Source organism: Nicotiana tabacum, chromosome 19, assembly GCF_000715075.1.
Source record: "Nicotiana tabacum cultivar K326 chromosome 19, ASM71507v2, whole genome shotgun sequence".
Taxonomy (NCBI): domain Eukaryota; kingdom Viridiplantae; phylum Streptophyta; class Magnoliopsida; order Solanales; family Solanaceae; genus Nicotiana; species Nicotiana tabacum.
The window spans coordinates 56,544,514-56,616,602 of NC_134098.1; positions in this window are offsets into that span (position 1 = coordinate 56,544,514).

The following is a 72,089-nucleotide window of genomic DNA, read 5'->3' on the forward strand; positions in this document are numbered from 1 at the left end:
CTCGTGTATCATATTGCGCACTCGATATCAACTAGGCGCCAATTGTTCGTGAAGTCGTGGATGAGCTACGAGGGAGCCAGGGATGCTCAAACATTGTCTCAACGTTTCATCCAAACTAAGAATATAGAGGTATTGAGAGACTCTTCAGTTGTTCACATGGGGGTGCAGCGGGTTCTGGCATATGGTTGATATGTACGAGCTTGGGAAGGTTTAATTGGTTGACTAGTGGTCGTGATCGTGGTAGGGTCACGAGGTGGATGTTTATTGAGGATAGTTGGTGGTGTTAGAGACTATGTAGGTCGTATGGGATTTCTACCCAGTGGAAGGTACAATTTATCATTCAAGGCACTGAAGGAATCGAGTTTGACTGTCACGAGAATGGACGTGTGCTTAGTAGATGACTTGGAGTACCTTGTGATTGGTGTTGTATGAGCTGTGAAGGTTAGTTTTGCGGATCATCAGATGTTGTTTTCTATGGCTTCGCGCCAAATGGGGGAGTCCAGTAGCGGCATTCAGATTACAGAGTCAGATGTTACATCAGTTTTGGCCGGAGCGGCATTCAGATTATAGAGTCTGGTGTTACATCAGTGTTGGCCTGAGATGTGTATATATATGATATTGGAAGGTTCCCCTAAATTTGCATATGATTAAGGTCTGAGATCCTGTATGGGATGATGTTGGGGGCTTGTGGTGTTTCTGCGTCATTAATGGATCTACATTTCAGTATCAAAGGTAGTCGGAGAAACAACTTCAGATTCACAGGAGGTCTATTCAGCGTGGGCATCTCGGTTGCGGCATTATGGGGTACTTCAGAGGAAATACGGTGGTTTATGAGCTTCTGGGCTGCGTAGTTCGTGCTAGGGTTTTCTACATTAGGTTTTTGTTGGGATCATTGTGTATCGACAGGGAGAAGTGTTACCCAGAGGAAAGACGGGGAGTATTTGAACAAATAGGTCAGCTCTGTGGTGTTGGGTCAGCATAGCAATGTAAGTAATTGGTCCTTTTTGAATGGTAATTCTCTACCGGCATTTATAGAAGTACTCTTGGATTATACGGTTTGTGTGACTCGGTTGAGTTGGGAAGATGCGGTCCTGATGGCTTATTTGCGTGCGAGCGGGTCTCAGAGAGTTCTCGATGATTTCGGCCACGACTTGAGTCGGTTGTCTGCTATGGGCATAAGGAATATGTTGTACATTATGGTTTTCTACTGGATGGATATCAGAAGTTAATAGAATGTTGGCATTATTGGATATCATATGTGAAGAACGTGCATTTTAGGAAGGAACTTTGAGTTTTGGTTTGCGGGTGCGTTGCTAGTGGAATAATGATTACTGGGTTTTGAGGCTTTTGAGGTTCATTCCTTTGATTAAATTGTCATAACATATGGTATCTCGTTGTTAGGCTACTCTTACATGCTCTATATGATGTTGTTAGCACTTATTTACCTCTTGCTCGTTGTTTGACCCTTATATGCCTTGGTTGAAGCTATTGCCTTCCTTATTGTCTTGTTACCTCTTAATTGTTGAGTTCCTCTATGAATCTGTGCATATCTGCTACATGTCCAAATTGTTATAATTGCATGCTTAATTATCACGTGCCTTACATGTCTTGTCATTTTTGTAGAGGTTGTTGTATTCCTTTGAGTTTTACGTGGTTCCTTTGCTGCCGTGTACTCATACCCTCGGTTGTAGAAAACCCTTGTAAATTGAGTTATTGAATTGTTGTTGTTGATTTGAATTATTGTACGGGGGATCGGGTTGCACGCCGCAATAGGTAAAATAAGTGAAGTGGTAAAATAAGGGAGGATATTTATATTGTGACATTGTGATTGTACGGCTGGATCGGGTTGCACGCTGCAACAGGTGAAATAAGGGTGAATTGTTATGGTGAAATAAGTGTGAATTATGATATTGATATTATATGGTGGGATCGGTAACATATTATGTTTATTGTTAAGATATTGATATTGTACGGTGGGATCGGGTTGCACGTCACAACAGGTGAAATAAGGGTGAATTGATATGGTGGAATACGGGTGAATTATGATATTGATATTATATGGTGGGATCGGGTTGCACGCCGCAACATATTTGTGTATTTTGTATACCCTGTTTTATTGTATTGGCTTCAGTTCTTTCGTACGAGATTCTAAGGATTTGTATTTCCGGTTTTCACTGTCGTCTGAGAATTTAGTTATTGTCATTGACTTACTACCTTGCCGTCATTTCCTGAACTCTCTTTTCTAGTACTATTATTTTGGTAAATTAATTTTCAAGGTGAATTTACTGCGTTGAGTCATTACCGCCTGCCCTGCTGAGTTGTTAGTAATATGGTGATTTAAAATAAAAGAATTAATATCATGCTACCTTGTGTGACTTCTAAGTTAAAACTTGCCGTATATTTCGGTATTTACTATTTCTAATAGTTGTTATATTTTATTTCAATTGATTTCTCAACTTAATCTCCTTAACCCGTCTGAGGTTTTTATCTTACTTCAAAAGGAGTTATTATTATGATTTAATTTAATAAATTCTATATTAAATTCAATAGCTTTTTCAATGTTGTATTTTACTTGAAAAATATTATTTTTCTTCACTCAAATGATTTCTAAAATAAAATCATCTTTCTCACGGATTTCCTACCTGGTCTAGAAACTGAAATTTTACCTTGTGATGTATAAATAAAATCTCTGGAATATCTTAATTAGCATTTGACACAGATTTTATGTACCAAGTAGCACGTGGGTTTTGCCGTGCAAAGTGAGATGGAAAGATGTGGGGACAAGGTGCCATGTGTGTTAAAGGTTTGGAAGTTGTGATTTATGATATGAGATTACGAGCATTGGAATTGCGTATTAGAAATGATTTGATTGGTTGAGTTGACATCATTTTCCCTACATGAGCACATTTATACTTCATCTGTACCCCAACTATGTTGTTGTTTAATTACTTGGTTATTTCTCGTTGCCATTCGTGTTCTCCTTATCGTTATTATTGATTGTAATTCAATTTCTTTCTGCTATTGGTATTACTCTAATATTCCTTTCTTGTTAGCCTTATGTCATATACTGCACAGGTTTATATTTTCGGCAGGTGTCTTGACCTGGACTCCTCAATACTCTACTGAGGTTAGGCTTAATACTTACTGGGTACCACCGTGGTGTACTCATGCTACGATTCTGCACATTTCATTTTGTGCAGTACCAGGTACCTCAGATCGAGTTGGTGTTGAGACTTATGCTTAGTGTGGCTGGAGACTTATCAAACAGATAGAGTTGGTGATACCCAAACCTCATAACAATATTGAAGAACACCCTCGCTCCCTGAAGCTGGTCAAACAGATCATCAATATGCTGCAAATGATACTTGTTCTTGATTGTAACTATGTTCAACTGACTAAAATTAATGCACTACCTCATAGTACCATCCTTCTTCTTCACAAACAAAACTGGTGCACCCAAGGCAACACACTAGGCCTAATAAACCACTTATGATGGAGTTCCTGAAGCTGCTCCTCAAATTCCTTCAACTCAGCTGGTGTCGTGCGATACAGTGGAAAAGAAGTGGGCTGAGTGCCCGGCACCAAGTCAATACCGAAGTCAATATCCCTGTCGGGTGGCATGCCCGACAAGTCTGCAGGAAACACATCCGAAAACTCTCTTACCACCGGAACAGAATCAATAGTAGGGGTATCAGCACCAACATCCCTCACAAAGGCCAAATAAGATAAACAACCCTTCTCAATCATCTGTTAGGCCTTCAAATATGAAATCACTCTGCTGGGAACATAGTTTAGAGAACCTGTCCACTCAATCCTTAGAAACCCCAGCATCGCCAATGTCATGGTCTTAGCGTGACAATACAGAACAACATGACACGGAGACAACCAATCCATACCCAAGATCACGTCGAAATCAACCATACTAAGTAATATAAGATCAACTCTAGTCTCCAATCCCCCAATAGTCACCACACACGACCGATATACACGGTCCACAATAATAGTATCGCCCACGGGCGTAGAGACATGAACAAATGAAACTAAGGACTCACGGAGTATATCCAAATGATGAGCAAAATACGATGATACATATGAATAAGTGGAACCAGGGTCAAATAATATAGAGGCATCCCTGTGGCATACTGAGACAATACCTATGATCACTACATCTGAAGCAATGACATCTGGCCTGGCAGGAATAGCACGGCATCTGGCCTGGCCTCCACCTGATCGGCCTCCCCCTCTAGGGCGACCTTTAGCTGCCTGAGCCCCATCCCGAGCTAGCTGGGCGGGTGGTGAAGTAACTGGTGATGAAGTAGTAGTATGACTCCTCTGCTAAACTGGACCTCCCATAACACGGGGACAATGCCTCTTGATGTGGCTCATATCTCCACACTCAAAACAACCCCTCTATGCGAATGGCGGTGGGGACTGGAGGGAGACCCGAGCACCAGAATACCCGGTAGATGAACCCACTACCGATGAGCCTGAACTGAAGGAACATAGGATGAACTCTGAGCTAGAAGGGCACTGAGAGATAACTTACCCTTATGAGTATTGTATGAACCATGGCCAGATGATGCACCAATGTGTACTGGACGAGCCGTTTGAGCATGCCTATAAGGATGGCCCCTGCCGTGGTGGAACTGAACCCTAGAAGGAACACCACTGAAACTACCTGGTGCACGAGACCTCTTGGCCTCTTTCTCACCATGTTCCTGGCTATGTACCATCTCTATCTGCCTAGAAATGTCAACAACCTCATTGAAAGTAGCACCAGATACCCTATCCCTAGTCATAAGCAATAGCAAATGATATGTGAGGCGATCAATGACCTCTTAATCCTCTCCCTACCAGTGGGAACCAACCAAACTGCGTGACGATCCAACTCAGAAAACCACATCTCGTAGTGCATCACAGACATGCCATCCTCACGTAACTTCTCAAACTGCCTGTGCAGCTCCTCTCTACGATACTGGGACACGAACTTCTCTAAGAAGAGAATGAAGAACTCCTGCCATGTATGTGGTGATGCACCGACTGGCCTGCGCCTCTCATAATCCTCCCACCAACTTAAAGGTAGCCCAGTGAACTGAAAAGTAGTTAACGAGACCCCGATGGTATCCAGAATATTGGCCATACGAAGAAGCTGCTGACACTTGTCCAAGAAGCTCTGGGCATCCTCCGACTCTGACCCACTGAAAGATGAAGGCCAGAGTCTCCCAAACCTCTCTAGTCTCTTTTGCTCATCATCAGACTTAGCAGGAACCTCATGGGCCAGAGCAGCGGCAACCGGCTGGGCTGGTAGTTCCTCTGGTGTCTGGAGTCCCTGCATCACCAGCTCTAGTGTACGGGCTGCTGGAATCTGAGTACCTCCCCCAGCCTGAGAAGTGGCTGCTACAGCCAGAACAGAGACTGCCTGAGCAAGACCGGTGCACACGGTCAGAATCTGAGCCAAGGCCTCCTAAAGGCCTGTAATCATAATGGGCACAACTGGTGCCTGAGCTGGGCCCACTGGCTCATCCACAACTGGAACCTGCTCCTGAACTAGGGCAACTGGTGGATCTGCAGGTGCTACCCTAGCTGCACCTCTGCCCCTACCGCGGCCTCTACCGTGACCTCGGCCTCTCGTGGCCCTAGCTGGTGGTACCAGTAGCTGTCTATCCTTCCCAGTAGTACGTTTCCTCACATATGTGAGAGAATAGAATAACAAAAGCTTAGTTATCAGTATCAACAGATTCGCATGACAAGAATTCAAAAATGTGAAATTTTCTAAGGGTTCGTCAGCCTCTCGAAGATAAGGACAGACGTCTCCGAACTAATCCCTCAAGACTCTACTAAACCTGCTAATTACTCGTGAAACCTATGTAGCCTAGGATCTGATACCAACTTGTCATGACCCAAAACCAACCGTCGTGATGGAGCCTATCGTGGAACTAGGCAAGCCAGCTACTCAACCATTTTAACATAACCAAAAGCTTTGAAAATTACGGAAGCAATTAATATTTAAGGAAAATCCTTTGAAATAGAAACAAATACGCAACTCAATACAATCTCTCCCAAAAACCAGGGTGTCACCGAGTACATGAGCATCTACAATGGAAGATCGTCTAATAAAATGTCTAAGGAGTAAAAACTAAAATACAAGTAAAGATAATGGAGGAGATTCAAGGTATGTGAACGCCATGCAGCTACCTCAATAGTCTCCCGAGATCCTGACTCCACACTTAGTAGACGCCATGAGCGGAAGCACCTGGATCTGCACACGAGGTGCAAGGTGTAGCATGAGTACTACCAACTTAATAAGTAACAAATCCAAACTTTGGACTGAACGTAGTGACAAACGCAACGAGTACAGTTCATTATAGAAATAACAATGCAGAAACGTAGTCATGCTTTCAAGTTCAACAGTTAAACTCAATACAGTAAGATAGATCAAATCTGAATGATATGAAGAATATAACTCCTCTACTTCTACATGCCAATGCACATGTTGTATGTGATGCACCATGCTGACAGCCTCATGTGCTCACACTCTCAAATGCTCAATCACTCAGTACTATATATGGCCAATCCAGCTCAGGGAAGATCCATCCCGAAATATATACATCAACTGACCATCGGTCGAGAAGTACTAAATAAGGCCAATCCATCTCGTGGGGAAGATGCATCCCTAGGTATAAATGCTTCGGACAAGATCCATGTCCAGGAAAGATCCATCCCTCAATATATTCAACCGCGCTTACTGGGGTGTGTGCAGACTCCAGAGGGGCTCCTTCAGCCCAAGCGCTATCATAAATTAGTAAAACCCGCTGCGGCATGCAACCCGATCAAATAAATGTCACACATAATTAGGCCCTCTGCCTCACTCAGTCATCCATCTCTCCAGTCTCTCTCACGGGCTCACAATGTCATGAAACTAGCCCGAATATGATAATATGACGTATCAATAAATAATAACAGAGATTGAGATATGATATAAAATGAATGAACATGACTGATTACAAAATATCAATGAAATCAGTAAGTCAACAGTAAGAAACGACCACTATGGGTCCCAACAGTACCGGCATATAGCCTAAACATGATCTCTAGCATGATTAATAGCTTAATTATTTTATCACATGGTGAAAATAGCGACATCAACGATATAAGTCCACTATACAGTTCCATGGAATTGACCAGGTCACAATTCTCATGGTGCACGCCCACACGCCCGTCACTTGATATGTGTGTCACCTCATCACCAATCATATAACACATTATTCGGGGTTTCGAACCCTCATAACCAAGTTTAGAATTATTACTTACCTCAATCCGAGCAAATCCCAACTCCAATATGCCTTTGCCTCGCAAATCGGCCTCGCAACGCTTCAAATCTAGCCACAAACAATTCGGTACAATCAATACGGGCTAGAGAAATCAATTCCATAAGAAAAATATGAAGTTTTAATCAAAAATCCAAAATCGGCTTAAAGCCGGCCCCTGGGACCACATCTAAGAATCCAACAAAATCATAAAACTCGAAATCCCATTCAACCACGAGTCTAACCATACCAAATTTACTCAAATCCGATATCAAAATCCCATTCAAAACCTCAAAAATCTAGCGTAAGAACGTTTCTTCATTTTCCCCAATATTTCACACCAAATCACAAATTAATTGATGGAATCAAGGGCATAATCATGGAAATTAACCAAAATTAGATAGGAATCACTTACCTTAAACACCCACATGAAAATCTATCCAAAATCGCCTTCTACCGAGCTCCCAAATAAATTTTATGTTATGAACTCAAAACCCTCATTTTTTAAACTTATATTATGCCTAGTTATGCCTTCATCGCAATCGCGGAACATTCCACGCGATCGCGAACAAAATTATGCTGCTCCTAAAACTAACTCTATGCGAATGCGTAACCACAATCTCGATCGTGAACAACTGACTCCTCATAGCTACGCGATCGTGTCCTTCCCCATGCGACCGCATAGAACAAATGTCTGGCCCCAGCTCCTGCCTCCAATACTCTATGCGAACGTGATCTTAGCCACGCGTTCGTAAACCACAACATTCCACAACTACGCGCTCGTATCTCCCCTGCTCGCGAACGTGTAGAACAAAAATTTTCGCTGCTCAGCTTAACCTTCGCGATCGCGGACCTTCCCACGCAATCGCATAAGAGGAAACCACATCAGAGACACCAGAAAACTTCAGCTAACATGCCAAGTCCAGAATCGATCCGTTAACCATCTGAAACTCACCCGAGGCCCCTGGGACCTCAACCAAACATATCATTAAGTCCCAAAATATCATACGAACTTAGTCAAATGCTAAAATCACCTCATACAACATCAAAAACACGAATCACACATAGATTCAAGCCTAGTGAACTTGAAACTTCCAATTTCTACAAACGACGCCGAAGCCTATCAAATCACGTCCGATTAACCAAAACATTTGCACACAAGTCACAAATGACACCATTGACCTACTCCAACTCACAGAATCAGAATCCAACCGCGATATCAAAAAGTCCACTCCCGGTCAAGCTTCCTAAAAATTTAATTTTTGCCATTTCAAGCCTAATTCAACTACAGACCTCCAAATCATAATCCGGACACGATTCTATGTCCAAAATCACCCAACAGAGCTAACAGAACCATCAAAACTCCATTCTGGAGCCGTTTACACATAAGTCAATATCTTGTCAACTTTTCCAACTTAAGCTTTCAATTATGAGACTTAGTGTCTCAATTCATTCTGAAATTCTTCCGAACCCGAACCAACTAACTCAGTAAGTCATATAACAACTATAAAGCACAAAAGGAGCAGAAAATGGGCGAATGGGGCTACAACTCTCGAAACGACCGGCCAGGTCATTACAAGAACTAAATACATTATTGTTAAGTTTCCTGATACCTTAAAAATGAATTGTATATATGTATGTATATGTATAACATGAAATGTATATATACTACAAGTGGTTAAATACATTGTTATAATTAAATTTAAAATACATTTAAATACTGTATTCAACTATGTACATGACTAAATACATTACTGTTATGTTTTCTGATACCTTAAAAAAATGATGTGTGTGTATATGTATATATATCATCTACTTTTAAAAAATTCATCGAGAAACAATCAAATACATTGTATACTGTAAGTGGTTAAATACATTATTATAATTCAATTGAAAATACATTAGAATACAGAATACAACTATGTACCTGACTAAATACATTACTGTTAAGTTTCCTGATACCTTAAAAAATGATGTATATATATGTATGTATATGTATAACAGGACATGTATATATACTGTAAGTGGTTAGATACATTGTTATAATTCAATTCAAAATACATTTAAATATAGAATAGAACTATGTACATAATTACAGAAATACAACATAATACATACAGGACACGTGTATATACTCTAAGTGGTTCCTGTACATTCAGTGTATTTAAACAAATATTTTACTAGACTTCAAAAATAGATAAATATAACTAAATATGAATACATTGATTACATAAATATCTAATAAAATCATGTTTTCAGAATAACTAAAATACTGTTAATACAACTACATTTGATTACATTATTTTTAGCACTTTCAAAAAAATAGTAAATTTAAAATGGATTCTTGAATCATGAGAATTTGAATACAAAAATATATCAAAAAAATGAATGTATTCGTAACAACAGTTGTTGTAGCCCAAAAAACACATTCATGTCTTAAAAACAAAGGTTGCGTCAAACTATTCTATAACTATTTTCACAGAAGTATATGATTCTGTGATTTGCCTAACAATATTTGACAGTACTTCATTGTCGCTTATCGCATCGGCATATAACTTCCGCATAGCATAGTCTCAAAGGAGTGCACCATATCTTAACCGGAGTAAATTAGGATCAAAGACTATTTGTGGAACCATTCGACAAGTGCTCAAATAGTCTGCATATGCTGCGACACACACACACACACATATATATATATATATATATATATATATATATATATATATATATATATATATATATATATATATATATATATATATATATATATATATATATATATATATATATATATATATATATATATATATATATATAACTGTAAAAAATATGAATGATATTATTATAAATGCTACAAAAGTGAAAAAAGGATTGAATGCATACATGCTCCCAGATCGTTGTTGAGGCACATTTGGAATAAACACAACATCAAAAGTATCAGTTTGTGCCTTGTCATTGTATGCTGGTTCCCGGGACCAATCTATTCCTTCCTTGTCTCTGTAAAAACTATTGATCGATAGGTACAGAGGTATAAGATTAGCAAGCTTATCTATCTCAGAACTGACATAAGCATCATGACCTTCTGATTGGTATGAGTCATATACATTGATACATCTGTCCTTAAATGATACAACTACCAAAATCCAATAAAGTTTCTCTTTCATGTTGGCCGGTATCAAACTATTGTCGACTGTTGTAACGACCCGACTTGTTATTTTTGAGAATTAGTATCCCGTTCAGTGACTTTAGGTCTCGAGCAACTTCGTAATGTGTATTATGACTTGGGGTGTGTGATCGAGTTTGGTTTTCAAATGATTCGGGATCAATTTGAAAGAAAAATTCTTGTTTTAGAAGCTTAAGTTAAAAGAGTTGACTGAAGTTCAACTTTTATGTAAATGACTCCGGAATGGAGTTTTGATGATTTCAATAGTTTTGTATGGTGAATTTGGACTTAGGCGTATGTCCGGATTTGGATTTGGAAGTCTATAGGATAATTTGAAACATTTGACGAAAATTGAAAAGTTGAAGTTTAGAAATATTCATAAGTTTGACATGGAGTTGACTTGCTTGATATCATGCTCGGATTTCGTTTCCGGAATTTGAATAGCTTCTTTATGACTTATGCGAAAAATTTGAAGTCATTCCGGATTATTTTAATATGTTTCGGCACAGGATATAGAATTTGAAAAGTTCATAAGTTTATTAAGTTCGATTTGAGGTGAGATTCAAAGTTTTGATGTTCTCTAATGTGATTTGAGGCCTCGAGGCCTCGCGAAGGGTAAATACCTGGGCAGAAGCTATATTTCGGGGATTTCGGCCATTTTAACATATTTGGAGCTATGGAGCTCGGATTGAAGCGATATTTGAGGCGATGTTTACCATATGGATTGGGGTAGGTGATTCTAACTCGGTTTTGGTTAAATTACATGAATATATTTTTATTTTTATCATTATATTAGTGTTTTGGGTTGAAAATAGTAGAAAATTTCTAGACCTTAAATTGAGATTAGGAGCTCGTGGTTGAATGAGTGTTCGCATTTTGTGAAATTTTATCGGGTTCCGAGATGCGAGCCCCGGAATTATTTCTTATGAATTTTATTAACCGAAATTATTTCTTATAAATTTTAATTATGTTATGAAATTATTTTGGCTAAATTTGAGCCGTGCGGAGGTTGTTTCACACGAGAAGGCCATTTTAGAGTATCGGCCTAACTTCGCTAAGGTAAGTATCTTGTCTAACCTTGTGTGGGAGAATTACCCCTTAGGCATTGAGTCGTATGTGCAATTTGTGTAGTGTGAAAGTCGTGTACGCGAGGTGACGAGTACGTACTCGGACTTATATGTGGAAAATTCTATAAGTTTAAAATATAAGGCATCTTTTATGTATTTAATTGGAAATTTATCGCCACATTGTTATACCTTTATTTTCCATGTCCACTATTACATGCCTTATTTGAAGTTGTAGTTACATGTACATTCTTTACTTGCCGAGTTGCTCTTATATGCTTATTTGGAATTATTACCACTTTGACCATTTCATGAATACTTTTATTGTCAAGTTGCCCTTTTTGTGGAAACACTTTTATAATTGATTTTTTTTACTGAAATTTATTTGAATGATAATTTAAGTTATAAATAGACATTAATTTGTTCACTTGAGGTTGTGATTAAAGGAGATGTTGTTTCTTGCTAAGTTACCTTTCAGTTCATGTTGTTGTTGTTGTTGAGACTTTGTGTACATTATGGTTGAGTTGTGGGCTCCTTAATGTGAAATTCTGTTATTGTTTGGTTTCTCTGGCAAATTGTGATATTGGGCACTTGAGGTGCGACATGTGATATGTTGTGATATTGATACGCATACAGTGGTATAAGGTATGGGTGTTGAAATGCATGCGATGAGATAAGGGGGCTTGATACGCGTGGCTAGTAGAGGAACTACTAGAATCCATGCGGTGTGATAAGATGGGCTAAAACGTGGGATGCTATTTAGGGAAAAATTATTTTTAAAAACTAAATGTCAAGGTTCCCGCGGTGATATAAGGAAAGATTGTGAATTTATTTATGATTTGGGACTACAAGGCGGTACCTCGGGAGTTCCCTTGTTAATATGTTTCTATTGTGAATTTACTTATGATTTGGGACTACGAGGCGGTACCTCGAGAGTGGCCTTGTTGATATTTCTCTATTGGTGCACTTGTGTTTGGTTGTTTTGTTTCGTCTTATAATATCCCTTGTTTTCTTCTGTGATGCATTTATTTGCCTTAGTTCGGTGTATTTCTTTAATCGTCTCATTCCTATTGTTGTCATTTTTGTTGTTAGTGATCTCGGTGTTGTTGAGACGAAGGCTTGGTGTGGTTGTGATATTGAAATTATTTTTAAGAAATATGTGCTCACTATGTTTGTTACACATTTTGAGTAACTTAACTTGTTGTTTCCACAAGATCTTTGATGAACTTGACATTTCTTGTTGATTTGGGCTGCGGTAGTACACTTGCACATACATACACTGTAACATACTACTTATACTAGCTCATGAGTACAAAACTTGATATTTATTGATTATGTCCATGTACTCTGGTACTATCCGTTTCATGTTGAGATTGTGAGCCTGTGAATATGCCGGGCAGATTATGTTATTGGCACGTGAGTTATCCGTGCAATACGTAAGTTATCTGTGCAACACGTGAGTATCCGTGTGGATCCATATATTGATATTATTAGCATGTGAGTTGTCCGTGTAGCACATGAGTTGTCCGTGTAGATCCACATATTGATATTATTGGCACGTGAGTTGTCCGTGAGATTTTGATTTGAGATGTGGGCATGAGGTGCCATGAGATATTGATAGTGGGTTGAGACCCGTGTTTTATGACTATGAGATGAGATATCACGGAGTAAATTTGTTGTGAAAAACTTGCATTTGAAAGACTTGATTAAATGGCTATCCTTGTGTTCTTTATTTGGTTGAACAATATTTACGGTATTCTTATTGCTCTGATGTTTATATTATTGGTTGATTCTTGATACTTAGTCTTGGTTCTTACTAGGTACTAACCGTGATGTACTCATACTATACTTCTGCACATTTTGTGTAGAGCCAGGTATTGGAGATATCGGACTCGAGCAGAGTTAGCTTGTTGATCACAAGGATTCAAGATATAGCTGCTTGGTCGTCGCAGTCCCTTGGAGTCTTTTCATTTTATTGTACTGTCAGTTATTATTCGAACAATATTGTATTTTGATCCTTGAGATAATTTCATGTATTCAGTTAGAGTTCGTGACTCTATATTACTAGTCTTGGGAGGTTGTTATAAGTGTTTCCTCTTTTGGTTTCGATACTTGTATTAAATTCTGATTCTAATTAAAAAACAAATAACTTGAATTGTTATTGTAATTGGCTTACCTAGTCTTATAGACTAAGTGCCATCACGACGCCTGTGGTGGGATTTTGGGCCGTGACAACTGTATGCCATGGTACATTGGCTAGCAACCTGTAGTCCCTTATGTATTCGCATACAACATTATCTTTCGTGGCTACACTTGCATCATTACTTGTATCATTATACTTGTCAAAAATTTCAGAAACTCATGTCTTGAATATACAGTCGACAATGGTGTATTTGAATTTGTTACTTTGGTTATACTGTCCTTTCTCTCTCAAGTGGTAAAATATGACATCAATTTGCCATGGATTAGTAAATACATTGTCACGACCCAAAACCAACCCGTCGTGATGGCGCCTATCGTAGAACTAGTCAAGCCAACTACTCCACCATTTCAATACATCAAACGCTTTGAAAAATATGGAAGCAATTAAATTTAAGGAATACCCTTTTAAAAGCAAATAAGAAAAATGTAATCTCGACACAAAATCTCTACCAAAACCGGGGCGTCACCGAGTACATGAGCATCTACATAGGAATATAGTCTAATAAAATGTCTAGGGAATAAAACTGAAAAATAAAATGGCGATATGGGAGGAGAGCAAGGTTTGCGAATGCCAAGCAGCTACCTCGATAATCTCCAAAGATCCAGACTCCACAACTTAGCAACCGCCATGACCGAAAGCACCTAGATCTATACACGAGGTGCAGGGTGTAGCATGAGTACAACCAACTCAATAAGTAACAAATCTAACCTTTGGACTGAAAGTAGTGATGAACTAACCGGTACAGTTCAATATAAAAATAATAGTACATGAACATAGACATGCTTTCAAGTTCAATAGTTAAACTCAATACTAGTAAGATAGATCAATTTTGAATGATATGAGGAATATAACTTATGTACCTCTACATGCCAATGCACATGCTTTATATGATGCACCATGCTGAAAGCCTGGTGTACTCACGCTCTCAGAATACTTAATCGCTCAGTACTGTATATGGCCAATCCAGCCCAGGGAAGATCCATTCCAGAAATATATACATCAACTAACAGTCAGTTACTTAGTACTAGGTATGGCCAATCCAGCCCATGGGGGAAGATCCATCCCTCAAAACAAATCAACTGCACTCACTGGGGGTTTGTGTAGACTCCGGAGGGGCTCCTTTAGCCCAAGCAATATCATAAGCGAGATCCAGGCAAAAATCAATAAAACCTGCTGCGGCGTGCGGCCCGATCCCATATATTTCACTCATAATCAGGCCCTCGGCCTCACTCAGTCATCAATCTCTCCGGTCTCTCTCTCTCTATCTCGGGCTCACAATATCATGAAACTAGCCCAAAAATGATTATATGATGTATCAATAAATAGCAACAGAGACTAAGATATGATATGCAATGGATACATATGAACTGAGTACGAAATTTTAATGTAATCAATATGTCAACAACAAGAAATGACCACTATGGGTCCCAATAGTACCAGCATATAGCCTAAACATGATTTCTAATATGATTGGCAGCTCAATTACTTAGTCACATGATAAAAACATGGATATCAACAAAATAAATCAGCTATATAGTTCCATGGAATCAACCAGGTCATAGTTCTCACGGTGCACGCCCGCACGCCCGTCACTTTGCATATGCGTCACCTCAACACCAATCATATAACACATAATTCGGTGTTTTAAACCCTCAAGACCAAGTTTAGAAGTGTTACTTACCTAAATCTAAGCAAATCTCTACACCAACACACCTTTGCCTCTCAAAACAGCCTCTGAATGCCTCGAATCTAGCCAAAAATAATATTATACAATCAACACGGGCTAAAGGAATCAATTCCATAAGGAAATGCTAAGTTATAAATCAAATGTCAACAGTCGACTCAAAAGTTGGCCCGTGGGCCCACCTCTCGAAATCTAATAAAAGTCACAAAACCCAAAAGCCCATTCAACCACGAGTCCAACCACACCAAATTTACCAAAATCCGACACCAAATCGTCACTCAAATCCCCAAATCAAACTCTCCAAATCCCTAGCCTCAAACCCCCAAATTTCACCTCAAAACCACACAATCTAGGTGGGAAAATCAATGGTGAAACAAGATTATTGAATAAAAATGAGCATAAGTGACTTAACTAAAGAAATCCCTCGAAAACCCTCTCACAAATCGCGAAAATTCTGTGATTGAAATGTTCAAAATGAAGAAAAATCCTGAACCCTTGAATTTATATGTTCTGCCTAGTCCTTCTGCTTCTGCGGGCACTTAATCGCATCTGCGGCATCGAAGAAGTGACAAAGATTTTGCTTCTGCGGTTTCCTCTGCTCCTGCGGCCCCCAAACCCGCTCCTACGGACTCACTTTTGCGAGCCACCAACCGCTTCTGCGGACCCAACTCCCAGCTTTCTTTCCTCTTCTGCGCTTCCATTGCCGTATCTGCGTGCACGCAGGTGCGGTAACTCCCTCGCACCTGCGACCACCTGCACACTCCCCTCCAAGCTTGCATCTGCGCAACACAACCCGCACCTACAAGAAATCCCTCGAACACCCTCTCAAATTCAACTTTTTATCCGTTAGCCATTCGGAATTAACCCGAGGCCTCCGGAGTCTCAACCAAACATACCAACAAGTCCTAAAACACAATACAAACTTATTCGAGCCTCCAAATCACATCAAACAACATCAAAAACACGAATCATACCCCAATTCAAGCCTATTGAAATTAAGAAAATCCAACTTCTACAAACGCCGCTGATACGTATCAAATCACGTCCGATTGAACTCAAATTTCTCAAACGAGTCACATATAACACCAAGAACCTACTCTAACTTCTGGAACTCCAATCCAACCCCGATATCAAAAAGTCCACTGCTTGTCAAACTTTAGAAAAATCCAATTTTCGTCATTTCAAGCCTAATTCCACTACAGACCTCCAAATCACAATGTGGACACGCTCTTAAGTCCAAAATCACCGAACGGAGCTAATGAAACCATCAAATTTCCATTCCGGAGTCGTTTACACATAAGTCAATATCCGTTCAACCTTTTCAATTTAAGCTTCTAACTTTGAGATTAAGTATCTCAAATAATTCTGAAATCCCTCTACATCCGAACCGACTACCCCGACAAGTCACATACAACTATAAAGGACGAAATGAGCAGTAAATGGGGGAACAGGGCTACAACTCTCAAAATGACCGATCGGGTCGCTACATCCTCCCCCTCATAAACAAACATTTGTCCTACAACGGGTCTAGAAACATGCCTGGAGTCTCAAAAAAGTGTGGATATCCGCTCCGCATGTCCTGCTCGGTCTCCCAAGTAGCCTCCTCTATGGGATGACCTCTCCACTGCACCTTCATTGAAGCTATATCCTTTGACCTCAACTTTCGAACTTGCCGATCCAAAATGGCCACTGGCTCCACATCATAAGCTAAATCACCATCCAGCTGAACCGTGCTGAAATCCAAAACATGAGACGGATCGCCGACATTCTTTCGGAGCATAGAAACATGAAATACCGGATGCACACTAGACAAACAAGGTGGCAAGCAAAGCTTGTAATCCACCTCCCCAATCCTCTAAAGTACCTCAAACGACCCAATATACCGAGGGCTCAAGTTTCCCTTCTTTCTGAACCACATAACACCCTTCATGGGTGAAACCTTGAGCAGAATCTTCTCCCCAACCATGTAAGTAACATCACGAACTTTCCGATCAGCATACCTCGTCTGCCTAGACTGTGCCGTGCGAAGCCGATCGTGAATCAATTTAACCTTGTCCAATGCATCCTGAACCAAGTCAGTACCCAGTAGCCTAGCCTCACCCGGCTCAAACCAACCCACCGTAGAGCAACACCGTCACCCATAAAATGACTCATACAGATCCATCTGAATTCTCGACTGATAGTTGTTATTGTAGACAAACTCCGTGAGTGGAAGAAACTGATCCCATTAACCCCCAAAATCAATGACACAAACGCTTAGCATGTCCTCCAATATCTGAATAGTGCGCTCGGATTGTCCGTGCGTCTGAGGATGAAATGTTGTACTCAACTCAACCTGGGTGCCCAACTCTTGCTGCACGGATCTCCAAAATTGTGATGTAAAATGCGTGCCATGATCTGAAATGATTGACACTAGCACCCCATGAAGGAGAACAATCTCGCGAATATAAATCTCAGCCAACCGCTCTGAAGAATAAGTAGTCCCAAATGGAATGAAGTGCACAGACTTGGTCAGCCAATCCACAATCATCCAAATAGTATCGAACTTCCTCGAAATACGTGGAAGTCCAACTACAAATTCCATGGTGATCCGCTCCCATTTTCACTTTGGAATCTCTAGCTTTTAAAGCAATCCACCTGGCCTCTGATGCTCATACTTTACTTGCTGACAGTTAAGGCACCGAGCCACAAACCTAATTATATCCTTATTCATCCTCCTTCACCAATACTACTGCCTGAAGTCCTGGTACTTCTTCGCGGCACCCGGATGAATGGAATACTGCAAACTGTGGGCCTCCTCAAGAATCAACTCACGTAACCCATCCACATTGGGCACACATATCCGGCCCTGCATCCTCAACACCCCATTATCCCCAATAGTAACATCTCTAGCATCATCATATTTAACATTGTCCTTGAGAATAAGTAGATAAGGATCATCATACTGTCACTCTCTGATGCGATCAAATAAGGAAGACCGAGAAACCACACAAACTAGAACCCGACTGGGCTCCGAAACATCTAATCTTATGAAATGGTTGGCCAAGGCCTGAACATCAACTGCAAGCAGTCTCTCAATAATAGGAATGAATTCAAGGCTACCCATGCTTACTGCCTTCCTACTCAAGGCATCGGCCACCATATGGCCTTCCCGGGATGATACGGAATAGTAATATCATAGTACTTTAGCAGTTCCAACCATCTCCGCTACCTCAGATTTAGATCCTTTTGTTCGAACAAGTGCTGGAGACTCTGATGATCTGTAAATACCTCACAAGACAGACCATAGAGATAGTGCCTCCAAATCTTCAATGCATGAACGATGGAAGCCAACTCCAAATCATGAATATGGTAGTTCTTATCATGAGACTTCAACTGTCGCGAGCAATAACTCTACCCTCTTGCATCAAGATACACCCAATACCAATCTGAGAAGCGTCACAATACATTGTATAGGAGCATGAAGTTGAAGGCAAAACTAGAACTGTAGTTGTGATCAAGGCAGTCTAGAGCTTCTGAAAGCTCTCCTCACACTCATCCAACCACCTGAAAGGAGCACCCTTTTGGGTCAATTTGGTCAAGGGCGATGCAATAAAGGAGAAACCCTCCACAAAGCATAATAATCGGCCAAACCAAGAAATCTCTGAATCTCCGTAGCTGAGGATGGTTTGGGCCAACTCTGAACCGTCTCTATCTTCTTCAGATCCACCTGAATCCCCTCACTAGACACCACGTGCCCCAAGAACTCCACTGAACTAAGCCAAAACTCACACTTGGAGAACTTGGCATAAAGCTTATCCCCCCTCAACCGCTGTAACACAATCCTCAAATGCTGGGCATGCTCCTCCTTGCTATGATAGTACACCAGGATATCATCAATGAATACCATGGCAAACGAGTCAAGATAAGGATGAAATACAACTTTCATCGGATGCATGAACGTTGTTGGGGCGTTAGTCAACCCAAAAGACATCACAAGGAACTCATAATGACCATAACGGGTCCTAAATGTTGTCTTTAGAATAACCGAGTCCCGAATCTTCAACTGGTGATACCTAGACCTCAAATCAATTTTAGAGAACACCCTCGCTCCCTGAAGCTGGTTAAATAGATCATCAATGCGCGGAAAAGGATACTTGTTCTTGATTGTAACTTTGTTCAACTGCCTATAATCAATGCACATCCTCATAGTAACATCCTTCTTCTGCACAAACAAAACTGGTGCACCCCAAGGTAACACACTAGGCCTAATAAACCCCTTATCAAAAAGTTCCTAAAGTTGCTCTTTCAATTCCTTCAACTCAGTTGGTGTCATACGATAGGGAGGAATATAAATGGGCTAAATACCCCGCACCAAGTCAATACCAAAGTCAATATCCCTGACGGGCGGCATGGCAGGTCTGCAAGAAAAACATCCGGAAAGTCTCGAACCACCAGAACAGAATCTATAGTAGGGGTATCAGCACCAACATCTCTCACAAAGGCCAAATAAGATAAACAACCCTTCCCAACCATCCGTTGGGCCTTCAAATATGAAATATCCTTATTGGGAACATAGTCTAGAGAACCTCTCCACTCAATCCTTGGCAACCCCAGCATCGCTAACATCACGGTCTTAGCGTGACAATCCAGAATAGTATGACATGGAGACAATCAATCCATACCCAAGATCACGTCAAAATCAACCATACTAAGCAATAAGAGATCAACTCTAGTCTCCAATCCCCTAATAGTCACTACACACGACCGGTACACACGATCCACAATAATAGTATGGCCCACCGACGTCGATAGATGAACAGATGCAATTAGGGACTCATGGGGCATATCCATATATTGAGCAAAATATGATGATACATATGAATAAGTGGAACCAGGGTCAAATAATACAGAAGCATCTATGTGGAATACTGAGACAATAACTATGATCACTATGTCTGAAGTAATGACATCTGGTCTGGCAGGAAGAGCATAGAATCGGGCCTGGTCGCCACATGATCTGTCTCCCCCTCTAGGGAGACCCCTCGCTTCCTAAGCTCCACCCCGGGCTGGCTGTACGGGTGGTGAAATAACTAGTACTGAAGTCGTAGTCTGACTCCTCTGCTGAGCCGGACCTCCCAAAAGCCAGGCACAATGCCTCTTGATGTGACCAAAATCTCACACTCAAAACAACCCCTACCTGTGAATGGCGGTGAGTACTGAGACAGACCCTGAGAACTAGAATAACTATCAGAAGGACACAGTACAGATGAACCCTGAGCTGATGGTGCACGAGACAAACTCTGAGCTTGAAAGGCATTGAGAGATGAGTGACCCTAATGAGCACTGTATGAACCATGGCCGGATGTTACACTACGGTGAACTGGACGAGCCGTCTGGGCATTCCTATAAGGACGTCCCTTGTTGTGGTAGAACTGACCCCAAGAAGGAACAATACTGAAGCCACCCTATCCATGAGGCCTCTTGGCCTCCCTCTCACCCTGCTCCTGACTGCGTACTATATCTATCTGCCGAGAAATATCAACCACCTCGTCGAAGGTAGCACCAGATACCCTCTCCCTAGTTATAAGCAACCATAACTGATATGTGAGGCCATCAATGAACCTCCTAATCCTCTCCCTATCAGTAGGAACCAACCAAACTGCACGACGAGCCAACTTCAAAAACCTCATCTCGTACTGAGTCACGGACATGCCCTCCTATCGTAGCTGCTCAAACTCTCTGCGTAGCTGCTCCCTGCTAGACTGCGGTATGAACTTCTCCAAGAAGAGCACTAAGAACGCCTTCCAGGTAAGTGGTACTGTACCGACTAGCCTGCAACTCTCATTAGCCTCCCACCATTTAAAGGTATCCCTAGAAAACTGAAAAGTAGTGAACGAGACCCCGCTAGTCACCAGAATACTAGTCGTGTGAAGAATCTGCTGACATTTATCCAAGAATCCCTGGGCAACCTCTGACTCGGCCCCACTAAATGATGGAGGCTGAAGCCTCCAAAATATCTCGAGTCTCCTCTGCTTATCATCAGACATAACGGGAACCACCTGAGCTTGAGCAGATGCAACCGGCTGGGTTGATAGTGCCCCCGATTTCTGAAGTCACTGCATCACCTGCTCTGGTGTACGGGTGACAGGAGTCTTAGCACCTACCACGGCTTGATAAGTGGTTGTTGCGGCCAAAACTGAGACTCCTGAGCAAGGCTGGTGCATAGAGTCAAAATCTGAGTCAAAGCCTCTTGAAGGATTAGAATCACAATAGGCACAACTGGTGCTTGAGCTGGCTCAACCGTATCTGGTACATGCTCCTGAGCTAGAGCGACTAGTGGGTCTGTAGGTGCTGCCCTAGCTGCTGTATGAGTTGTACCTCATCCCCTACCTCAGCCACTACCGCGACCTCGGCCTCTCGCGGCCCTAGCTGGTGGTACTGGTGGTTGTCCATCCTATCCGGTAGCACGTGTCCTCGCTATCTATGAGAGAATAGAAAAACAAAAGTTTAGTTACTAGAATCAAAAGATTCGCACGACTAGAAATCAAGAATGTGAAGTTTTCTAATGGTTCGGCAGCCTCTCGAAGATGAGTACAGACGTCTCTGTACTGATCCGCAAGACTCTACTAAACCTACTCATGACTCATGAGACCTATGTAACCTAGGCTTTGATACCAACTTGTCACGACCCAGAATCTAACCGTCGTGATGGCGCCTATCGTGGAACTACGAAAGCCACAACTCAACATAGAAAAATCTTTGAACATTAAGACGGAAGCAATTTAATAATTTAGGAAAACCTTTTTAAAAGAAAATAAGAAAAACGTAATCTTAATACAAAATCTCTCCTAAAACCGGGGCATCACCGAGTACATGAGCATCTACATAGGAATATAGTCTAATACAACGTCTAGGGAATAAAATTGAAATATAAAATGAAGAAAAGGGAGGAGAGTCAAGGTCTACGAATGCGAAGTAGCTACCTCGATAATCTCCAAAAATCCGGACTCCAAAACTCATCAACCGCTGTGACCGGAACCACCTGAATCTGCAAACGAGGTGCAGCTTGTACCGTGAGTACAACCAACTTAATATGTAACAAATCTAAGCTTTGGACTGAAAGTAATGACGAACTCAACCGGTACAGTTCAATATAGAAATAACAGTACAAGAACGTAGATATGCTTTCAAGTTTAACAGTTAAACTCAGTACCAATAAGATAGATCAATTCTGAATGATATGAGGAATATAACATCTCTACATCTACATGCTAATGCACATGTTGTATGTGATGCACCATGTTGAAAGCCTTGTGTACTCACGCTCTCGAAATACTTAATCACTCGGTATTGTATATGGCCAATCTCGCCCCAGGAAGATCCATGACGGAAATATATTCATCAACTGACAGTCAGTCTGGGTAGTGCCAATCCAGCCCATCGGGAAGATCCATCCCCAGGTATAAATGTTTCGGATAAGATCCATGTCCAGGGAAGATCCATCACTCAATATAAATCAACTACGCTCACTGGGGTTGTGTGCAAACTCCAGAAGGGCTCCTTCAGCCCAAGCGCTATCATAAGCTATATCCAGGCATAAATCAATAAAACCTGGTGTCACGACCCAATTCTATCTTAGGCTGTGATGGCGCCCAGCACCGTTGGTAGGCAAGTTAACAGTGAACAATCTAGTGATTTCCCTTTTTAATAAGTTTTTCAAGTAAATAACTTTCCTTAATTTAAAGGATTTAATAAATAACTAATTTAGAATAATTAAATCAAAAGCAGTTAAATGCAATCATGATCGTAGAAATAAAGCCAAAACCACAAGTCTACTAGTTGGTGTGCGAAGACCTGGTGTCACAAGTGTATGGGCTACTAGGTGAATGTACAACAAAATTCTACTCTGCTTTCTGAAGTGAGAATATATAACAATGACAACCAAAAAAAAAAGAAAGACTCCGGCTGCTGTAAAACGGCTCGGAAGGGCAGCTCACCGTGTAGTCTCGTAACCGGGATCAAACGTCTGCGCCAGACTGATACCCAGATGCACCTGCCTCAGATCCTGCACATTTAAGTGCAGAAGTACAGCGTGAGTACATAAACAATATGTACCAAGTAAGTATCCAGTCTAACCTCGAAGAAGTAGTGACTAGGGGTCGACTGCGACACTTACTATGCGCTAACAATAATATGTCAAAACTATTATTAAGCATGGATTACATGAAAAATACTGAAACTCCACAACAGAAAGCATTAATTAATCCTTTCACAAATATTAAGTCCTGAATTCATTTATTTTCTATTATTTAACAAATTACATCTCAAGCCAATGAAGCAATCTCAAATATAATTGGATCCAAAGATTTATCACACGCAAATCATGTTGAGGTCGTACGGCACGATCCAATATAATATTTAAACTGTGCACTGCCGAGGGTCGAACGGCAAGAACCATAGATGCATCTATCTGCTACTGAGGCATTCGGCCCGCTCCAAAAATAGGAAATACTCTAAAGAAACACAAATCCTGAATAACAGTCAAGTGTTCCATTCACAACTTCAAGTATGTCAAATTTAACCTTTGAAAGATTCTTTTATAAATTTCCAATATGACTTAAGCAATTAAATTAACAAGTAAGGGTGAAAACATCTCAAGTATAGCATGATATGAGTCCTAGACTACCCAGACAATAGCATAATTAATAGCTACGTCCGGACTCTCGTCACCTCGTGCGTACACAGCCCCCCACAAATAGAAAACACATGTTAATTAATTCACCTATGTGGTTAATTCCCTCTTACAAGGTTAGAAAAAAGACTTACCTCATCTCAAAGCCTAATTTCCAGTCCAAGATTGTATTCAAACCCTCAATTCAGTGCCGAACAATCCAAAACTAGTCCAATGGTTTAATAATAAATCAATACATTTTCAAAAGTTCATATTCCAACTATTGAAGGGATTACCCAACCCCAAATACATGATTCATAAAATTCACCCCCTGGCCCACGTGCTTGGATTCTGGAAATGTTCGAAGAAAGTTGTTATTCATAATCTCACGAACTCAAATATATGACTTTTACTAAATTCCATAACAAATTTTATGGTTAAATCTCATTTTTGTCAAAAACCTAACTTTTTACCTAAACCCCAAGATTTTCACCCATTTACATGTTGTAATCTACCCATAAACTATGTATTTAACTCATATTTGATAGTAATTACTTACCTCAATTAGTTGATGAAAATCCCTCTCTAACCAGCTCCAAAATCGCCCCCAAGAAGTGTAAGACATGAGCAAAAATGCTCAAACCCCGATTTAAAACAACCCACTCGCTTTAGTGATTTTTCGCACGTGCAGTGCGTGGTCTGCTTCTGCGGAGGTCTTCAAGCCCAGCGAGGGCCGCTTCTGCAAACGGGGTCCCGCTACTGCGGCAAGAGTGTCTCTTCTGCGGTTTGGTCCTCTTCTTCGCCCTTCCTCATCGCACCTGCGCGTTCTTGGGTGCGCATGAAAATCCACATCTGCGGTCCATAACCAAACGCCCCAGAACCGCTTCTGCGGTGCAACCCTCGCACCTGCGGGTAAAAGCTCACAGGTGCGGGTACACCAGAACTGGTGCACCAGCAGCCCTTTTTGAGTCTTGACTCAATCCAAGCATCGTCCAAATGGCATCTGGGGTCCCCGAGGCCCTGTCCAAACATACCGACAAGTCTATAAACATAATACGGACTTTCTTTAGCTCTCGAAATGCATAAAACAACAACAAATACAGGAATCACACTCCCAAAACCAATCGAATCAATATATGAACTTCAAGTTCTTCAATTTATTCCCAACGCGCCGAAATGTACTTAAACTACTCGGAATGACATCAAATTTTGCGTGCAAGCCTTAAATGACATTACGGAACTATTCCCGATTTTAGAATTCCATTTGGACCCTGATATCACCAAAGACTACTTCAAACGAAATTTAAATAACTTCAAAACCCTTCAAAGAACCAACTTTCACTATTAGGCGCCGAAATGCTCCCGGGTCATCCAAAACCCGATCCGAACATACGCTCAAGTACGAAATCATCATACGAACCTATTGGAACCATCAAATATCAATTCCGAGGTCGTTTACTTGAAACGTTGACCGAAGTCAAACTTGGCCTTTTAAGGCCAACTTAAGGAACCAAGTGTTCCGATTTCAACCCGAACCCTTCCAAATCCCGAACTAACTATCGCTGCGAATCATAAAACAATAAAATCACATACCGGTTGGGTAGTTACATTCTCCACCTCTTAAACAAATGTTCATCCTCGAACGGGTCTAGAATCATACCTAGAGGGCTGAATAAATGTGGGTATCTGCTCCGCATGTCCTCCTCGGACTCCCAAATCACCTCCTCGACTGGTTAGCCCCTCCACTGAACCTTTACCATGGAAATTCTCTTGGATATCAACTGGAGAACCTGCCTATCAACAATGGAAACTGGCTCCTCCTCATAAACCACACTCTCGTCTAACTGAATTACGATGAAGTCTAACACATGTGACAGGTGAGCATGATGCCTCTGGAGCATAGACAAGTGGAAAACCGGATGAACTCCTGATAGACTGGGAGGCAAAGCAAGCTTATAAGCAACCTCGCCAACTCGTCTCAACACCTCAAATGGGCCTATAAACCTTTGTCTCAACTTGCCCTTCTTCACGAATCTCATAATCCCCTTTATCGAAGAGACTTTCAAGAGGACCTTCTCAACCACCATAAATGATACATCACGCGCCTTCTGATCCGCGTAGCTCTTCTGTCTGGACTATGTTGTGCGAAGTCACTCCTGAATAAACTTTACCTTTTCCAAGGCATCCTTCACCAAATCAGTACCATATAACTTAGCCTTACCGGGCTCAAACCAACCGATGTGAGAATGACATCGCCAACAATATAAAGCCTCGAATGGAGCTATCTCGATGCTGGGCTGATAACTGTTATTGTAAGCAAACTCGGCCAAGGGCAAGAATCGATTCCACTACCCTCCAAAGTTAACCACACAAGCTCTGAGCATATCCTCCAAGATATGAACTGTCCGCTCTGACTGCCCGTCGGTTTGTGGATGAAATGTTGTGCTGAGCTCTACACGGGTCCCCAACTCACTCTATACTGCTCTCTAGAATTATGAGGTAAACTGAGGGCCTCTGTCTGATATGATGGAAACAGGCACACCATGCAACCGAACTATCTCCTGAATATAAATCTGGGCCAACCTCTCTGAAGTATACGTAGTCACAACTGGGATGAAATGTGCCGACTTGGTCAATCTATCGACAATGACCCAAACAGGATCAAATTTCCGTAAAGTCCACGGCAACCCAACTACGAAGTCTATAATAATGTGCTCCTACTTTCACTCAGGTATAGTCATCTGCTGGATTAGGCCACCTAGCCTCTAGTGCTCATACTTAATCTGCTGGCAATTTATGCATCTAGCTACATAATCAACTATGTCTTTCTTCTTCCGCCGCCACCAATAATGTTGCCTCGGATCGTGATACATCTTTGTAGCACTCTGGATGTATGGAATATCGGTAGTTGTGCACCACGTCTAGAATATTGTCCCTCAAACCATCTATGTTAGGAACCTCCTTGGCACCACACTGTATTACCGTTTCTCCGAGATCCATCAAGTGCAGATCATCAAACTATCGGGCCCTAATCTTCTCCAATAGTGAAGATTGAGCAACGACACATGCAAGAACTCGGCCGGGCTCCGAAATATCCAACCTCACAAGTCTGTTAGCCAAGGACTAAATGTCCAAATCTAGTGGCCTTTCCTCTACTGAAATGAATGCCAAGCTACCCATACTCTCTGTCTTTCCGATCAAGGCATCCGCGAGTACATTCGCCTAGCCCGGTTGATAAAGAATGGTGATATCATAATCTTTCAGTAACTCAATCCATCTGAGCTGCCTTAAATTGAGATCCATTTGCTTGAACAAATGCTGCAAGATGCGATGATCAGTGTAAACCTCACAGGACACTCCATAAAGATAATGTCTCCAGTTATTAAGAGCATGAACAATCGCGGCGAACTCCAAATCATGCACAAGATAATTCTTCTCATGGGGCTTCAGCTGACGTGAAGCATATGCAATAACTCGCATCTCCTGCATCAATACACAACCCAAACCAATGCGCGAAGCATCGCAATACACAATATACATCCCCGAGCCGGAAGGTAACACTAGAATGGGTATTGTAGTCAAAGTTGTCTTGAGCTTCTGGAAGCTCGCCTCACAATCATTTGACCAATGGAATGGAGTACCCTTCTGGGTCAATCTAGTCAAAGCTGGTGCAATAGATGAGAAACCCTCCACAAACCGGCGATAATAGCATGCAAACCCCAAGAAGCACTGGATCTCAGTCGCCGTAGTAGGACGAAGCCAACGTTGTACAGCCTCAATCTTCTTGGGATCCATCTTAATACCCTCGCTTGATATAACATACCCAAGAATGCTACAGAATCTAGCCAAAACTCACACTTGGAGAACTTAGCATATAACTTCTGTTCCTACAAAGTCTGAAGCACCACTCTAAAGTGCTGCTCGTTCTCCTCCATGCTGCACTCGTAGATCAAAATATCATCAATGAAGACAATGACAAATGAATCAATGAAAGGCATGAACACCCTGTTCATCAAATCCATAAACACCACTGGAGCATTAGTTAAGCCAAAGGACATCACTAGGGACTCATAATGGCCATATCTAGTATGGGAAGCAGTCTTGGGAACATCCGAGTCCTGAATCTTCAACTGATGGTACCCCGATCTCAAGTCGATCTTAGAGAAAATCCTAGCACCCTATAACTGGTCAAACAGATCATTAATATGCAGCAATGGGTATTTGTTCTTAATGGTAACATTGTTCAACTGGCGGTAATCAATGCACATCCGCATAGTCCCATATTTTTTCTTCAAAATTGACACGGGTGCACCATAAGGTGATACACTTAGTCTGATGAACCCCTTTGCTAGAAAATCCTAAATTCGCTCCTTCAACTCTTTCAGAGCCATACGGTACGATGGGATAGATATAGGCTGGGTAGCTGGAGCCATATTAATGCAAAAATTGATATCACGATCTAGTGGCATGCCTGGAAGATCAGAAGGAAACACATAGGAGAACTCCCAAAATATTGGTACTGAATCAATTGCCGGAGGCTCTGCGGTAGTATCCCGAACATAGGCTACATAAGCCAAATAACCCTTCTGGACCATGTGTCGAGCCTTCATAAAAGAGGTAATCCAACTAGGTGTGCTGACGGACGAACCCTTCCATTCCAGTCTAGGAATCTTTGGCATCACCAAGGTAATAGTCTTGGCATGGAAATCAAGGATGGCATGGTACGGAGATAACCAGTCCATGCCCAGGATAACCTCAAAGTCGGTCATATCGGGCAACAGGAGATCCGCTCTAGTCTTATAACTATAGAATGTGACTACACAGGACCAGTAAATCCGATCCACAGCAACAGAATCACCCACAAGAGTGGACACATAAACAGGAGTACCCAAGGACTCATGAGGAATATCCAAGAAATGGGAAAATAGAGATGACATGTATGAATAGGTAGACCCTGGATCAAACAATAGTGAAGCATCCCTACCGCAGACAGAAATAAGACCTATGATCACGGCATTTGAGGCCACTACAACTGGTCTGGCCAAAAAAGCGTAGAATCTAGCTGGAGCACCAACTGGCTGGCCTCCGCCAGTCAGAACAGTGGTTGGCTGACCTCCCCCTACCTGGCCTCCACCTCTAGGAAGAACCATACCCGTCTGCCCTCCGTCTTTAGGTGGCCGGGCAGCTGGTGCTGTAATCATGGGCTGATGACCCTGTTGAACTGCCTTGCCCCGAAGCCTGGGGAAGAATCTCCGCACATGACCTGGATCCCCGCACTCGAAACAACCTCTTGGTGCAGTGATCTACTATCCTGAAGTCTGACCCTGATGGCCTGAATACCCACTGGAAGAACCCTGAATAATTGGTGGGCTGTAAGAACTCCCCGGCATGGCACTATAATAGGGTCGCACTGGAGTACCCCGAGGAGGCGGCGGTGCTAGATATGTGGGCCTGATGGGCTGACTCTTTATGAACTGACCCCTGCCTCGAGGCGGGGCACCTCTAAACTCACCGGAATAACGGACACTCTTGTCACGTTGCATCTGCTCTCTACCCCTCTAACGGTAACCCTCAATCCTACGAGCAATCTCCACTAATAGCTAATAGGAAGTCCCCATCTCAACCTCCCGGGCCATAGTAGCCTGAATACCTAAGTGCAACCCCGCAACAAACCTCCGTAGTTGCTCTGCCTCAGTAGGAAGTATCTTAAGTGCATGGCGGGACAACTCATAGAATCTCGCCTCAGAATAGGTCAATGACATTTGACCCTGCTGGAGCTGCTCAAATTGAAACCACAACTCTTCCCTCTGAGAGGGTGGGATATACCTGTCCAAGAATAGACATGTAAACTGGTCCTAAATCATGGGAGAAGAACCTAATAGTCTGCCTAGAAGATAAGACTGGCACCACCTACGGGCCCTACCCTCCATTTGGAAAGTAGTGAAATCCACCCCATGGGACTCCAATATCCTCATGTTGTGCAGTCTGTCCCTGCACCGATAAATGAAGTCATGGGGATCCTCATGTTGCTCAACTCCGAAGATAGGAGAGTGTAACCTAGTCCATCTGTCCAATAGCTTTTGCGGCAATCCGGCCACAGCTGGTCTAAACTCAGGTGCCGCTACTGCAACTGGTTAGGCACCGTCCACGGGTAGTGCACCCGGGGTCTAATATACGGCAGCCGCATGACCTGGAGCCTAAGCAGTAGGGTTCTGCGCTCCCCCTCCCGCCTGAGATGTGGTTGAGTCTGCTAAAAATAAACCAGCATGGGTCATAGTATCCATGAACCGTAGCATATAGCCCAATGACTTCCTAAAAGCCCGGTGATGACATGAAATCGAACGGGGCTGGCTCCGCTGCGGGCACCTCACCCTGATCCTCAATAAACGGGTCCTCTACTTAATCTGCTGGTGGTACAACTGGGGCAACTTTGGGACGTCCTCGTCCCCTACCTCGAACGGGTGCCCTCCCCCGGCCTCAGCCTCAGCCTCTAGCAACAGGGGGAGCAGCCCCTCCTGGGTCAGGAACGTCTGTCGTGCGCGTTCTCACCATCTGTGAGAGAATAAGAGGAAGAAACTTAGTACACCATCAACTGCACGATATGAGATGAATAAAGAGTAGTTTCCTAACACCCTATAGCCTCTCGAAAAGAAGTACATACGTCTCTTCACCAATCTGCAGGACTCTATTAGGCACGCCCATAACTTGTGAGACCTACGTGAACCTAGGTCTCTGATACCATGTTGTCACGACCCAATTCTATCATAGGTCGTGATGGCACCTAGCACCGTTGCTAGGCAAGCCAACAGTTAACAATCTAGTGATTTGCTTTTTAATAAGTTTTTCAGGTAAATAACTTTCCCTAATTTAATAGATTTAATAAATAACTGATTTAGAATAATTAAATTGAAAGCATCTAAATGCAATCATGACCGTAGAAATAAAGCCAAAACCACAAGTCTACTAGCGGGTGTGCCAAGACCTAGTATCACAAGTGTATGGGCTACTAGTAGAATATACAACAGACATCTTCTCTACTATCTGAAATGAGATGATAGAACAATGACAATAAAAAAAATAAAGACTCTGGCTACTGCAGAACGGCTCGGAAGGGCAGCTCACCGTGTAGTCACGTAACCGGGATCAAGCGTGCGCGCCAGACTAATACCCAGATGCACCTGCCTTATATCATGCACTTTTAAGTGCAGAAGTATAGCGTGAGTACATAAACAACATGTACCCAGTAAGTATCCAGTCTAACCTCGAAGAAGTAGTGACGATGGTTCGACTGCGACGCTTACTATGGGCTAACAATAATATGTCAAAATTATAATTAAGCATGGATTACATGAAAAATACTGAAACTCCAGAACAAGAAGGTAGTAATTAATCCTTTCACAAATATTAAGTCCCGAATTCATTTTTTTCTATCATTTAACAAATTACATCTCAAGCCAATGAAGCAATATCAAATATAATTAGATCCAAAGATTTATCACATGAAAATCATGCCGAGGTCGTACGGCCCGAACCAACATAATATTTAAATTGTGCACTGCCAATGGTCGAACAGAACGAACCATAGATGCATCTATCTGCTACCGAGGAATTCGGACCGCTCCATAAATAGAAAATTCTCTAAAGAAACACAAATCTTCAATAACAACCAAGTGTTCCATTCACAACTTCAAGTAAGTGCACTTTAACCTTTGAAATATTCTTTTATAAATTTCCAATATGACTTAAGCAATTAAATTAACAAGTAAAGGTGCAAACATCTCAAGTATAGTATGATATAGGTCCTAGACTACTCGGATAATAGCATAATTAGTAGCTACATACGGACTCTCGTCACCTCGTGTGTACGTAGCCCCCCACAAATAGAAAACACACGTTAATTAATTCACATATGGGGTTAATTCCCTCTTACAAGGTTAGAAAAAAGACTTACCTCGTCTCAAAGCCTACATTCCGGTCCAAGATTGTACTCAAACCCTCAATTCGGTGCCGAACAATCCAAAACTAGTCAAATGTTTAATAATAAATCAATACATGTTCAAAAGTTCATATTCCAACTATTGAAGGGATTACCCAACCCCAAATACATGATTCCTAAAATTCACCCCCAAGCACACGTGCCCGGATTCCGAAAATTTTCGAAGAAAGTTGTTACCCATATTCTCACGAACTCAAATATATGATTTTTACTAAATTCCATAAGACATTTCATGGTTAAATCTCATTATTTCTCAAAAACCTAGGTTTTCACCTAAACACCAAGATTTTCACCAATTTACATGTTATAATCTACCCATAAACTGTGTATTTAACACACATTTGATAGGAATTACTTACCTCAATTAGTTGATGAAAATCTCTCTCTAACAAGCTCCAAAATCACCCACAAGAAGTGTAAGAAATGAGCAAAAATGCTCGAACCCCGATTTAAAACAACCCACTACCTTCAGCGATTTTTCGCACATGCGGTGCCACTGCCGCATTTACGGTGCGTGGTCCGCTTCTGCGGAGGTCTTCAAGCCCAGCGATGGCCTCTTCTTCGGACGGGATCCCGCTTCTACTGCAAGCGTGCTGCTTCTGTAGTTTGGTCCGCTTATGCATCCTTCCTCATCGCACTTGCGCGTTCGCGGGTGCACACAAAAATCCGCATCTGAGGTCCATGGCCAGACGCTCCAGAACTGCTTCTACGGTGCAAACCTCGCACCTGCGGGCTCGCACCTATGGCCAAAAGCTCGCAGGTGCGGGCACACCAGAACTAGTGCACCAGTAGCCCCTATTGAGTCTTGACTCAATTCGAGCATCGTCCAAATGGCATCCGGGGTCCCCGAGGCCCCGTCCAAACATACCAACAAGTTTGTAAACATAATACGGACTTTCTCGAGCTCTCCAAACACGTAAAACAACAACAAAACCAAGAATCCCACCCCTAAACATATCGAATCAATATATGAACTTCAAGTTCTTCAATTTACTCCCAACGCGCCGAAACATACTTAAACTACTCGGAATGATACCAAATTCTGGGTGCAAGTCTTAAATGAAATTACAAAACTATTCCTGGTCTCGGAATACCATTTGGACCCCGATATCACCAAAACATACTTCAAACCAAATTTAAAGAACTTCAAAAACCTTCAATGAACCAACTTCCACTATTAGGCGCTGAAATGCTCCCGGGTCATCCAAAGACCGATCCGAACATACGCCCAATTCCAAAATAATCATACGAACCTATTGGAACCGTCAAATCTTGATTCCGAGGTCATTTACTCGAAACTTTGACCAAAATCAAATTTGGCCTTTTAAGGCCAACTTAAGGAACCAAGTGTTCTGATTTCAACCCGAACCCTTCCAAATCCCGAACTAACTATCCTCGCGAGTCATAAAATAGTAAAAGCACATATGAGGAGTCTTATTTAGGGGAACGGGCTTCTATAAAGCAAAACAACCGATCGGGTCATTACACCTGCTACGGCGTGCAGCCCAATCCCATAAATGTCACTCATAATCAGGCCCTCGGCCTCACTAAGTTATCAATCTCTCCAGTCTCTCTCTCTCGGACTCACAATGTCATGAAACTAACCCAAAACTATTGATATAATCTATCAATAAATAGCAACAGAGATCGAGATATGATATGCAATGAATAAATATGATTGACTACAAAATTTCAATGTAATCAATAAGTCAACAGCAAGAAACGACCATTATGGGTCCCAACAGTACCAACATATAGCCTAAACATGATTTCTAACATGATTGGCAGCTCAATTGCTTAATCACATGATAAAATCACAGATATCAACTAAATAAATGAGCTATACAGTTCCATGGAATCGACTAGGTCACAGTTCTAACGGTGCACGCCCGTCACTTGGCATGTGTGTCACCTCAACACCAATCGTATAACACATAATTCGGGGTTTTGAACCCTCAAGACCAAGTTTAGAAGTGTTACTTACCGCAACCCGAGCAAATCTCTACTCCAACATACCTTTGCCTCGTGAAATGGCCTCTGAATGTCTCGAATCTAGCCATAAACAATGCGATACAATCAACACGGGCTAAAGGATTCAATTCCATAAGGAAATGCTAAGTTATAAATCAAAAGTCAAACGTCTACTCAAAAGTTGGACCCCGGGCCCACGTCTCGAAATCCGATAAAAGTCTCAAAACTCGAAAGCTCATTCATCCACGAGTCTAACCATACCAAATTTATCAAAATCCGACACCAAATCGTCACTCAAACCCCAAAATCAACCTCTCCAAATCCCTGGCCTCAAACCCTCAAATTTCATCTCAGAACCACACAATCTAGGTGGGAAAATCAATGCCGAAACAAGATTATTGAATAAAAATGAGCACAATTGACTTACCTCAACAAATCCCTGGAAAACCCTCTCAAAAATCGCCTAATTCCGTGCTTGAAATGTTCAAAATGAAGAAATATCGCGAACCCTTGAATTTATATGTTCTGCCCAGCCTTTCCGCTTATGCGGACACTTAACCGCAAATGCGGCATCGCATAAGTGACCAAGCTTCCGCTTCCACAGTTTCCTCCTGCGGCCCACAAACCAGCTCCAGCGGACTCGCTTCTGCGAGCCACCAAGCTGCTTCTGTAGACCTATCTGCCAGTTTCCTTTCTGCTTATGCGCATCCATCGTCGCATCTGCGGCCACGCAGATGCGGTAACTCCCTCTCACCTGTGACCACTTGCACACTCCCCTCCAAGTTCACATCTGTATAACACAATCTACACCTTCGAGCTCGCACCTGCGATCAAAGCTCCGCATGTGTGATTACACCAGCAGACTCTAGCTTTAGCAACCTCTCAAATTAAACTTTTGATCCATTAACCATCCGGAATTAACCCGAGGCCCCCCAGGACCTTAACCAAACATACCAACAAGTCCTAAAACACGATACGAACTTAGTTGTTCCTCAAAATCACATCAAACAACATCAAAAACACGAATCGCACCCCAATTCAAGCCTACTGAAACTAAGAAAATCCAATTTCTACAAACGATGCCGAAACCTATCAATTCACACCCGATTGACCTCAAATCTCATACACTAGTCACATATGACACCACAAACCTACTCCATCTTCCAAAACTCCAATCCGACCCCGATATCAAAAAGTCCACTCTCGGTCAAACTTTCCAAAAAATTCAATTTTCGCCATTTCAAGCCTAATTCCACTATGGACCTCCAAATCACAATCCGGACACGCTCCTAAGTCCAAAATCACCCAACAGAGCTAACGAAATCATCAAATCTCCATTCCAGAGTCGTTTACACATAAGGCAACATCCGGTTAACCTTTTCAATTTAATCTTCCAACTTTGAGACTAAGTGTCTCAATTCATTCTGAAATCCCTTCGGACCCGAACCGACTACCCTGGAAAGTTACATAACAGCTACAAAGCACAAAATGAGCAGTAAATGGGGGAACGGGGCTACAACTCTCAAAACGACAGGTCGGGTCGTTACATACATAGTTACATATTGTCAATACATTGAATACAAGCACATTGAAAATACAAACAGTGAATATATTGAATACAATGAATATAAACACTGAAATTAAACATAATATAAACATTGAATACATTGAATTTTGAAATACAGTGAATATAGTAAAATACACTGAATACAAATAGACATACAGTGAGTACAACAAATAAAATACATTGAATACAAAAGAAATAAACATGTATTCAGAATAACTAAAATACTTTTAATATAACTACATATGATTACATTGAATAAAAAAGTGAATTGAATATAATGAATGCCACAGTAAAATATAAATATCAAAACACACTGGATACAACAGTTAAATATACTGAATACAAATAGAAATACAATGAATGCAAACAATACAAATATTGAATATACAGTTTTCTTTTCCACATTAAATATCGATAATTTTTTTCTCTTTTCCACATTTAAGTTTTGTACAGAAACTTGAGAAACATCAGGAACTGTTGATGTTTTCGAAGATTTTCCATCTTGACCTTGTTTCATAGGGTCATTGCGTATTTTTGTTTGCCTCTCGGTTTTCATGATTGCCGATGAACCTGCAAATACAGGTTCCTCTTGAGTGATTCGCAAATCGAAAGATGACCCATCACAATTGAGTACTTTTGTGGGTATATCTCGTGTAACCCTCTTCGAAGTTGTTGAATCAACCATTGAAGACGAAATTTGAAGTTTTTTGCTGAAAACCTAACAATGGTGAAAATTTAAAAGAAAAAAAAGAGTGAAGAGAAAAAGAAGAAGCGTGAACCGGCCAAAAACTTTAACACTTATCAGGAATTTTTGGAGCAAAAACAGTGAAAGAGAATCGTGCTGTGAGAGAGAATCGTGCTTTAACAATTACCACAATCTTGCTATGAGAGAGAGAGATCGTGGAGAGAGAAAGAAGAAGTATCTTGCTGAGATTTTGAGAGATAATAACTTAAAGAAAGAGAGAGATAAACATAAATAGTATATTTAACGCCTTAACGGTAGTGTATACCAAAAATACCTATTTTCCTATAAAATATAAAATGTAGCTATAGAAAATAATATATTAAAATGGATTTGGTTTATAATAGGGAATTAAGAGGGAATTAACCCCATAGGTGAATTGATTTAATATGTGCTTCTATTTTTAGGGGCTGCGTACGCACGAGGTGACGAGAGTCCGTACGTAGCTACTAATTATACTTATGTTCGGGTAGTCTAGGACCCAAATCATGTTATACTTGCAATGTTTGTATCCTACCTGTTAATTTAATTACTTAAATCATATTATAACTTGATAAAGGAATTGTAAAAGGTTAAATTTCATTTACCTGAGTTTTGGACGGGTCACTTGACTGTTAATGAGAATTGGTATTTATTTGAATATTAGCCTTTTAATAATCTCGAATCAGTTGTTTATACAGTATTTTCTCTTCTCGTGGAGCGGGCCGAACGCCTCAGTAGTAGTTGAATATTTGAATATTCCCTCATTAACAGTCAAGTGACCGGTCCAAAATTTCCTATGTTAAATTAGCATTAGTCTTGTTACGACCCAAAATCCGTTAAAGGTCGTTATGGTGCCGGACACCACTGTCAGGCAAGCCAACACTAAATAGTTAATTAAATTCTCATTTTAATATTTTTGAAATCGTAAATTTTACTTCAATTTATCTAGTAAAAGATGAGTTTACAGAATAAATAACAATATTTTCCAATTTTAATACTGATCATCCCATAATCATCTCAAAACTCAGTGTCACAAGTGCATGAACATTTTTTAGGAATTTAAAATAAAATACAATAACTATCGGAATACAAATTTGGAGTACATAATATGCAGCTCACCTAAGTCCCCGTAATAACCGCGCCTTTGCGCCCACAAGGCCACTAGTCATATATGTACCTGCACAAAACATGCAGCAAGTGTAGTATAAGTACGTAAATCAATGCGTACCCAGTAAGTATCCCGCCTAACCTCGAAAAAGTAGTGACGAGGGGTCGACTCTGACACTTACTATTGGCTATAATTAATATACCAATGATATGATGAATTATGGATTTTATGAGCCAACGGTAAACTAAATAACCCGAGGCATGTAAATAATTCTCTTGTTAATAGGGGATTTCCAAATTTATTTTCATCTTTTAACAATTTATATCTCCGGCCAATGAGGCCATATCAATTATCAATTTATCTCAGACCAGGGAGAAAATATAATTATTTATAAATTTCAAGGCAAGCAATACAAGCATGCGCAAATTATGCCGAGGTTGTACGACCCGATCCAACAAATATTTAAACTGTGCACTGCCAGAGGGTCGAATGGCGCGAACCATAGATGCATCTATTTACTACCGAGGCGCTCCGCCCGATCCACAAATTACAATTATTTTCAAAAAAAGAAAAGTTTCTTATTTACAGTCAAGTATCTCATACAAACCTTCAAGTAAGTGAATTTAACCTTATACAATTCCTTTATCAATTTCTATCATGACTAAGTGATTATATTAGCAAGTAAGGACACAAACATTTCAAGTATAGCATGATACAGGTCCTAAACTACCCGGACAATAGCATAATAGTAGCTACGTACGGACTCTCGTCACCTCGTACGTACGTAGCCCCCCACAATTAGGTACAACATTTATTTATTTTACCTATGGGGTTAATTCCCTCTTACAAGGTTAGAAAGGAGACTTACCTCGCTCCGAAGTTTCACAACCGGCTCCCAAGCCATTCAATCAACTCAAATCGATGCTCAACGCTCCAAAACTAGTCAATAATTATGCAAACCCATTAATATATAGTCATATACTCATTATAATCCTATTTACAACAATGCCCAACTCCGTTCGCAAAGTCGATAAAATCACCCTCGGGCCAACGTGCCCGGATTCCGAAACTTTTTAAAGATAAACTTTACCCATAACCCCACGAACTCAAATATATAATTTATTCTCCATTTCATGCCCAAATTTGTGATCAAAATCCAAGAATACCAATTTCTAGGTTTCCTACCAATACCCCACAATTTCTACAAATTTTCATGTCTAAATCCATATATAAATCATGTATTTGACTTGCAATAGGTGGGAATCACTTACCTTGACATAGATGATGAAGATGGAGCTCCAAAATCGCCCCAAGACCGACTCTCATGGAGAAAATGAAATGAAAATTGCCAAAAATCCCGTTTTAAAACATCTCACTGCACAGTCCGACTCCTTCTTCGCGAACACGGCAACCCCTTCACGTTCGCGAAGCTCAGCCAGCCTAGGCCCAGAAACCTCCTTTGCGTTAGCGTTCCTCACCACGCATTCACAAAGCTTTCCGCCCTCACTGCTTCGCGTTCCCATACCCAGCCTCGCGTTCGCGTAGGCCAAACATCCTCAGGCCCAGTCCTCATTACCTTCTACGCGTTTGCGACCCCCACTCGCATTTGCGTAGGTTCCTCATGTTCTTCACCGCGTTCGCATCTTAACCTTCGCGATCGCGAGGGCCAATCACAATAGCCCCAAAATTTCCTCTTCGCGAACACGGGACTTCCATCCGATTCACGAGGAAGAACACCAGACACCAGCAACAGCAGTTCCCAAGCAGCTCCAAATGATCTGAAACCACCCCGAAACACACCCGAGGCCCCCGGGACCCCGTCCAATCATACCAACCAGTCCCATAACATAATACAAACTTGCTCGACACCTCAAATCACATCAAACAACATCGAAATCATGAATCACACCCCAATTCAAACTTAATGAACTTGAAACTTCAACTTCTACAATCGATGCCGAAACCTATCAAATTACGTCCGATTGCCCTCAAATTTTGCACACAACCTACTCCATCATCCAGAATTGGATTCCGACCCCGATATCAAAAGGTCCACTTTCGGTCAAACTTCTCAAAAACCTTCAAATTTCTATCTTTAGCCAAATGACTCCAAAATGACCTACTGACCTCCGAATCCACTTCCAAACACGCTCCCAATACCAGAATCACCATGCGGATCTATTCCCAGACTCGGAATCCTAAATGGACATAGATAACATTGAAATGCACTTCAACCCAAATTTATGAAATTCTTCCAAAATGCCAACTTCCACGATAGGTGCCGAAATGCTTCCGGCTCATCCAAAACCCGATCCGGACATACGCCCAAGTCCGAATTCATCATACAAATCTGTTGGAATCTTCAAATCCCGATTCCGAGATCGTTTACTCAAAAATCCAACCTTAGTCAATTCTTCCAACTTAAAGCTTCCGAAATAAAAATTTTCTTTTCAAATCAACTCTGAACTTCCAAAATTTCAATTCCGACCACGCGTACCAGTCATAATACCTAAAGTGGTGTTGCTCATGGACTCAAACTACTAACGACGAGCTAGAGCTCAAAACTACCGGCCGGGTCGTTACAAGTCTGGTCCGGGCCGGTTTTTGGGTAAAGCCACTGAATTCCAAGCTTTAGGCCTCCAACTTTAAGGGTCCTCACTTTTTCCCCTATAATTTTTTTCAATTAGAGGAATTTACATAGAATACAACTTTTCTAACATTTATTTAAGTTTCCTACTACTGCGTTGATAAAATTACATATCTGAAACCGCTACAAACCGCCATCTCTAACAATCGCTTCTTAGACACTATTTCACCACACCCTGACCCGAAGGCAAATCGAGAAGACCATAACACTGACGAGCCTTAATACGTTCAACAAGGAAGATGACACCACATCACATTCAAGAATTTCACCACGCTCGAAAATATCAAGTCTCGTTATTCCATCAACTAAAGCCTGAACATCCATAGTCTGATTGCCTCTTCTCCGCTGGAATTAAATGCCGAACCTTTAAACCATGCACTGAGAAGTTCTCCTTTCAAGTCATTCATTGCCTCGACACATAAACAAGCAACCTACCATTACACCAACACTATGCGATAATAACGCATGAACATCATAATAATCTGTGCATAGCCTCGAAACCATAGGAAATACAGATATTGGGCTGAAATGACAGAACACCCTTCCGCAAGGTGACGATAATAGTCTGCCCGAATACGCAGGGAGAAATATCCTGCACCATGACTGCAGTATCACTACAACTCCTCGGTGCCCAATTGATAACAAGTGCTCCACGTCGCATAATATTGAGTATAAAGGAAATGAAGACATAAACTTTAGTGAAATCAAATCACATAAAGAGGAATCATGAAGAAAAGTGCTCCTAATAGCCTTGTAACCACTCGAAGATAAGTATAGACGTCTCTGTACCGATTCACAAGACTCTACTAGACTTGCTCATGACTCGTGAGACCCAAGTGAACCTAGAGCTCTGATACCAAACTGTTACAATCCAAAATCCACTATAGGTCGTGATGGCCCCCAATATCGCTATTAGGCAAACCAACACTTAATTATTCATTTTATTATTTTTAAAATCATGAATCTTTCTTAGATAGAGAGGTTAGTGCATCCAAATAAGTCGTAGTTACGTACATTTTTATTAAAATAATAAATGAAAGTGAATCAATGTAAAACAATCCATAATAAATTCTAGAACACCCCCAAAACTTGGTGTCACAAGTACATGAGCATCTACTAGGAATATAATAAAATGCCATATATGTCTGAAATACAAGTTAGACAGGAGAATATATATAACTCTGATGGAGACTCTGTATGATGTGGATCATAACATGGAATGCAGCTCACCGTAAATCACCGCAACAGCCGCTCCTTTTTCGCCCAAAACACCACCAGACATATTTGTATACCTACACAATAAGTGCAGCAAGTGTAGCATGAGTACATAAATCAACGTGTACCCAGTAAGTATCTAGCCTAACCCCGGAGAAGAAGTGACGAGGGATCAAAATCGACACTTACTAGTGGTCTAATAAATCAGATACAGTAGGAAGTAAACAAATTATACGGCAAAAGAATAAACAAATATAGGTACGTGGTATGATCCTCCTCTAAACACTAAACTCAAGCTTTCAATTATCAGTTACCTCCTCAACCGGAGTATATATGAAATGGACCACACTAGATAGGTCGTCACAACTCAAATAAGGAAAACGCACGGATACACTGGTTTCTTATCAAATATTATGCACAATGCTGCCGAGGCGTACAGCCCGATCCCATAATAATGTGTACACTGCCGAGGGTCGAATGACACGAACTATAGATGTATCTATTATACTGCCGAGGAAAACAGCCAGCTCCCATAAGAATGTGGTACAAAATTTTACCGAAGCGAACGGCCCGATCCCATTAGAATAAGAAGCTTTAATGGGTCCTTGACCCAACTCACGAATATACATGTGAGTTATGAAATTTAAGGAAAACTTTGCAATGAGTATGCATAACGTGGGAGAAATTCATAAGGGAAGCACAAATTATTCTGTGGATTATCAAGTAGCCCATCACATCTCTACAATAGCGTGTATATCACTCTATGCAAGTCTAGTCTCAAGTCGTAACGCGAAGTAAAAGAATTCAACAATCAAAGATAACTCAAATAGTACAATTATAGCATGGCGTGGACCTAAGTCTACCCGGACATAATCAAGAAATCTAGCATACGCACGAACACTCGTCACCTCATACATGCGTAGATCCCACAACATCTAGCACATAAGAATATAACACCTACGGGGTAAATTCCCCCTCACAGAGTTAGACAAGAGACTTACATCACTCTGAAGTTTCATAACCGGCTCCAATGCCACTCTAACACCTCAAACTGATGCCCGTCGCTCCAAAACTAGTCAAATAATATGCAAACCAATAAAAATATACTCTAATACTCATAATAAATCAATTTATAACAATTCTCACTCCGCTCAGAAAGTTAATAAAGTCAACTCTCAGGCCCACGTGCCCGGATTCCGAACCTTTTCGAAGATATACTTTACCCATAACATTACGAACTCAAATATATGATTTATTCTCAATTACATGTCCAATTTCGTGGTCACAATCCAAAAATATCAATTTCTAGGTTTCTTTCAAAATCCCACAATTTCCATAAATTTTCATGTATAAATCCGTATATAACTTATGTATTTAACTCACAATAGATGGGAATAGCTTACCTCACAATGGATGACAAAAATCTCTTCTTCAAAAACCCCAAAAGTCGCCTAACCAAATGAAAAATGAGTGAAATGGGCAAAAACCCCGACTTAAAACCATTATGTCTGGCCCGTTCTTCTTCGCGATCATGGAAATCCCCTCGCGATCGTGAAAGCCAATAACCAAATGCCAAAAATTCCTCAATTGCGATCACGAACATCTACACGTGATCACGAAGCTTTACCTCCTAGAACTACGTGTTCGCGAACCAAAAGTCACGTTCGCATAAGGCAAAATCCTGGTCCATCATTCCTTTTCCGCGATCACGATTCCCAAGTCGTGATTGCGTAGCACAAACCAGCAGCCCAATCCCCTCAAATTCCTTCTTCACAATCGCATACATCACCTCGCGATCGCGATGCACAACACCAGCACTAGCAACCAACAGCATCCAAAGCACCCAAACTTGGTCCGAAACACACTCGAGGCCCACAGGACCCCGTCCAAACAAACCAACCAGTCCCAAAACATAACACGAACCTGCTAGAGGCCTCAAATCATACCAATAAATATCAAATCTATGAATCGACGATCCAAACCTTTCTTTAAACTTCCAAACTTTGACAAATGCGTCCGAATCATATCAAAACATGCCGGAATGACACCAAACTTAACGTATAAGTCACATATCACGATAAGAACTTATTCCAAGGCTAGGAACCCCAAATAGACATCGATATCACCAAATTCTACCTCAAACCAAACTTAGAAAATTCTAAAACCTTCAAAATGCCAACTTTCCGCAATAAGCACTGAAATGCTCCCGGGCGACCCGATACTCAACCCGAACATACGCCCAAGTCCGAAATCATCATACGAACCTAATGGAATCTTCAAATCCGATTCCGAGGTCGTTTACTCAAAAGTCAAACCTTAGTCAATTCTTCCAACTTAAAGCTTCCGAAATTAGAATTTTCCATCTGAATCAACTCTAAACTTCCCGAAATTCAACTCCGACCATGAGTACAAGTCATAAAACATAGAGTGAAGCTACTCACGTCCTCAAACCGCCGAACGACTCACTAGAGCTCAAAACTACCAGTCGGGTCATTACAACGGGAAAAAATAAATTCAAATTTCTGACTAATTTCGGTAGGTATACTTGAATTATTTTTTAATTAAAACTTATTTTGGTAGATAATATGCAAGTATGACCAGGTCTTGGTCTAAGATTGACCAATTTTCAACCGACATCGGTCTAAATTTTTATATGTGTCAGACGTAGTAGTGTTTTTTTATTGTAGGACTACTATTTTCGACCGATGGTGGTCGGTATCTTTGTGTGAAATTTTTTCTTTGACTTTTTCGACCAATTTACCTATTTTTTGACCGATTTCGTTCGGTATGCTGTGGAAGGTTTTTGATAGTTTTCTAGTAGTGGAGGACACAAATACTTTAACGTGAAAAATCCTTCTAAATAAGGGGGAAAAACCATGGCTCCGAGAGGAGAAAAGTAATCCACTATAATAAGAAATTTTACACTCCGTAATCCCGAGTAAAGTACTTCAGGGACCACAACACACTCAAAAAAATAACTCTCTTTTGACATTCCCACCTCACTACAATATCGCTCACACTGTCTATTTTCACTCATAGACTACACCGCCTGTAAATACCTCACACTGCTCTCTAACTCCAAGAAATATTTCTCTCTAAGATTGGTGTGTTTGAGATGAGACCCAAAGCTCTCCAGATATAGAAGGGATGGCTGCCCAAATTAACCAATCAGAAGATTGGATTTCAATCTAAAACTTGCACTACGCAATTTGCAGTGCAAATTGGTTGCCAACTCTGATACTTGTTTTGCCATTATTAGATTCCTTTTTTTTCTATTAATAGGTGTGAACCCCATCAATCTCCCCCTCCAGACCCATTCACCGGAAGGAGATAACACCAGGGTTGCTAGTTTGAGTGCATGCCGACAAGTTTTTTGCATAGCTCGAACTTGTCTCTTGGTACCACCTTGGTCAGCATATCTGCAGAATTTTCACTTGTGTAAATAATCAGGAATTGCAGATATTCACTTTCTACCTTTTCTCAGATCTAGTGATATCTCACATCGATATGTTTGGTCCTTGCATGGTACATGGAGTTCTTGCTCAAGTCTATTGCACTTTGACTGTCACAATAGACAACGTACTCCTTTTGATGAAAGCCAAGCTCTTGAAGGAACCATTTCAGCCATATCATCTCCTTGCCAGCTTCAGTAGTGGCAATATACTCTGCTTTAGTTGTAGAGAGTGCGACATACTTCTGCAACCTCGACTGTCATGATATAGCACCCCCTGAAAATGTAAAAAAATCCAGTAGTGGATTTTCTGTTATCATTGTCACCTGCCATATTAGCATCTGTATTGCTCTTTAAGATTGGATCAGATCCTCTAAAGCACAAACAATGTCCTACAGTACTTCTCAGGTACCTGAGTATCCACTTGACTGCTTCCCAATGTTCTTTTCCAAGATTTTCAAGAAACCTGCTGACAATACCAACTACGTGAGCAATATCAGGTCTAGTGCATACCATTGCATACATCAAACTTTCGATGACAGAGGAGTAAGGAACTTTGGTCATGCTATCCTTTTCCACCATTATTGTAGGACACATCTTCTTGTTTAACTTCAAATGACTAGCAAGAGGTGTGTTGGCTGGCTTAGCATTCTTCAAGTTGAAGCGTTTCAGTACACGTTCAATGTACTTCTCATGAGACAACCACAACTTTCTTCTTGTTCGCTCTCGAACTATCTTCATCCCCAGAATTTGTTGTGATGGGCCCAAGTCCTTCATGTCAAAGGAATTAGACAAATCTCTCTTCAACTTGGCAATCAGCTCCTTATCTTTTTCTACAATTAACATGCCATCCACATACAACAACAAAATAATAAAGTTGTTGTCAGAAAATATTTTGAAGTATACATATAGATCAGAATATGTCTTTATGTAAGTTTGACTTTTCATGACTAAATCAAACTTCTTGTACCATTGCCTTGGTTCCTGCATCAACCCATAAAGACTCTTATTTAGTTTGCACACCATGTGTTTCCTTTCAGCTATATTAAATCCTTTTGGTTGCTCTATATAGATCTCTTCTTCCAAATCTCCGTGAAGAAATGCAGTTTTCATGTCCAACTGCTAAACTTTTATTCGAAGCCTTTTACTACCAATTAAGCTTTGTATCTGACCAGCTTGCCATTTCCATCTTTCTTGAATTTAAAGACCCATTTGCATTTGAGTAATCTTTTACCCTTTGGAAGTTCAACCAGCTTGTACGTGCCATTTTTCTGTAGAGATCACATCTCTTCTTGCATGGCTTTCATCCACTGGTTCTTTTCTGGATGGGACATCACCTCCTTAAGACTTTCTGGCTCCCTCTCATCACTGATGAGGATATACTCTGTGGAAGGGTACCTGCATGACTCTACCCTTGGTCTCTCTGATCTCCTCAAAGGTTAAGGTTGTTCTTATTCATGAGTGGAGTACTCCACTTGCTCGACATCATCATCAAGTTGCTCCCCCTGCTCAATAACCTCACCAGGTTGCTCCCCCTACTCGGCAACCTCGTCGGTCGTACTTTCTGCACTTGTGGAATTGTTAGAAGTAGAAGGAATGATAACAAGGTTAGGGATCATACCATTCTTGACCTTCTCTGACTGATCATCTACAACTCCAGCTTCATTTTCTCGGAAGATTAAATCTCTGCTTTTGATGACCTTCTTCTTTACAGGATCCCACAATATGTACCCGAACTCTTCATATCTATATCCGATGAATATGCAGGGAACGAATTTATCATCCAGCTTTGTTCTCTGCTCCTTTGGTATATATGCAAAAGATGTGTAATCAAACACCTTTAGATATGAGTAGGACACCTCCTTGTTGGTCCAAACTCTCTCTGGGATGTCAAACTCCAATGGAACTGATGTACTCCTATTGATCAGGTAACATGATGTCTGGAATGCTTTCGCCCTAGAATGACTTAGGCAGTTTAGCCATCCTAAGCATGCTTCTCACCTTATCAACAAATGTGGTTCATCCTTTCAGCTACACCATTGTGTTGTGGAGTTCCAGGAACTATCTTTTCATGTCTGATCCCATGACTTGAACAGTACTCTTCAAATTCCCTTGAAGTGTACTCACCTCCATTGTCAGTTCGGAGACGCTTTAGCTTTTGGAATGTCCCCCTTTCCACCAGAGCATGAAACACCTGATCTTTTGTTTACAAAATATAAACCCACAATTTTCGTGAAGCATCATCAATAAAAGTAACAAAATATTTGTTACTGCCCATTGATTCAATTTTCATTGGACCAAAAATATCAGAATATACCAAATCAAGTATATTTAATTTCCTTTCAGACGATGTCTCAAATGAGACTTTATGTTGCTTACCAAAATAAATAGTAGTCACAAGGTTTTACCGTTGTACCTTTTGCATAAGAGATGAGTGATTTCCTGGCAAGAATCTGCAATCCTTCATATGACCCATTCTTTTGTGCAACAAATCTACAGAAAACTCATCTTGTGCCGCATTCAATTCATCTCTGCATGGTTCTACATTTGTCCTGTACAACGTGCCACGAGCAACTACCTTTGCAATCACCAATGATCCCTTGGTGAGTCTCCACTTTTCATTTGCAAAATAGTTCTCGTATCCATCTCAATCCAAAGCTATTCCCGAGATTACGTTCATCCGCAAATTAGGTACATGCCGCACGTCCTTTAGAACCAATGTGCATCCGACATTTGTCTTGATACAAATATTACTGATCCCCGCAAACTCTGAGTAACTCGTGTTACCTATTCTCACAGTGCCAAAATCACCTGCTACATATCTGCAAAAAAAATTCTCTTACTGGTGTGGCATAGTAAGATGCAATTGTGTCAACCACCAATTCTGACTATAGACCTGCCAAGTGCATGCATTCTTCTTCCTCATTTATAAAGAGAACAACATTATTATTGTTTTGCACCATGGCGGTTATGTTGTCATCATTCTTCTGGCCACTACTTTCACCTTTGCCCTTTCATAGATTTGGGCAATCTCTTTTGAAGTGACCCAGTTGATCGCAATTGTAGCAATTTTTGGCTTTTGATTTGGATCGGTTCTTGGACTTCCCACGACCTCTAGATCTACCATAGTTGCTCGAACTCCATTGATAACTTCTGCCTCTACCTTCTGTGATGAGAGCATGTCCTTGATTTTCAGGTTTCTTTCTTATCTTCTCATTGAGTAGAAGAGTCGATGTGACGTCCTTCAACTCAATAGCGGTTTTGCTGTGCAGGATGGTTGTTGCCAAATTATTGTATGAAGATGGAAATGAGTTCAAGAGCAAGATGGATTTATCCTCTTCCTCGATCTTTACTCTGAGGTTGTCAAGTTGTGTGATTAGTCCATTAAACATATTTAAATTAGACACAATCTTTGTACCTTCACCCATATGTATGGCGTATAATTGCTTCTTCAGGTACAATTTATTTGTCAATGTTTTGGATATGTATAGGCTTTCCAACCTTATCCTAATTTCACATGCAGTATCTTCATCAATGATGTTATTTACCACATCATCTAATAAGTGCAACCTGATTGCGCTAGCAGCCTTTTCATCCAAGTCAGCTCAATCCTTAGCTTTCATGGTATCAGGCTTCTTGGCATCACTATCTATTACCTTGTGCAATCCTTATTGGATGAGCAGATCCCTCATGCTTCTTTGCCACGTTGAGAAACCGCTATCTCCGTTGAATTTTACTACCTCGTACTTTACTCCAGATATTTTATTCACCGAGTATAGTACTACCGGCCGTGAATAATATTTCTGTGAACGAGCAGAACTTGTGATCTGATACCAGTTGTTAGGAATAAACCCCCCACAGAAATAATATTCACGGTAATAACAGCAGAACAATAATGTAGTACCGAGATACAGTAATCAACAAAAATAAAAAGAATAACAAGGACACAAAGATTTTAACATGAAAAACCCTTCTGAATAAGAGAAAATAATTACGGCCCCAAGAGGAGCAAAGTAATCCACTATAATGAGAAATTTTACACCCCGTAGTCCCGAGTAAAGTATTTCAGGGACCACAACACACTCAAAAAAAATAAACTTCTTTTGAGATTCTCACCTCACTACAATATCGTTCACTATCTATTTTTCCTCACAGACTACACCGCCTGCGAATACCTCACACTGCTCTTTAACTCTCAGAAATATTTCTCTCTGAGATTGGTGTGTTTGAAATGAGAGCCGAAGCTCTCCTAATATAAAAGGGATGGCCGCCCAAATTAACCAATCAGAAGATTGGATTTCAATCGGCAATTTGCACCGCGCAATTTGCAGTGCAAATTGGTTGCGAACTCTCAAACTTGTTTTACCATCATTGGATTCCTTTTTTTTCTTTTTTAATTAATGGGTGTGGACCGCATCAATAAGAACTCGCATATGGTACCTTATAGGCGTAAAACCTGCTGAATAGGTGAATATTGGATCCCACTTGACCCCTGGCTATAAATCCCTTTATAATTCAAAGAAATACCAAAATTCAATCCTAACTTTCAAATATTGACGGGAAAAGGTAAAAATGGTAGCATTACATTGCTAATTTTCTGATCATCAAAGTTCCACAGAGTACAAGAATTTGAAAATTGAAAATGTTACCTGTCATTTTAAAAGTGATGGAGAATGAAGTAAATCGGCAATTGTATTGGTGTTGTTGGTCGTTTCCTTCTCTCAGTGCGGCTAGCTAGTTTTCGGATAATTATGTTGAAACGATATATTAATCCTTTAGTTGTTTGGATGAATAGAAAACGTTAAGACTTTGGATTGAAACGCTTGGTGTTTCGATAAATTTGAAATGGTGCTTTTCGTCTTACAACTGCAATTAAATTAAACATAATTGTTTGGATTTAATAATTAAATATTATATTAAGACGAGAGGAAAATTCAAAAAATAAGATATTAGATAAATCTATTTCCTGATACATGAGAGCTACCATGTCAGCACTCATTGGCCCTCCTTTACATATATATAGATATATATAGATTGTTCCAAAAATCTGTTAATAAATGCAATTTTATAACTCATTAAATAATTGGGGGTGTCACGCCCCGACCTCGGGGAAAGTGACCGGCGCTCAACCAAGATAACCCGGCCGAGAAAGCCTGTACAATACCTTCTACCCGAACTCACTCATGAATAAAGGAAAGATTCATTTCATTAATTAGACAATGGGGAGGATCATGCGAACAACACTAATTCCTTATCTTTAGTACATCATTTATAAAAGTTCAAAATGCATACACTTTCATAGTTTGAAGTTGAGCGTACGATACAAATACAACATTACTAGTTTGACTTCCCCAACACTAACATACCACCCACACTATGTCTACGGAGTCTCTAATAGATACAAAAGAGTACGATGATAGTGCCGGCAACAAGGCCTCAGTTATACCTCAAAACATAATACACAAGGAATAAAAGATATACTACCCCGATATGAAATGGGGCTCACCAAGTTAGCTGGGAAGAGGGTATACCACTATCAATGATCAAAGCCGCCTGTTGTGGAACCACCTGCATCCATTAAAGATGCAGCGCCCCCGAGTATATATGGAATAGTACTAGTATGAATGACTAAACACCTTCTCAATAGAACGAATGATAATGCAAGGAAGGATAATCATAAAATCAGTGGAGCCTCAAATAATACCAAAACATCAAGTTAGGAGCAAGACAAGTTTTCAAGTAAATTTCTATATTTTAGGTTGGGAGATCTTAGCACCGATATACCACCATAATTTTAGCACGGAGTCCGATCACGGACCGATCGGCTAAGCCGTCTCTCCTAAAGACATCAACCACAATCACAATCACAATCATGATCTCAATCTCAATCATTGTTTCAATCATAATCTCAAGCACAATCACCACCATGTGTGCGGCATGGCGTCCGATCACGACCCGGACAGCTGGGTCATCTCACCACAATGTCGTGTGGATCGACATCACTCTTTTTAGCAATCATCTCATCCAATAAAGGGGAATATTCTCATCACATCAATCTCATCCCAATAAAGGGGTACAATCACAATTTATTCATACACCACACGTGTAGTTTCGGGGTTAGGTTATTTTAACATACCCTTCCTCGGTGACTAACGATACTCCCAGGCTATTTATTTATTTAAAAGATTGACAAGTCAATTCATTATCTTTTATATATCATTCATTTTATTGTAATCAATGGCCATAACACAATGTCACTCTTGGCACGTTGGCTGTATTTCATATTTCATGTTCATCTCTTTCACTTTCAAACATCATCACGGATCATCATCAACAAAGCATTTCTATTCAAGATTTTAAGTCCACATGTGAGCAAATAAGAATGTTATACATATTGAAATTTCTTATACAATTTGACATAATAGCTTTCATTTGGATCACGACTTGAAGTTATAATATTTAGATAGCAACCTATGCTTCGAGCACATTTTCAAGTAGAACATAACATAACAAGAACATTTGGAATACATATTGAACATATATATTTCGACACAAGATTTATTCGGAATACACTACTAAAAAATCAGGTTTTAGCGACGGACAAATTCTGTAACTAAATAGAAAAATTCGTCGCTAATCTCATTTAGCGACGGATTAGCAATGGATTATCAAGAAATTCTGCTAGCTACGAGCGTTTTAGCGACAGATTAGCGATGGCCTTCGTAGCTAATTCCAGTTTTTTTTGTAGTGATAATCAACTTATAATGAACAACTCGGGACTTATAAGAGCATTGTGGGGTTCAATTCTAAGAGAGAAATTTAGCCAATATACCTCGCCTCGAGCTTTTTAAATTACTACAATATTCCGGAATTCTTAGCCACTTCGATCTATTTAGAAATATAACAAAATTGAACACAAATTAGGAAGGAGCTTATGGTTCCAGCTCATTTGTGCATTTTATCAAACACTAGGTGTGCATTGAGATTTCAAAGTCCTCCTATGGTGGATCCCTTCATCCCACTACCCAAAGTTTACCCAAATGAGTTCAAGAATCTTTCCACTATCCTTGATGGTACATACATGCATAATGAACAACTCCCACACCCAAGAATTGCTTTTCCTCATTACTTATTTCCAATTAAATCCCGAAATTGAGGGTTAGGGAGTAGAATCTTACCTCTAGGATGAAGACCTAGTGAGTTTTTTTTGTAAATTCTTCAACTTTGAACAAGAGTTGATGAACAATAACCTTAGGAACTTCCCCTCTTACTCTAGACCACTCCCCTCTCTCTAAATATCAGTCAGGGCCAGCCAAAATAACCCACAAGTTATTTTTATGAAAATGGGATCGGGTAAAATTTTTCAAACTTAAACTCTACGAAGCTGGGTCTACGGTCGCAGACCGGACCGCAAAACAGGTATGCGGCCCGCAAAGGGGACCGCAAAAAAGGGTCCAAAAACTGGGTTGTACGGGTTGGGTCTGCGGTCCTCAATGCACCGTGGAACTACCCTCCGGAAATCTTCATGCCGAATCTGCGATGGATTGTGCGGCCCGCAAAATGGTTATGCGGACGCATAATGGACCGCAAAACAACCTCCAAAAATGGGTCATTTCTGTGCTTCACTCTGCGACGGTTCTGCGATCGCATAGTGGACCGCAGAAATGTCCTACTCTGCCAAAAATTTTCTTCAACCCCCCAATACACTGTTCAACCCAACAAGTCCAAGCTCGCCGCGAAGAATCTCTACAATCGTCAACACATAAGTCTATCTTGGCACCACGAAATCCCGAATTTTAGGTAAAATTTTACGGGGCCTTACAGGGGTTATGCAATTGAAAAGTCACAACCCTTAATAAAAAAGTGTGAGTTATGTGTGTGGATTTTAAAATAAGATGAATAATTAAAATGAAAGGAAAAAGTCAAAAAATTAAGAAAAAAAGATAAATAGGATTCCTATACACTATAGGAGATGGTACATCATCTTGTCAAGTCCCTCCTTTATATAGATACGTAGATATATATTAGTTATCACTATAACTTAGACTAATAGTTTTTTTTTATTCTATTTTTTAAATCCAGTCCCTTTTTCCTTTTTTAAATCGGTCTTGTTTCTGGAAGATCATGAACTCCATTAATGCCGGTCGCAAATTCATCGATGGTCTACCTATCGTTGGTTTCTTGAGATGTAGAACAATTTGTAAGGTCTATATTTTAGATTAAGGGGCTCAATCTTTACCTTGAATCTACTAATTTCATCTCTTCTCCAAACCCAATTTTCAGAATTATCCCCAAAAGTGAACCAACACTTAAACCCCCTTATGAATTTACACAAGTTGATCTCCGAACTCACTCTATTTTGCAATCCTAATCACAATTTTAACTCCTTTTGGTTCAGGTTTCATTCTTACCCTACAATTAAGTACCTTTGCTTTAGAAAAACTATCTGAATTATACCAAAAAACGTAACTGGGTTTTATGAACATTTTGGAAATAATCAAACTTACGAGCTATCTCCAAAGACCACTATACTATATACGTACCTGAAGATTCAATGTAAGTTACGAGTTACTAGTAGTTATAGTACCACATTTCATCTGGTGGCTTTCACATATTTAGAACAGATAGCAGAATATATAGATAGCACTTTCAAGAACAGTTAACTTTCAACCTCTACCTCCATTTCTTTTGCAAACAAAAGGAAAAAGGTCAGATACAACAGCAACTATATCTATCTATATATAGAGCAGACCCAGAGATAAACTGAAAGGGTTCTCTATTCTTCCTCCCTTCTTAATATCAAGAGCACTCCCCCTGCAAGGACAAAAATATCTTTGTGATAAAGAACAGTGTTAGGAAATCTGTACAAACATGTAAACTCAATATTCCATAAAAAAAGAGGATTGAGATGTTGAGAGGAGGGATAGGGGCCTTACTTATACATGAAACCTGCATTCATCCATAGCATTAATTAGTTTGTACTAGCTAGCTAGCGTGCGTGTCAAAGAATGTATTTCTTCGTCCCCAAGAAGGGCTATTTTTAATTGCAAGAAATATTTAAAATGCGATGAATAGTCCAATACTCAATCTATCATTTTATTTTAGGAAGTACTCATGGACTTTTATAGAGTTCAATAGCCTTATGATTAGAACCATGAGATGATTACTCATAACTATTAGTGGCCCCAACTTGAAATGTAACGTGAAGTTCAAAAGTTGAAGAACAATGGATGAGAATCGAGGTCTTCAATGACATTAACAAAACTTCTGGCTGCTGGAAACTTCTGGTTAGCATATATGATCAATATTTTACCTGTTAGTTTTGGTTATGTTAATATTTCGTGATTCTTTTGAGAATTTCTTTTTGGTTTTTGTGTGTGTATGTGTGTGCGAGGAAGGGTTATATATATATTCTCACACTCACACACATAAGTGTTGGTATGCAGCCCATCAAGTAAGAACATGACTGAATTCTTCCTATCAAGACGACCAAAGCTATGATTACGGTTTGTATTTTTGTTTGTTTGTCTTTGACCAACATACTGTCCTTAAACTGTTCCTAGCTGGTGTAGGACGAGAAGTACTTCTACACTTTTTTTCCCAAGAGAAACAAATATTTTGAACAAAAAAAAAAGACATTAAAAATCTGCTTCTTTTTCTTGGCTACCAATTGACTATTTTTCTCCACTGCAAATAAAAGTGAGAACAACATAGCCCATGCATTAGCAACCGTAAAAAGAAAGAGAGAGCAATATAGGATAATTTGAGATCATCAGTTACGGATAGAGATTATGTGAGTTCAATGCTAAATTTTTTAAAGATCCACCTCTAACTTCAAGGCATATGTTGTGTCTCGTATTCCAGTAATTGATCTGGAGACCTATTAATATTATGATCATTTCCTAATTTCCTCAACAAATATGAACATGCCTAAATATATTTTGAATTCCCAATGCTTTCTTCGTTGAAAAAATAAATGTGAATATGACTAACTTTTGATTCCCTGGATCCCACTCGTGAAGTCTCCTCGAATTTTAAGTTAATTTTCTTTGACTAGTAACGATAGAATAATTATTAATTATTTTCACTACGAGGCCGTTCTAGTTCTAGAGAATATGTGAGCTGCATCGTCTAATGAAACAGCACGCGTTTTTGAGGTAGCAGAGTTCAATTAAGGAGACCCCTACGGCTGTGTTGTTTATGAAAAGTTCAAATAGTTACGCTAAGGTTTAACTACTCGATCTACTACATAGAGCTCAGACTGCCTCATTCTTGTTTTCCATTTATATTTGGAGCTTGCTTTTACCTAGAAATACAAAATTAGAGCTTGTTTTTCAATAAAGTAGCCAGAGTTTTCAAACAAAATATATGTTATTATCCGGTAAAAACATACAACTTACATATACAAGACATATAATTATGTTGTCGTACACACTCCGGCAAAAACATACAAATTGCATAACAAAACATAAAATTATGTTATTGTATATATTTTGTGATGACCCAAAATGTCATCTTTAAATTTAATAAGTAATTATGTGTACTAAGACCTCGAAAAGTACCATTTATCATTCCTCGACTTGAGTGCGCAGTCCGAAAAAAATTTCGGAAAGTTTTAATGTGAAAAATGGATTAAAATGTGAAATAGAGCTTTAAAAACTCAACTGAGATGACTTTAGTCAACATTTTGAGCAAACGGACCCGGATCAGTATTTTAAAAATTCCGGTAGGTCCGTATCGTGATTTTGGACTTGGGCGTATGCCCGGAATCGAATTCCGATGTCCCTAACTCGAGATATGGAATTTCGATGAAAAATTAAAAGTTTGAAAGCTTAATGATTTTTAAGAAATTACTGATGTTGGATTTATTGACCTCGGGTCCGTATTTTAGTTTCGGAGCCCGGTATAGGTCCAGTATAATATTTATGACTTGTCTGCCGAATTTGGTGAGAATCGAAGTTGATTTGACGTGATTCGGACGTCCAGTTGTAAAAATATAAGTTTTAAAATTTTCTTGAAAACTTCCTTTGATTTGGTGCTAAATTCGTAATTCTAGGTGTTATTTTGGCGATTTGATTGCGCGAGCAAGTTCGTATGATATTTTTAAACTTGTGTGCATATTTGGTTTGGAGCCCCTAGGGTTCGGGTAAGTTTCAGATAGGCCACAAGATGTTTTGGACTTTAAAAATCTGGTATTTTGCTGCGACAAGTGTTCTGGCATGTCCTTCTTCGCGTTCGCGAAGGTACTCTCGCGAACGCGAAGAGTAAACTGGACAGCTGAAGTTTTCTTCTTCCCGAACGCGAAGACTTGGTCGCGAACGCGAAGCGATGGGGGCATTACCCTTCGCGAACGCGACCAGCTCCTCGCGAACGCGTAGTGTTAGGCACACCTAGGGGAGGGTTGATCATTCCTTCATCGCGAACGCGAGCAATGCCTCGCGAACGCGAAGGCCAGGGGAAAAAGCCTTCGCGAATGCGAAGGAGGACTCGCGAACGCGATGGCCACGGACTGTTACTCATCGCGAACGCGACAGGCCCTTCGCGAACGCGAAGAAGGCCTGACGCATGTGACTTAAAACAGAACCAAAACGGAATTTTTCCCATTTTTCACAAACTCTCAATTATAACTCGGCTTAGGGGCGATTTCTAAGGAGTTTTTCATGATTTCGAATTGGGTAAGTATTCTTTATCATTTAGTGATTGTATTTCATAAATCTAAGTCTATATTCATCATTTATTTCGAATTTAGACGGAAGAAATTGGAATTTTTGTAAAACTTTCCAAAAACGAAAAATTTAGATTTGAAGGTCCATTTGACATCGGAATTGGATAATTTTTGTATGGTTGGACTCGTCTTGGAATGGGTGTTCGAATTTCGTAAGTTTTTTTAAGATTTGAGACGTGGGTCCCACTGCCGAATATTTTAATGAATTTCGGATTTTTATCCGAAAAATTTATAAATTCATATGAAATTAATTCCTATGATTCGTATTGAGTATATTGAATTGTTTGTGAATAGATTTGAAGCTTTCGGAGATAAATTTAAAAGAAAAAGTTGTGGTTGAATAATTGATTGGAATTTACAAAGCGAGGTAAGTGTCGTGGTTAACCTTGACTTGAGGGAATATAACCCTTAATTTAATTGTTATGTGATTTGCATGTGAACGACGTATAGGCGAGGTGACGAGTGTCTATACGTCATCAAATTAATTGTTTGCCTGCTTACTTGAAAAATCATAAATTGTTTTAAATCATAAATTAATTATTATAATAACTGTTTCTCTCCTATTCTTTGTCAAATATTAATTCTTGAATTCTTGCATTAATTGTTACATGTTATTTGAATTATGTGTTTTAATTGTTATTTGACATTTAGCATATTAAATATTAAACTGCATATTTTCTCCCTGATATCCATAATAATCTGCTATTTGTCATTGTTTATTTTATAATTAAATTATAATTATTGTATGCTTGTTGTCTTATAATTTTATATTAATTGTTGCATTTATTGGAAAAAATTTTCTATAAGAATTGGTAAATGAATATGTTGGAGGAGCGGGTTGCACGCCGCAACGGAATTAATTATAATGAATATGATCGGGTTGCACGCCGCAACAGACTTATGAAAAGTCCATATTGGAGGATCGGGTTGCACGCCGCAACAAACTTATTAAAAAGTCGACATACATATATATATATTGGGGGATCGGGTTGCACGCCGCAACAGATTTGATTAAAGGAATATATTGTGAGAGCGGATTGCACACTGCAACAGAATTGAATGTGAATATATTGTGAGAGCGGGTTGCACGCTGCAACAGAATTGATGGAAATGATAATTGGTTATGACTGCTGAGTTGGCTTCAATTATTATAAATGAGTTACCTGATTTATTTCTATTATTGTTGTTGTTACTAATATTGCGTACAGGTAATGTAAGTGACCCGCCTTAGCCTCGTCACTACTTCGTCGAGGTTAGGCTCAGCACTTACCAGTACATGGGGTCGGTTGTACTGATACTACACTCTGCACTTCTTGTGCAGATTTTGGAGTTGGTCCCAGCGGCGTACCATAGACTTGCTCGGATTTCAGCTACCAGAGGAGACTTGAGGTATAATTGCATGGCGTCCGCAGTTCTGAAGTCTCCGTCTATTTTACTTTAGCTGTGTGTTTATTTTCAGGCAGCTTTATTTTATTCAGACCTTTATTTGTATTTATTCTAGAAGCTCGTGCACTTGTGACACCAATTCTGGGATGGTATTTAGACACCGTTGTTTTTATGGATTATTTCACTATGTTACAAACTTTGCTTCCGCTTTTGCTTCCTTGATTATTAATAATTTAAAAATGGTTTAAAATTTGTTAATATAATTCTAACGTTGGTTTGCCTAGCAAATAAAATGTTAGGCACCATCACGATCCGAATGAGAAAATTTCGGATCGTGACATATTTTGTATGTCATGTATATATCACAATATTTCTAGTGTTACACTGGACATATAAATAATTAATATGCACCCGACATACAACTATTCCACCATTGAACCACCACTAAGAAAATCACAAAATCACCATAAAATGCACAATTATTTCCGCGTCTATTGGGTCTTGACGATTTTAAAGTGCACAATTATTATACACGCAATAAATTGCTGAGAGGACAAAATTTTATAAAATTTTCAATGTTTGCGCAGCACTCTTTAGGATTATAATGACATTGACATGCGTTCCTTGTCAAGGGAACGCACTCCGATTCAGTTTCTCCTAACTCTCTTGGGTTTCTAGTTTTTGTACAACACCAAAATGGGTCAAATTTAACATCAGCGTCAATACTCTGTACTGCTCGAAACGAATTTCGCCGAACAAGTATTGATAAACGACATTACGTCACCGGAAAAATTAACAGAAAAGATGGATTAATCAAAAATCTTCAAATAATCTTAGTCTTCGTCCAAATTCTCATCGACAAACAGAAAAGAAATTAGAGAAAACGGGAAAGGTTGGAGCCCCTAATCGCTTAAGTTGCTATGTTTTGAAATCCATACTATGTTAGGTAATTAAGCGTAAATATCCCGAACAGTGATAATTAGGCTTTCAATTTTTTGTATACTAGTTTTAGAATACGTGTGTTGCACGTGTTAATTAGCTGAATCTATTAATACCATAATTATTTATATTAGAAACAAATTATGTATAATAACCATTGACGTTCAAATAGATACAACATTCATTTAGATGGGAAAATGAGTGTTATTACATTGATGTAATAGGTGAGTTCAAAATAATAGGATAAGTTATGTACCTTCAAACATGAGAAATTAATTAATTTAGTTTTATAGCATATGTAATTATGTTATATTATATCTTACATAATATCTCTTAATAGACAATGCTCTTGGTATATCTCTTTGTCGCTTTGGTTACTCTATCATACCAACAAGGCATGATAGAAGTCAATCAAGATATTTAAAAATTCATTTAATATAGGATTTAAAAGAAAGACTTGAAAAATGTTTCTCAACCCAGGCATACATGTTAACAATATTTCTGATTTGATTAATGCAGTCCATAACTCTGTAATAACAAAAACTTCAAAGGAGAAAAAGATAAATTTGGACAAAAAATAGGCACGAAAAAACAAAAGAAAAAAAAGAAAAATAGCAAGAACTATAGTGGTTGATGGATTTTCTGTTGTAGCAACGTGCAGATATTCCCCTTCGAAATCTATAGCAACTAAGTTTCTAACAGTTCTCTTCCAGATAAAATTTTGCGTGCATTCTAAACAGTTTATGCTCATACGAAGAATTAAACATCATATATAATGAAAAAGAGAACTTTAACGTTTAATTGTTCTGTTTCTAAAATTGAAAGGGAAAAAATGAAATGCAATAAAAAAGTCAGGTATTCCATTATAACCTGAACTGATATAACAGATAAAATTCTGGCTAGGTGCAAGGACGTCTACTGTCAATATTTATTGTTAAGTATAAGAAAAATTTAAATCATTTAATATTTATAATACTCTTTCCAATCTACTCTAATTGATTTTTTAGGTGTTTTTACACATAGTAAGAAATTCACCTTTTAGCATTAATTAATAATAAAATTGACCATATTAACCTTAATTTATTCATTGGAAATACAACAAATACTCCTAGGCTCTTTTACTCCAAGCACAACTTTAGAAAAAAGAAGTTAATTCATTCTTGATATTTAAAAAAATTAAATATTATGGACCACAAAAAATCAATTAAAGTGGATCGGAGGAAGTATAATCAACTAAAAGAGGTAATTGAACTCACCTTTTTTTCTTACAAAATATGAGCAATATATGAGTTAGAATGTTTAATCATTTCTTTTATAATCGTATATGAGACATCATATACAATAATCGCAACAATAACCTTTTAATTTGCAATTGTTTATTATTATATAACTTCAAAAACAACCTAAAGGTTAGAAATTTACCTCAAAATCACAAGCAAATTCATCCCACAGGAAGTCAGGAACTACCAATAGTTTATGATAAGGAATATGGAATAGTGACTTCTTTTATAATTTTGGTTTTAAAATTCTAGAAAACCAAAAATTGCTTTGTATCCTAAGACAATTTTGGTAAAAGAATACTAAACCATAAGTGACATTAATTGCCGGGTGATTTTGATGAAAGAACCCTATACTTAAAAAGTGACATTAAAGTGGCTTTTTCACACTATAAAAATTATTGTACAACCGTAAATATTTGAAATATAGAATATTCTTCAATTTGTATCCTCCTTATTCTTTCTAGAAAGAACTTCCAGTTAATTGAATAACCCACTACGCTGGTAAAATATAGTTAAACAAAATCAACAGCAATTATGGTAAAAAAATTGTATCTCTTACCAATTTTACTCTTAAAGTTATATTATAATCAATTTAACTCTATTTTTGAATTCTTTCACGGTAATGCTTCTCTTATGAAAATAAATTTATATATTCTAAGAGTTTTGTAACCTTAAAAATAAATTATTTATATTATGAATTTTGAAAAGGATTTGATTTGGATTTTTCGCTTATTAATTAATCAAAGACTTAACAAGTAATTTTCAATAGTAGAGGAAAGTTTTCTTGTTGATTCAAATTATAGTTTTTATATTTACTTTACATGGATAACATGGAAGCAATTGTAGTTATGAAATAATTATTCAAATAAAAAAAATAATATTGTTTTAAGTAATTAAACTTTTTATTGATTTTAAATTCTTAAATATTAAGACTTTCTATATAATTTAAATAATTAATAAAAAAGAGATAATTTTAGAGATATCCTCTCATATTTGACTTTGTAACACTAATCTCCCTTGTGATTTACGATATTATATTTATCACCTTTATTTTAATTTTTTATAACAATACTTTTAATCTATTTATCATAATAGTAAAAGGTTATCGTTTGACTAAGTTGTCCTTTCTGTTGTACTCCATTATTTAGTTAATTTTATAAACATATTTTATTACGTAGTTTTTATTTTTTGTTGAAATTATTTTAACTATCAATGCTTACGTAAAAAGAAAATAAAGTAAGTGAATTCCGAAAGTATATGTATATGTAAAACTCTTAATTTTGATTTTCTTTTCTTTAACTTTTCACTTAAATTAAGTTTTGTAAAATCAATGACAAAAAGAAATAACAATGATAAGCGAGAAGAAAGAGAAGAAAACAAAAAAATGAATAAGTAAAAAAGTGCAATCCCGAAGGAGTTAAAATAGGCAAATCTGTTTGTTTCTGTTCTTCTTTTCTTTTACATTTTCTTTTCTTTATTTGTCTATTCTGAAAATTAATATTGGAAAACTAACATGGAAGGTTATAATTATGTTAACTCGTCAAAATAAGGAAAGAGTTTATATAAAGTAAAGTTCTAATCGATTTTACTTCGGGACTTTCTACATATTCAGATAAGGAAAAAATTTAATTATATTTAAAAGTTTAGTTAATTTAGAATTCCTAAAAATTAGAAAAAAACTTAAATTACATTTTTGTCAAGTGCGAAATCTATTTTTAAAGGGTAAAAAAGGCGAACGACATTTCGCTAAGGGCCTTCGTGCTTTTAATATAGTATTGATATAGATAGATAGGCAGTGGCAGAATGTAACGACCCGGCCGGTCGTTTTGAATATTATAACCTCGTTCCCCCATTTACTGCTCAAATTATATCTTGCAATTGATTTATGACTTATCGGGTTAGTTGGTTCGGGTCCGGAAGGAATTCGGAATGAAATAAGATACTTAGTCTCATAATTAAAAATTTAAGTTAGAAAAATAGACCGGATATGGACCTATGTGTAAACGACCTCGTATTTGAATTTTGATGATTCCAATAGCTCCGTATGATAATTTTGGACTTAAGAGCGTGTCCGAAATATTATTTGGAGGTCCATAGTGGAATTAGGCTTGAAATGCCGAAAGTTAAATTTTTGGGAAGTTTGACCGGGGGATTGACTTTTTGATATCGAGGTCGAAATCCGATTCTGAAAATTGAAATACCTCCGTTATGTCATTTATGACTTGTGTGCAAAATTTGAGGTCAATCGGACGTGATTTGATAGGTTCCGAAGTCGTTTGTAGAAATTGAAAATTTCAAAGTTCATTAGGCTTGAATCTATATGTGATTCGTGTTTTAGTGTTGTTGGATGTGATTTGAAGGCTCGACAAAGTTCGTATGATGTTTTAGGACTTGTTGGTACATTTGGTTGAGGTCCCGGGGGCCTCGGGTGAGTTTCGGATAGTTAATGGATCAAATTCGAACTTAGAAAAAATAGCTGATGTTTCTGCCCTCTGCTGCAATCGCACCTGCGGAAATTCCATCGCAGGTGCGAACTCGCATAAGCGAGCCTAGCAAGCGCAGATGCGCAAATGGACTGTGGGGCAGTGGTCGCAGGTGCGAGGAAATTCCGCACCTGCGTGAGCACAGATGCGGAGGGACGCGCGCAGAAGCGGCTTGTGCAGGAGCGCAAATAGGCGCGCAGTTGCGGGACTTTTTCCGTACATGCGTTGGCGCAGAAGCGGCCAAGTTGCCGCAGGTGCGAAAATCTCTGGGCAGTACAAAAACAGAGGGGTTTTGAGCTTTTGCCATTTTTGGGCATTTCAAGCTCGGGTTGGGCGATTTTGAGCAAGGTTTTCACGGGAAAACTTGAGGTAAGTCCCTTGTGATCATTTCTACTCCATAATATTGAATTATCATCGAATAATCCGACTAGATTACATGTTTTTGAGGTGTAAATCGGGGGTTTTGAACTTAGGGATTTGAAATAAGATTTGATGATTTGGAGGTCGAGTTGATGTCGGATTTTGGTAAAACTAGTATGGTTAGACTCGCGATGGAATGAGCTTTCGGATTTTATAACTTTTGTCGGGTTCCGAGACGTGGGCCCCACGGGCGATTTTTGAGCTAATTTTCGAATTTTTATGAAAAATCATTATTTTCTTATGGAATTAATTTCAATAAATTTTATTGACTGAAACAAATTATTTATGACCAGATTCGAGGCGTTTGGAGACCAATTCACGAGGAAAGGACATTGCAGAATAAGAATTTCACAGCTTGAAGTAAGTAACAGTTTTAAATCAGGTCCTGAGGGTATTAAACTCCGAATTTTGGTATCATGTAATTATTTTGGAGGTGACGCACATGCTAGGTGATGGGCGTGTGGGCGTGCGCCGAGGGAATTGTGACTTGGTCCGTCCCGAAAAACCATAAAGTTGAATAATTTGTTGTTAGCTATATGCTCTCTATGTGTTGATAAAATATGACTGTAAATCATGTTAGAAATTATGCTTAGGCTATGTGATAGTACTGTTGGGACCCACAGAGGTCGTGTACTTGTTGAATTGCCTGCTAAATATTGTATTTGCTCAGTCTCAGTTTTTACTTGTACATTTTATCTCAGTCTCGGTTATTATTATTGATACATCATATCATTATTGTTTGGGCTTATTTCATGATTATTTAGAGCCCGAGAGACTGGAGATATTTATGACTGAGTGAGGCCGAGGGCCTGATTGTGAGATATTGATACTATAGCATGTGAGTTGTACGTGCAGCACGTGAGTCGGTCGTGCGGATCCTTATATTATACTATAGCACGTGAGTTGGCCGTGCAGCACGTGAGTTGGCCGTGAGGATCCAGATATTCATATTATGGCACGTGAGTTGTCCGTGCAGCACATGAGTTGTCCGTGCAGATTATAGCGCTTGGGCTGTAGGAGCCCCTCCGGAGTCTGTACACCCCTAGTGAGCGCGGGTACCCATTGAGAGAGTGATGAGGGCTGGGAGCCCAGGGAGTGATGAGGGCTGGGAGCCGAGTGAGTGATTGTTGTCCTTAGAGGTTGTACTTGATTTTCATTTGTTGTTGCACTTAGTTGCTATCTGTCATTGTTGGGAAATCTCTGAAATATTGTTGATATACGAATTACATGAACAGGAACTGTATAAAAATTGATTTGACATTAATCTGCCAGATTTGATAGCATGTCTATTCTTGGCTGGAATTACTTGAAATGAACCATAACTGTGTAGCTCGTTACTATCTTCAGTTCCTTATTTATTATTGTTACTTGCTGAGTTGGTTGTACTCATACTATACCCTGTACTTCGTGTGCAGATCCAGGTATTCCTGGACATAGCGGGTGTTGATCCTTTCGCGCAGTTGATTTTTAGGAGATTTTGAGGTAGCTATCGTGTTCCGCAGACCTTATCTCTCCATCTCTATCTCTTTGTTTACCGTATTTGGTCTCAGACTATTATAGACTATATTTTCTAGACTTGTATTCATATTAGATGCTCATGTACTCAGTGACACCAGGTTTTGGGGAGTGTTTGTATTGTATTTAAATATTATATTTTCAATCTTGAGAGAAATTGTGGTTTATTGAAATTTTCGGCTTGCCTAGTATTGAGATAGGCGCCATCACGATAGGTGAGATTTTGGGTCATGACAAGTTGGTATCAGATCCTAGATTACATAGGTCTCACGAGTCATGAGTAGGTTTAGTAGAGTCTTACGGATCGGTACGGAGACGTCTTACTTATCTTCGTGAGGCTGCAGAATCCTTAGGAAAATTTAACTTTCTTGTATTCTGTCGTGCGAATTTGTTGATTCTGGAAACTAAATTTCTGCTATTCTATTCTCTCACAGATGGTGAGGACACGTACTATCGGATCGGACTATCAGCCACTAGTGCCACCAGTTAGGGCCGCGAGAGGTCGGGGCCGTGGTAGAGGTCGGGGCCGAGGTAGAGGTCGAGGTGTAGCTCGTACCACAGTTGGAACAGCGCCTGTAGTACCACCAGTTATTCCAGCTCAGGAGCAGATTCCAAATATAGTTGAGCCGACAGGATCAGCTCAGGCACCAGCTGTGCCCATTGAGATTGCAGGCATTCAAGAGACTTTGGCCCAGATATTGGCAGCCTGCACTGGTCTTGCTCAGGTGGTTTCGGCTTAGGCCACACCTTTCACTTCCTAGGCTGGGGGAGGTACTCACACCCCTGTTGCTCGTACTCCAGACCAGGTAGTATAGGGACCTCAGATACCAGGAGCGCTACCAGCCCAGCCGGCTGTAGCTGCTCAGGCCCCGGTAGTTCCTGTTATGGCAGATGATGAGCAGAGGAGGCTTGAGAGATTTGAGAGGCTTCAACCTCCACCATTTAGCGGTACTGAGTCAGAGGATGCTCAGGATTTTCTGGATAGGTGTCAACGAATGCTTCAGACAGCGGGTATTCTAGAGACCAGTGGGGTCTCATTCACTACTTTTAAGTTTTTTGGGTCTGCACTCAGATGGTGGGAGACTTACGAGAGACATAGGCCTATTGGCACAGCACCCCTTACTTGGCATCAGTTCTCCATGGTCTTTTTGGAGAAGTTCGTACCTCAGTCCCGCAGAGAAGAGCTGCGCAGACAGTTTGAGCAGTTTCGACAGGGTGATATGTCTGTGACGCGGTACGAGATGAGATTTTCTGAGTTGGCTCATCTCGCAGTCTGGTTGGTTTCCACTGATAGGGAGAGGATTAGGAGGTTTATTAATGGCCTCACATATTAGCTGCGATTACTTATGACTAGGGAGAGAGTATCTGGTGCTACTTTTGATGAGGTAGTGGACATTGCTCAGTAGATAGAGATGGTTCGTAGCCAGGAACGTGGAGAGAGAGAGAGGCTAAGAGGCATCGTGGTCCAGGTGATTACAGCGGTGTTCCTTCAAGGGGTCAGTTTCACCGAGGTAGGGGTCGTTCTTACAGACACGCTTAGACGGGTCGTCCAGCTTATCGTGGTGCATCAGCTAGCCATGGTTCTTACAGTGCTCACTCAGGCCAGTCTTCATTCAGTGCACTACCAGCACAGAGTTCTCATCATGCCTCGTCTGCACAGGCTTCTGCAGGTCATTCCTCGGGTTATCAGGAGCAGCAGTTCCGTCAGAGGAGGGGTTGTTTCGAGTGCGGAGAATTTAGACATTTCAAGAGAGAGTGTCCTAGGCTGTTGAGTGGGGTTTCACAATAGAGTTCTCGACCGACGGCACCAGCACCAGCAGTTGCACCACCCGCCCTGCCATTTTGGGGTGGGGGTCAGGCAGCTAGGGGTCGCCTAAGAGGGGGAGGCCGATCAGGTGGCGGGCAGGCTCGATTTGATGCTTTTCCTGCCAACCAGATGTTGTTGCCTCAGATGTAGTGATCACAAGTATTGTTTCAGTGTGCCATGGGGAGGCTTCTATATTATTTGACCCTGGTTCCACTTATTCATATGTATCATCATATTTTGCTCATTATCTTGATATGCCCTGTGAGTCCTTAGTTTCACCTGTTTGTGTATCTACGCTGGTGGGCGATATTATTACTGTAGATCGTGTGCATCGGTCGTGTATGGTAACTATTGGGGAACTGGAGACTAGAGTTGATCTCTTATTACTCAGTATGGTTGATTTTGATGTAATTCTGGGTATAGATTGGTTGTCTCCATGTCATGCTATTCTGGACTGTCACGCAAAAATCGTGACATTGACGATGTCGGGGTTGCCAAAGGTTGAATGGAAAGGTTCTCTAGATCTTGTTCCTAGCAGGGTAATTTCTTATTTGAAGGCCCAACGTATGGTTGAAAAGGGATGCTTGTCATATTTGGCCTTTATGAGAGATGTTGATGCAGATGCTTCTATTATTGATTTAGTACCGGACGTGCGAGACTTTCCGGATGTATTTCCTGTAGACCTGCCGGGTATGCCACCCGACAGGGATATTGATTTCGATATTGACTTGGTGCAGGGCACTCAGCCCATTTTTATTCATCTGTATCGTATGGCACCAGCTGAGTTAAAAGAACTGAAAGAGCAACTTCAGGAACTCCTTGAAAAGGGATTTATTAGGCCTAGTGTGTCATCTTGGGGTGCACCGGTTCTGTTTGTGAAAAAGAAAGATGGTACTATGCGGATGTGCATTGATTATAGGCAGTTGAACAAAGTTACAATCAAGAATAAATATCCATTACCGCGTATTGATGATTTATTTGACCAGCTTCAGGGAGCGAGGGTGTTCTCCAAAATTGATTTGAGGTCTGGGTATCACCAATTAAAAATTCGGGATTCGGATATTCTAAAGACGGCATTCAGGACTCGTTATGGCCACTATGAATTTCTTGTGATGTCTTTTGGGCTAACCAATGCCCCAGCAGCATTTATGCATTTGATGAATAGTGTATTTTAGCCATATCTTAATTTATTTGTCATGGTATTCATTGATGATATTCTGGTATACTCACGTAGCCAGAAGGAGCATGCACAACACTTGGGTATTGTATTACAGAGGCTGAGAGAGGAGAAACTTTATGCCAAATTCTCTAAGTGTGAGTTCTGGCTTAGTTCGGTGGAATTCTTGGGACATATAGTGTCCAATGAAGGTATTAAGGTGGATTTGAAGAAAATAGAGGCAGTTCAGAATTGGCCCAGACCATCCTCAGTTACTGAGATTCGGAGTTTTCTTGGCTTGGCCGGTTATTATCGTCGTTTCGTGGAGAGTTTCTCGTCTATTGCATCGCCTATGACTAAACTGACCCAAAAAGGTGCTCCGTTCAGGTGGTCGGATGAATGTGAAGGGAGCTTTCAGAAGCTCAAAACAGCTTTGACTACAGCTCCAGTATTGGTGTTGCCTACATGTTCATAGTCTTATACTGTGTATTGTGACGCGTCGCGGATTGGTCTCGGCGCAGTACTTATGCAAGATGGTAGGGTGATTGCCTATGCGTCCAGACAGTTAAAGGTACATGAGAAGAATTATCCAGTCCACGATCTTGAGTTAGCAGCTATTGTTCATGCCTTGAAAATTTGGCGGCATTACTTGTACGGTGTCCAGTGTGAGGCATATACCGATCATCGGAGTTTACAACATTTGTTTAAATAGAAGGATCATAACTTGCAGCAGCGAAGGTGGTTGGAGTTGCTCAAGGATTATGATATCCCTATTCTCTATCATCCCGGAAAGGCCAATGTGGTGCCCGATGCTTTGAGTCGTAAGGCAGAAAGTTTGGGTAGCTTAGCATACTTACCGGTAGAAGAGAGGCCTTTAGCCTTGGAGGTTCAGGCCTTTGCTAATCAATTTGTTAGATTGGATGTTTTCGAGCCGAATCGAGTTTTGGCCTGTATGGTTTCTCGGTCTTCTTTATATGATCACATCAAAGAGCGCTAGTATGATGATCCACATATGCTTGTCCTTAAGGGCACAGTTCAGTACGGTGATGCCAAGGAAGTCACTATTGGAGATGACGGTGTATTATGGATGCAGGAAAGGCTTCTCCAGGAAGCTCACAGTTCGCGGTACTCTATTTATCCAGGTGCCGCGAAGATGTATAAGGATTTGAGACAGCACTATTGGTGGAGGCGGATAAAGAAAGATATAGTTGGGTTTGTATCTCGGTGTTTAAATTGTCAACATGTAAAGTACGAGCACCAGAGACCGGGTGGATTGCTACAGAGACTTGAAATTCTGGAGTGGAAGTGGGAGCGTATTACCATGGACTTCGTAGTTGGACTCCCACAGACTTTGTGAAAGTTTGATGTTGTTTGGGTGATAGTAGATCGGTTGACTAAGTCCGCACATTTTATTCCAGTCGGTACTAATTATTCTTCAGAGCGGTTGGCTGGGATTTATATTCGCTAGATTGTTCGCCTACACGGTGTGCCAGTGTCCATTATTTCAGATCGGTGTACGCAGTTTATCTCACAGTTTTGGAGGGCAGTGAAGCAAGAATTGGGCACACAGGTTCAGTTGAGTATAGCATTTCACCCTCAGACGGGCGGACAGTCCGAGCGCACTATTCAGATATTGGAGGATATGTTGCGCGCTTGTGTCATTGACTTTAGGGGTTCATGGGATCAATTTCTGCCACTCGCAAAGTTTTCTTACAATAATAGCTACCAGTCAAGCATTCAGATGGCTTCGTATGAAGCTTTATATGGGAGACGGTGTCGGTCTCCAGTGGGTTGGTTTGAGCTGGGTGAGGTTAGGTTATTGAGTACTGACTTGGTTCAGGATGCTTTATAGAAGGTCAAAGTGATTCAGGAACGGCTTCGCACGGCACAGTCTATACAGAAGAGTTATGCCGACAGGAAGGTTCGTGATGTTGTTCACATGGTTGGGGAGAAGGTTCTGCTCAAGATTTCACCCATGAAAGGTATGTTGAGGTTCGGGAAAAAGGGCAAGTTGAGCCCTCGGTATATTGGGCCTTTTGAGATACTTAAGAAAATTGGCGAGGTGGCTTATGAACTTGCTTTGCCACCTAGTCTATTAGGTGTTCATCCAGTGTTCCATGTAGCCATTCTCCTAAAGTATGTCGGGGATCCGTCTCACATTCTGAATTTCAGTACAGTACAGCTGGACGGTAATGTGGCTTATGATGTGGAGCCGGTGGCTATTTTAAACCGGCAAGTTCGAAAGCTGAGATCAAAGAACATAGCATCAGTGAAGGTGCAATGGAGAGGCCAACCAGTCGAAGAAGCTACTTGGGAGGCTGAGCAGGAGATGCGGAACAAATATCCACACTTATTTGAGACTCTGGGTATTATTCTAAACCCGTTCGAGAACGAACATTTATTTAAGAGGGGGAGAATGTAACGACCTGACCGGTCATTTTGAATATTATAACCCTGTTCCCCCATTTACTGCTCAAATTATATCTTTCAATTGATTTATGACTTATCGAGTTAGTTGGTTCGGGTCCGGAAGAAATTCGGAATGAAATAAGACACTTAGTCTTATAATTAAAAATTTAAGTTAGAAAAATGGACCAGATATGGACCTATATGTAAACGACCTCGGATTTGAATTTTGATGATTCAAATAGCTCTGTATGGTAATTTTGGGCTTAGGGGCATGTCCGGAATATTATTTGGAGGTCCATAGTGGAATTAGGCTTGAAATGCTGAAAGTTGAATTTTTGGGAAGTTTGACCGGTGGGTTGACTTTTTGCTATCAGGGTCGAAATCTGATTCTGAAAATTGGAATACCTCTGTTATGTCATTTATGACTTGTGTGCAAAATTTGAGGTCAATCAGACGTGATTTGATAGGTTCCGAAGTCGTTTGTAGAAATTGGAAATTTTAAAGTTCATTAGGCTTGAATCTATGTGTGATTCGTGTTTAATTGTTGTTGGATGTGATTTGAAGGCTTGACTAAGTTCGTATGATATTTTAGGACTTGTTGGTACATTTGGTTGAGGTCCCGGGGGCTTCGGATGAGTTTCGGATGGTTAACGAATCAAATTCAGACTTAGAAGAAATAGCTGAAGTTTCTGCCCTCTGCTGCAATAGCACCTGCGGAAATTTCATCGCATGTGCGAGCTCGCATAAGCGAGCCTAGCAAGCGCAGATGCGCAAATGGACTATGGGGCAGTGGTCGCAGGTGCGAGGAAATTCTGCACCTGCGTGAGCACAGATGCGGAGGGACGCACGCAGAAGCAGCTTGCGCAGGAACGCAAATAGGCGCGCAGATGCGGGCAAAGGTGCAGATGCGGGACTTTTTTCGCACATGCGGTTGGCGCAGAAGCGGCCAAGTTGCCGCAGGTGCGAAAATCTCAGGGCAGTACAAAAATAGAGGGGTTCCGAGCTTTTGCCATTTTTGGGCATTTCAAGCTCGAGTTGGGCGATTTTGAGCAAGGTTTTTATGGAAAAACTTGAGGTAAGTCCCTTATGATCATTTCTACTACATAATATTGAATTATCATCGAATAATCCGACTAGATTACATATTTTTGAGGTGTAAATCGGGGGTTTTGAACTTAGGGATTTGAAATAAGATTCGATGATTTGGAGGTCGAGTTGATATCGAATTTTGGTAAAATTAGTATGGTTACACTCGTGGTGGAATGAGCTCTCAGATTTTATAACTTTTGTTGGGTTCCGAGACGTGGGCCCCACGGGCGATTTTTGAGCTAATTTTCGGATTTTTATGAAAAATCATTATTTTCTTAAGGAATTAATTCCAATAAATTTTATTGACTGAAACGATTTATTTATGACCAGATTCGAGGTGTTTGGAGACCAATTCACGAGGAAAGGACATTGCAGAATAAGAATTTCACGGCTTGAAGTAAGTAACAGTTTTAAATCTGGTCCTGAGGGTATTAAACCCCGGATTTTGGTATCATGTGATTATTTTAGAGGTGACGCACATGCTAGGTGACGGGCGTGTGGGCGTGCGCCAAGGGGATTGTGACTTGGTCCGTCCCGGGAAACCGTAAAGTTGAATAATTTGTTGTTAGCTATATGCTCTCTATGTGTTGATAAAAGTTGACTGTAAATCATATTAGAAATCATGCTTAGGCTATGTGATACTACTGTTGGGACCCACAGAGGTCGTGTACTTGTTGAATTACCTGCTAAATGCTATATTTGCTCAGTCTCAGTTTTTACTTGTACATTTTATCTTAGTCTCTGTTATTATTATTGATACATCATATCATTATTGTTTGGGTTGATTTCATAATTATTGAGAGCCCGAGAAACTAGAGAGATTTATGACTGAGTGAGGCCGAGGGCCTGATTATGAGATATTTATACTATGACACGTGAGTTATCCGTGCAGCACGTGAGTTGGCCGTGCGGATCCTTATATTATATTATAGCACGTGAGTTGGCCGTGCAGCACGTGAGTTGGCCGTGCGGATCCTTATATTATACTATAGCACGTGAGTTGGCCGTGCAGCACGTGAGTTAGCCGTGCGGATCCAGATATTTATATTATGGCACGTGAGTTGTCTGTGTAGCACGTGAGTTGTCCGTGTAGATTATAGCGCTTGGGGTGTAGGAGTCCCTCCGGA